Raw genomic sequence first — 65,605 nt, 5'->3', positions numbered from 1 at the left:
TGGCCCACACAGTGCACCCCAGACGGGCAGGGAGCCTGGAGGGGGAGACAGTCGGCGGTGGGAGCACGCAGCCTGCAAGCCCTGGCTAGGGGGGGAAAAGGCTCTGGGCCCCACACACACCGGGGGCGCATAGGACCCCGTATCCACCCACCTCAGGGCCTGCTCTGTGGTGTGCAAGTGTTCGGCAGGCCCAGCCCCACGGGGTGTCCCCCACTCGCAAGGAGCCTTCACCCACCAGACCGCTGCCCCACTCACAGGCCCGGGAATCTCACAACCCCCAGGCTGTCCAGGCCCATGCGATGTTCCCGGGCCACCCTGCCCGGCTCTCACCATGGCCACCCTCCGCCCAAGTTGTTATGGGGCCGAGCATGAGGGGCAAGGAGCACCCAGCACAGCCCCCTATAATACCCGGGGGGCAGGGCAGGGCAATGTCCCTGCCACCTCCTGTCACCACTGCTAGCCGGTAATAGTTAGGGACCCCCCTACCCACAAAAACACCCCAGCACCCCGTGTCACTGCTCACACACACATGCCAACACCCCCAAGGGCATTGGGGTGTCCCGGTATTGTCCCCATACACGGGCACACCCCAGCCCCACGGCTGATCATTGTGCTCCGTGTTCCCCCCGACAAAACAATCTGGCTTTGGATGTGCACTTGCTGCCTTTGCCTCCCGGGGGGAACCCACGGGACCCCTGGGAAGGGGGCTGGGACACCATTGCTCCTTGGGGCTGGCACCACCTCTCCACCGTCCCCACAAGAGGCAATGAGCTCTCCAGGCCACTGCCAGGGACCCCCATTGTCACCTTCCCCGCATCGTCTTTCCCAGTTCCAACAGCCCACTCTGCCCCCACACATCCCTCCCCACTCCCCACACACCAGCCCAGTCCAGTAACTCTCCCCCACTCCTCCCAGCCCACCATGGTCTCAAACATCCCCTTCCCCGCGCCCACTCTGGCCACACTCATTCCCCCCCAGGCCCCCCAGTCCAGCCTGCTCCCACACACCGCCTCCAGCCTCCACAGGCCACTCTGCTCCACTACACCCTGCCCTCCCAGCCCTGCCAGGCCCCAACATCATCCCCCAGACCCACGGCCCACGCCACTCACACACATCGCCCCCAGAACAGCCCCAGCCGGGCAGGACCGACCCACACAGCGCCCCCGGACCGGCCCCACCTGCTCCAGCTGCCCCTGGAGTGGCTCCACCTGCCGCACCACCAGCTCCACCACCTTCACGGCCGCCGCCATCTTGGCCCGCCGCGACGCTCTGGCGCCAATGCGCCTCTCGCTGCCCCGCTGCACAGCGCCCCCTGGCGGCCGGCGGCCGGCAGCGCTCCGGACCGCGGGAGGCAGCAGCCCCGAAAAGGGGCGGGGGGCGGGCGGCAGGGCCGCCCCCTTGCAGGGCCCTAACAACCACCCCACACCCACACCCCCAGAGGGGGCATCGAGGGTCCCCCCCAAGGGGCAGAGGCTACAGCCCAGCACTGCCATGGGGATGGAGCCCTGAGCAAGCAGCGCACCAACCCCCTAACACTTTCCCACTCTCCTGAGGTTCCCCCCAACCCCAAAAACCAAAGGATGGGGCTCTGGGTCACCTCCAGCAGCAGAGGAGGAGGGCAGGAGCCCCAGGGACCCTCCCCAGGGGGTCAAAGGGGAGCAGGGGCCCCCCAGCCCCACTCCCCTGTGTCCCCAGGGCACACAGGCCCCCCCCAGCCTCATTCCCTATCCCCCCAGGCCACAGAGCCTCCCCAGCTCCCCTCACCAGTCCCACCCAGGGCACACAGCCCCCCCAGCCCCACTCCCTGCAGTGGCAGTGGCAGTGTGTGGGGACCCCCATGCAATGGTGGCGATTGTGCAGGGACACTTCTGCAACTGGATGTCAGTGTGCGGAGACCCCCGTGCAATGGGGGCCTAGTGCACGAAGACCCTTGCACAATTGGGTTGGCATGCAGTGATCCCTGTGCAGTGGGGTCAGCGCGTGGGGACCCCCATGCAATGGGGGTGGCTGTGCAGGGACCCCTGTGCGGTGAGGGGTGGGTGCACAGGGATCCTTGTGTAATGGGAGCTGGTGTGCAAGTCCTCTGTGCAACGGGGGCTGGCACGTAGGGATCCTTGTGCAAGTGGTGGGGATTGTGCAGGACCCCCCTGTGATGGCAGTGCTTGTGCAGGACCCTGTGAGTTGGGGGTGGTTGTACAGGACCCCCATGTGATGGGGGTGGTTGAGGTGGTTGTGGCAGGACCCCTGTGCGATGGGGGTGGTTATGCAGGACCCCTGTGCGATGGGGGTGATTGTGCAGGACGCCCATGTGATGGGGGTGGTTGTGCAGGATCCCCGTGTGTGCTGGTTTTGGCTGAGAAGGGGTTAATTCCCCTCACTGTGGGGGTCGGCTACCTTTCCAGCTTCCCGCGCTCTGCCGCGTGGCGGGGGGGCTGGGAGGGGCGGGGCCATGGTGGGGGCAGCTGAGCCCGACTGGCCAATGGCAGGTTCATTCCATACCATGTGACACCATGACCAATATACTGAGGGGCGGCTGCGGCGCGTGCGGTTTGTTCCGGCGGTTCGTTCCCCCTCTCCCCTCCCTTCCCCCCTCCCCCCGGGGCTTTCCGCCTCTCGTTGTTCTCCTTTACATTGCATTTCTACTGTTGTTTCTTTTAATTTTCATTATTAAACTGTTCTTATCCCAACCCACGAGCGTTACCCTTGTGATTCTCTCCCCCATCTACCGGTGGGAAGTGAGTGAGCGACTGTGTGGGGCTGAGCTGCCGCTAAACCACGACAGTCGTCTTTGGCGCCCAACGTGGGGCTCAAGGGTTGGAGACAACAACAGCTGCTGGTCACAGCACCATGTTGTCCTTTTTGCAGTTGGTGTTAAAGATCGGTGTTGGTTTGTTGAGTCTGCTGTGTTCTGCTGTGATTAGTAACATTTTGCCTACAAGATTTGTTATACAAACACTAGTTTTCAGCTTTATCTGGTATCTGGGGTTTTTGCTGAAACCGTTACTGTACTTCGGATACCACCTTGTTGAGGCAATTAGAAATTATACCTCCTCCCCTGACAGATTTTATATGGAGGAAATACAGAATTGTACCTTTGCAACTTTGTCCTATGATGTCTGTGCCTTTGTTACAACCACCTTTTTGTGTCTTGACCATCCTTGGGTGGTTAAGGTGCACTTATTGTTAGTTTTTGGGCATGTTGTTTTGGTTTTGACTAAGCAACTTAAGAATATCACCCAGAAATCTGCCCCGAGGCTTGATAGTTACGAGAGGCAGGGCATGTGGGATAGCATGGGCAAATACCTAGGGCAGTGGGCACCCCCAGTGTTTTGGAGTTTCACCCCCGAACAAGTGCAGAATCCTAAAAAACTAGTAGAATATTTGGAGAAAGTATGTTGTTACGCTGGGAACTCCAGAGAGACACAGATAACTGCAACATGCTGGGGTCTGGCCCATGCATACCGAGCCCTGCTCAACAGTATTCAGTGCCCCCAGGGGGAAGAGAAGGTCTCTGGATTGAAATGCAAAGTGACTGGCACTGTAGACAATCCAGCCCTGACAACAGGCACTGCAGCCACTCAAACCCCCACAACAAGTACCGGAGCTAGCTCAGAAAATAAACCCGTACCAGAATCAGTTGCCCCCATACACAAGACGAAATATTGGAAGCGGACATCAACTCGTTTAGAACGGGATGATGAAGAACCAGGGCCATCGCGGGGAGAGGAGGGAGAAGTAATAAACGAAATAGAGACCACCCGATCCCTGTCCTTAAGCGAGTTGCGAGATATGCGAAAAGATTATAGCCGTCCTCGTTCAGGTGAGCACATTGTCACCTGGCTGCTCCGATGCTGGGATAATGGGGCCAGTAGCCTGGAACTAGAGGGAAAAGAAGCCAAACAATTGGGATCCCTTTCTGGGGAAGGGGGTGTTGACAAAGCAATTGGGAAAAAAACACAAGCCCTCAGCCTCTGGAGGCGACTCCTGTCTGAAGTGAAGGAAAGGTATCCCTGGCATCACGGCCAGGTGCAGTGAGAAATGGGAACTTGAGGTACCATGGAGCTGGCACGCTGCATATTTGCCACCCTGGGCCAACAGTCCGTCAAACTTTTGACAAAATGATGTCCTTTTGGTGAACTTTGCTCATTATAATATCATTATAGTAGCAAAACACACCTCCATCCAAAAAGTTACCTGCCTCTAAGGTGCGACCACCCCTCACTGGGCATGCGTTTGGAATTTCTTCTAGTCTACGCTTTTAAAAGTAAAGCGAGGAAAATTTACACCAATCATAATACAGGTTTGTATGACCAGAGTCACTCAAGCTCCACCTGAAAGATAAAAAATAGCATAAAACGTGTGAAGAGAAAGAGGGTGTTAGGGAAGATACCATCGCGTACCACTCTGACTTCTGGGACCTGTTGATGGGCTGAGCCTCTCTTCCCCCCCACTGGGATGCCTTGGGGTAAGACTGGAAACCTCTACAGAGTCACTTTAAATCTCTAATGCATTAGAGTCGCTTCACATTAGAGTTGCTTCATATTTGTTCTGCGTAAATCTCTAAGGCATTGGAGTCGCCTTGTAAATCTCCATTGTGCAGAGTCGCCTCATATTCATTTAGCACACTTGTAGCCTAGCATGTCTTTGGCATTTATGTGTGTCTTGTAACCAGCAATCTTATCATCGGCAATCCAAAGAACCTGTGTATCTGTTGCTTTAATAAATTGCAATATTTGTTAATCTAGCCGTGATCGTTCTCATTGAATGCTACCGGCTGCGGCAGCTGCCAAATTAGTTACCAACAACAAACACTCTGATGAGTGGTTACTTCTACAGCCCTTAGAAAGTAAACCGTTGACCAAGTCTGAGACTAAGACTGGACTTAGCGGCACCTAGACTCCTCTCAGAGAAGGAGTTTAGAAAGCAAGGGGGTCCTGCCTGAACCTCATGACTCAGTGGTAGGGTCTCCCCCTAGCCACTCCTCAGACTCCAACTATTAATGCAACAAAGGGGACGGGGCGGCCTTGCTGCTGCTGCAGCCCCTCTTCTTCACCTCCCAGACAGCACAGCAGGCAGCTGCCGCCTTGTACGAAGCCCAGCGGGCGCCATCCTCGGCTTTCCTCAGCCAGCAGCTCGGGGACTGCTTGCTTGCGACTCTGCGAAGGGAGGCGGGGGAGCCCCCCACCCTCCAGCAATCCCTCTGCTTCTTCGAGCTCACCCTGGAGCAGTGCCGGCATCTCTGCAAGCGCGGCCAGTACAGGGAGGCGGAGGAGGCAGTAGAGGATGCGAGGGGCTTCCTGGGGGCCACCGGCAGCTCCGCAAAATCTTTTGGTGACCCGCTGTCCCTCCTGGAGGCCGGGGTTCAGCTGAGCCGGGTGTTGGCCAAGAGCACCGGTCCTGCGGGGCCACCCTTATCCCAGGCCGCGGCGGCTCTCGGGGCGGCGGCGGAGGCCTCGGAGCGGTTCCTCAGGGCGCTGGCTGAGAGCTGCCAGTTCACCGTCTCCTCCCTCGGCGAGTACGTGAAGAGGAGCAAGCAGCAGCTCTTTGGCCGGGAGGACGTGCTTGGCCTCTGTGCCTTCACGGAGGGGCACTGCCGTGTCCTCCAGCGGCTGCTGGAGAGGGTAAGGCTGGGGCTGAGAGTGGGTTGACCACGTAACGTGGTTGATCAGAGCCTCTGTGAGTAGCTGGAGGGTTCGTAACCCTGCTCCGGGCTCGGTGCTCCCCTTAATGCATCAGCAGTGTGTCCCTCTCTGGTGTCCCTGGCTGCCGGCAGTGCTCGGTGCTGCCCTGGCCCCACGAAAGCTGCTTTTCTCCTTCCCTCCCCTCTGCAGGTTCCTCCTGATGGTGTCGAAGAGAAGCTCACAGCGAAAGGGCTGCTCTATCGCAGCCTTCAGCTCTTGCCAGTGTGACCTACGATGCTTTCCAGTGCTCCCAGGTACCAGGGGCCGTACCAGTCCCTGGCACTGGGGGTGGGCGAGACCCTCGTGGTGCTGGGTGTCTTCTCCCATCAGAGGTGGTGGCACACTGGTGGGGTTGGAAGGGGCTGCTCACGCCACCCCGGGGAGGTTCTGCGGGGGCTGTGGGTCGCTGGTGGCCTCTTGCCAGCCATCCTCTCCCTCTCCCTGGAGCCGTTGCAGGCGGCGGGCTGGCCGGGTCTGGAGCGGCTGACGGCGGGCTGCAGGGCGAGCGTGGTGTGGATGCTGGAGGCACTGGAGGGGCTCCCCGAGAGCGAGCGAGCCAAGTACTTCGACATCACCAGTCAGTGCCGTGACAGGTGGGACCAAACCCAGCTCCTCGGCCCTGTCTCAGGTCAAATGCGGTGGCAGAGCTCAGTGTCCGTGACCTGAGGCGGTTCTCTGCCATGCAGAGTATGTGGCTGGTGGGGCCAGGGCAGAGGGTGACCATCCCTGGCTGGGTAAGGAGAGGGAGGGGTCGTTCTCTCTCCGTCATGTCTTTAATATCTGGGTTTCCCTTGCAGCAGTGCTGTGCACGTTCAAGCTGGCCTACATCTTCTACAACCAGAACCTTCATGAGGAGGCCAGCTCTGTCCATGAGCTCTTCTGCAAGAGGCTATAGGTGGCAGGTGCCTATGCATGTCCAGAGATCCCCCCGGAGAGGGTCAGCCCTTGTGTAATGCTTCTGGCAGAAACTGGGCTGAAAAGTCTGGTCCTGGTGCTGGGGGAGGAGAGGATGGGACTAGCTTTTGCTCCGGGGATTTTGGGGATAGAAGGCTCTTTCTAATCCCTCTCTCCAGCTGCTCATCCCTGGGCTCCGTCCATGAAGCCCCTAGACTCAAGTACCTTGCCAGGGCAGCCCCTGTTGCCTACAGGCTCCCTGTCTGCCTGCAGTGAGGGCTGGGTGTCCCTGTCCCTGTGGAGCAACAATGGGGCATCGCAGGGGGGGGTCTGCTACTGCTACTGCTTTAGTTTAGTTTAACGGAAGTGTTTTTATTTGGGTTCTGTGACAATAAAGCTGCTGCCTTTGGCACTGTCCCCCTCATCTCTCCTGCTCCCTGTCTGAGTCCCTCCTGCCCCTGCACCCTGCTCCCCTTTGACCCCCTGGGGAGGGTCCCTGGGGCTCCTGCCCTCCTCCTCTGCTGCTGGAGGTGACCCAGAGCCCCATCCTTTGGTTTTTGGGGTTGGGGGGAACCTCAGGAGAGTGGGAAAGTGTTAGGGGGTTGGTGCGCTGCTTGCTCAGGGCTCCATCCCCATGGCAGTGCTGGGCTGTAGCCTCTGCCCCTTGGGGGGGACCCTCGATGCCCCCTCTGGGGGTGTGGGTGTGGGGTGGTTGTTAGGGCCCTGCAAGGGGGCGGCCCTGCCGCCCGCCCCCCGCCCCTTTTCGGGGCTGCTGCCTCCCGTGGTCCGGAGCGCTGCCGGCCGCCGGCCGCCAGGGGGCGCTGTGCAGCGGGGCAGCGAGAGGCGCATTGGCGCCAGAGCGTCGCGGCGGGCCAAGATGGCGGCGGCCGTGAAGGTGGTGGAGCTGGTGGTGCGGCAGGTGGAGCCACTCCAGGGGCAGCTGGAGCAGGTGGGGCCGGTCCGGGGGCGCTGTGTGGGTCGGTCCTGCCCGGCTGGGGCTGTTCTGGGGGCGATGTGTGTGAGTGGCGTGGGCCGTGGGTCTGGGGGATGATGTTGGGGCCTGGCAGGGCTGGGAGGGCAGGGTGTAGTGGAGCAGAGTGGCCTGTGGAGGCTGGAGGCGGTGTGTGGGAGCGGGCTGGACTGGGGGGCCTGGGGGGGAATGAGTGTGGCCAGAGTGGGCGCGGGGAAGGGGATGTTTGAGACCATGGTGGGCTGGGAGGAGTGGGGGAGAGTTACTGGACTGGGCTGGTGTGTGGGGAGTGGGGAGGGATGTGTGGGGGCAGAGTGGGCTGTTGGAACTGGGAAAGACGATGCGGGGAAGGTGACAATGGGGGTCCCTGGCAGTGGCCTGGAGAGCTCATTGCCTCTTGTGGGGACGGTGGAGAGGTGGTGCCAGCCCCAAGGAGCGATGGTGTCCCAGCCCCCTTCCCAGGGGTCCCGTGGGTTCCCCCCGGGAGGCAAAGGCAGCAGGTGCACATCCAAAGCCAGATTGTTTTGTCGGGGGGAACACGGAGCACAATGATCAGCGCGGGGCTGGGGGGTGCCCGTGTATGGGGACAATACCGGGACACCTCAATGCCCTTGGGGCTGTTGGCATGTGTGTGTGAGCAGTGACGGGGTGCTGGGGTGTTTTTGTGGGTAGGGGGGTCCCTAACTATTACCGGCTAGCAGTGGTGACAGGAGGTGGCAGGGACATTGCCCTGCCCTGCCCCCCGGGTATTATAGGGGGCTGTGCTGGGTGCTCCTTGCCCCTCATGCTCAGCCCCGTAACAACTTGGGCGGAGGGTGGCCATGGTGAGAGCCGGGCAGGGTGGCCTGGGAACATCGCATGGGCCTGGACAGCCTGGGGGTTGTGAGATTCCCGGGGCTGTGTGTGGGGCAGCGGTCTGGTGGGTGAAGGCTCCTTGTGAGTGGGGGACACCCCGTGGGGCTGGGCCTGCCGAACACTTGCACACCACAGAGCAGGCCCTGAGGTGGGTGGATACGGGGTCCTGTGCGCCCCCGGTGTGTGTGGGGCCCAGAGCCTTTTCCCCCCCTAGCCAGGGCTTGCAGGCTGCGTGCTCCCACCGCCGACTGTCTCCCCCTCCAGGCTCCCTGCCCGTCTGGGGTGCACTGTGTGGGCCAGGCTCCCACAGACCCCCTGGGTGCCCTGGAGTCTCCCTGAGCTGCGAGGGGAACCTGCCCAGAGCAGGGAGTGGGGGGGTGCCAGTGGGACCCTACTGCCGCCCTCTCCTTCGGAAAGGGAGCGCCCCTCGATGGGAGCATGGGTGGGAGTGGTTCACGGGGGTGTGGAGCGATGGCAGGGGCAGCCGCCACTCTCACAGCGCCCTGGGCACGAGCAGCAGTGTCTGCAATGGGGGAAACTCTTCCCAAGGAGGGGGTGACGGCGGTGCTGGGACTGTGTGGGGTGGTGCAAGGGCTGGCAGAGAAAAGGGGGATTCCTCTTTCTGTGGGGACTGGGGGTGCACTGGAACTGGGAGGGGGTGATGGGCATCCCTGCAGTGAAGGGACTGAAGTTGTCGCTGTCCCGGTGCAGGCCTTGGCTGGAGGGGACTGGGGAACCTGGGAACCCTGTGGAAGCCCAGCTCTCAGCTCTGGGGCAGTGGCGGGCTGAAAGGCTCCAAGCAGTGTTAGTGGGGGGCCTGCCCCCAGCTGAGCCTGAGCCCCCATCTTTGCCCCCGCAGCACGAGTGCATCTCCCTCCGTGGGTTCCGTTTCCCCACAGCAGACCCCTTGGGTTGTGCTGGGCACAGGCACTGCAAGGGGCAGCTCCTGGAGCAGGAAGGAGCCGACTGTCCCCCAGTCCCTGCGGGAAGCGGCCCCTTTCCCTGAGGGCAGGTCATGCCAATGCACAGGGCGCCGTGGCTGGAAGCAGAGCTGGGGCACTCGGGCAGGTGCCTGCCCCTGCCTGCGTCCCCGAGACAGGAGTCCCCAAAGGCCTGAGACCCTGGGGTGAATATTTTCCTTCCTGGGCAACTTGGTAGCAGCTTAAATTCAGAATTACTGATGGACCTGTCTTGTTTTCTCTCCCCTTCTTCCAGACTGACCAGTGCACGAAGCTGCAGGGATTCCTGGTCTTCCACAGCTTTGGGGGCGGCACCAGCTCCAGCTTTACCTCCCTGCTCATGGAGGCCCTCTGGCTCAAGGGCAGCAAGATGTCCAGGCTGGAGTTTTCCATCTGCCGAGTCCTGCAGGCCTCCACAGCCGTGGTGTTGCCCTACAACTCCATCCTGAACACCCATTCGAGCCTGGCGCACTCATGGTGGACAACGAGGCCACAACAGGACGTTGAGAGGCTCACCTGCTGCAACCGTAGTAGGTTGATAGAGCAAATCGTGTCCTCAGTCACAGCCTCCCTGTACTTCGGTGGGGCGCTGAACGCTGGCTGAGCCAAGTGAGCGATCCTGGGCAAGGATGAACGAGCAGACAGGGAAGGGTGACGTTGTAGAGGGTGCCAGCCACAGGCTGCCTGAGCAGGGAGAACAAGCGGGTGAGGCCATCGACAGACAGGTTGGAGCAGCCCCATGTCCACAGGAACCGGGTCCTCATGGGGGGCTTCAGAGAGCCCTGCTGGAGGGGCAGCACAGCGGGACAACAAGCAGTCCAGGAGGCCCCTCAGAGCGTCGATGAGAACATCCTCCTCCAAGTGACCGAGGAGCCAACGAGGAGGAGAGGAGCTCTGCTGAGCTCATCTTCACCAGCGAGGAGGGGCTCTTGGAGATGTGGAGGGCAAAGGCTCGATGTGGAGCATGAAGGGGACGTGTGAGGTGGGTCCATGTGGGTCTCTGGGACACGTGCTCAGCAACGGCAGTGCCCGTGGGGCAGCAGCCTTGTGTGTTTCTTGGAGGAGCTGCTGGTGGTGCCCCCGTGCAGGGGCTGAAGAGGAAGGAGCTGCCTGTGTCCTCTGGAGGTTTCGCTGGGGGCTGGGGCTCTACAGAAGCAGGAGAGGGGCCACGGGCAGCGGCTCCTGCCGACACAACGATGGCAGCCGCTCGTGCAGGATGGTGGAAACGGCCTCCTGCCTCCCCATTGGGCAAGAGCCAGGTCTGAGGCAGAGCGGTCGTGGGGCACACAGGCAGAAGGGAAAGCAGCAGCATCACCTCGTTCTGAACCGTCAGCTGATGTTGATTGACAAGGTCACGCACTTGTCCTACCATCACAGATTTCCTTCTAATCTTTTGAGTTTTATTTCAAAAGTACCGGGACCTCGACCTCCCCGGGCGGCTCCCAAAGGCGTCCATGTCTGCCAGCTTCGGTGGTAGGGCCCAGTTCAGGATGTCCCTCTAGAGCAGGACTAGGATGAAGATGGCGATCTCCAGGAAGGCAAGGAACAGAAAAAGTGTCCTGTGGGACAGGAGAGGGGTCAGGCAGAGCTGGGGCAAATTTGTCTCAGCTCTTTCCAACCACCCAGCGTGAACGCCACCGTGGGACCTTTCCCCATGCTGGGCGCAACACTGCCCCCTGCTCAGGACTGGAGTGAGGGGCCCAGGCATCTCTCTCGGCTCTAATGAACGTCTCCCTCGTGGGCCCCCAAATCCCTCCCTGTGTGCCCCCCCACTAGGAAGAGAATAAATACTGCAACGTTCCATCCCAGGCAAGTTCCCAAGATGCATAATGCCCTTGGCCCACTGGCACGAGCATCCCACTGCCCATGGAAGAGCCCCGGCACCCCAAGCCCCCAGGGCAACTCACCGCAGCCAAGAGGTGATCTGATGCCTCCTTGACACCCGCCGCTCCTCCTACAGGCCAAGGCACACAGAGAGATGTGTTAGGGTGTGCGAGGCGGCCGAGGCTTGGGGGCTCAGATCCCCTCCCTTGTCCTCCTTAAGATGAGTGCTCCCCTGTGCCCTGGGCACTGTGCAGACCCTTCCCTCCGCAAGGCCCACAGCGGGGTTGTCTGTCCTACCAGCCGCACAGCCACCATCTCCTGCATCAGCGACTCCCCTGTCCCCTCTGCCTGTGCTGTCTTCCTCCTGCTACAGACACCGTGGGGTTCAGGGCTGTGAGAAGAGACCTTGGCCGGCATGGTGACCCCCCCGGGTAGCCGCTAGGGTGCTGCCCAGCCTCTGCTGGGGCTGGCACCGGGCACCCTAGCAAGCCCTTACTGCATGGACCCACCTCCCCACCCTGTCCCACCCCAGGCCTTATGGGCATGGAGGAGAGCCTGGGAGCTGCCCAGAGTTGTGCAGAGCTGCTTCCAGAAGTCCTGAGTTGCTCAGAGAGTTTTTGAGGCGCTCAGGAGAAGACAAAGGGATCTCCAGAGCAGGCAGGAGGAGCGGACAGGAGCCAGAAAGATGTCTGCAGTGGCAGACACCTGCCCAAAGCTGCTCAGCACCCTCCACCCCGCTGCCCCAGGTTTCACTCAGGGCCCCGTTGCCACTCACAAAGCTGTTGGGTCTCGGAGGCATTCCCATCCCTCCTGGAGGTGCTGGAGCTTGTTCCTGAGCAGCTGGACAAGCAGAGGATGTGGTGAGGAGTCCATGCCATGCCCACTCTGAGGGGCCTTCCCCCCACAAGCATGTGACCCCCCCCGTCCCTCCTGTCCCCAGTACCTTATTGACCTCAACTTGCTCCTTAACAGCAGTAACCAGTTCTGCACACTGACGCCACTGCAAAGCAAGCGGGACACACTGCAGGGAGCCATGGTGTGAAAGGGCACCCCCAGTCAGTCCCCAGGGCAGTGGGAGGTGAGGGCAGGGCCAGGGCGTGCTGGGAGGGAAGAGGGAACAGGAACGTCTGCCTCCAGGAGGGGCAGGGGGTGGAGGAGGCCCCCATGACACCAGCTGGGGCCCAGTGCCAGAGTATCCAGCAACCCCCTCCAGCCCATGCCTGACAGGCCGTTACACACGGCTTCCCCTGACACACAAGGGAGGGTCACTCATCCCACCCCCTTCCCAAAGCCATGCTGCTGTGCCTGCCGACCCACATCAGGCTCCCCTCTGCAGCACAGCCACAGCCAGGAGCCTGGGGGACATCCAGAGGCCCAAGCCCTCCATCACGGATGCCCTATCCCAGAGTAAATCTCCTCCCCAGCCACACCACTGACTGTGGCTGCTGGGCTGCGTGGACCCAGCACTGGCACCCCGTTCCCTGACCCTTTCAGCACACGCCTCCTTTTCCCCTCTACCTTCTGCGCCTCTTGCAGGCTCGCGGCTGCTTCCATAATTGCGACTTGGACGTGGGCCTGCAGGAGAGGAGGGGAAGAGGAGCTGCCGTCAGGGCACCCGGGCACTGCCACGAGTGCACTGCCCTTGGCATTATCCCCTCCCAGACCCCCTCGGGCTCTGCCTTTGCCCTCGCGTCCCCTTTCCTTCCCCGGCCCTGCAGGTGCTAGGGGCAGGCAGAGGGAGGGACCCCCAGGCCCAACTCTGGGCACGCTCCACATCTGGACATGGTCCCGAGCAGGTGGCTCTTGCTGACCCTGCTTCAGCAGGGCCATTGGACAAGGCCAGATGATCTCCAGAGGCCCCTTCCAGCCTCAACCAGCCTGTGATTCTGTGAGCCGACCTTCATCTGGGCCACCAGCCCCTCCAGCCGCTGCAGCTCCTGGCAGTTGTTCTCCAAACACTGCGCCACAACACGGTTCTGGAAGAGGAGCCAGACACAGGCACTCAGCCCCTGGCACAGCCACAGGAGCTGCAGCTGGGGCCAGGGCAGAGGAGGGGACACTGACCTTCTGGCTGAGCTCCTGCATGGTTTCCTGCAGCTCCTGCTGCTTCTTCCCCTGCGTGGGGAAAAGAAGGGTCAGGGGCTCAGCGCTCGCAGCTGCAGCCCCTGGGGACAAGGGCAGCACTGCACACCTACCAGGCACTGTAGCAGCTCCTTGTGCCTTTTGGTCTCGGCAGAACAGCGCACCAGGCGCTCCCGGAGCTTGCGGAGCTCTTCCTTAGCCACTTCGGTCTGCATGGCTGCACCTGCGCGTCGGGAGGCAGCAGGGTGTGAGGGGCAGAGCCACGTGCCCTATCGGCAGGGACAGTGGCAGGGATGCTGCCCTACCCAGACACACAATCATACACGGACACGTGGGTGCGCTTAGAGGAATGCACCCCCCGCACAGCTGAGCACAGCCACGCCACCCTGCTCACCTGTAGCTGTGCCCAGCACCGTGGGTGCTGCCACAGGTGCAGTCGTACGCGCATGGGCACAGCCACGCACGACCTTGTGCTCCCCAAGCACAGGAGTACCCACGCTCTCTCACGCACCGGGCACGGCCACACACACATGCACAGTCGGGGCTGCTGAGGGCTGGCATGGGAGCCTCCCCCAGAGAGGGGCACCGTCGGCCGTCTGCACACTCACACCTGCACCCCCCACCCCAAGCAGCAGTCCTGTGCACGTGTGCGCACTAGTTCTGTGCCCGGCTCGGCCTGCGCCAGCTGTGTGCTGAGCACGTGGCAGGAGGTGGTGGAGGGCATCAGGGACCGCTGAGGAGAGAAGGAGCTTCCCATGGCCTGCTTTGCTGGGTGCCCATGGGCCCCTCCTGCTGGCAGGGCTGCCCTGCCCTGGGGCCTCTGCGACACCTCCAGTGTCACCGTCCTGCCCTGTGAGGTCTCAACACACCTGCCCCGGCACCCCTTTCCTTTGGCTTCCCACGCACCCCAGCAGCACAGGCGTCCTCCTCGCCTGCCCTGCTACGGACCAGGCTTGCTGCCTTCCCCACTCCTCACTGGAGAATAAAATCTACCGTGGCCTGAGAAGACGGTGGTTCCGCCTGGTTCTACAGTGGCATCAATACCGTGCGGGGACGGAGGGAAGGAGGGACGGCAGCTGAGGCTGGCACGCAGGGACCCAGCTTGCGGCAGGCGGCGGGGTGGCACCCAGTGCCTAGCAGCTGAGACTGGCCCTGGCCTCGAGGGTATGCAGGGACTGGCGTGCGGGGCAAGACCCTCTCCACGCGCCCCAACAAACACACCCCAGTACATGGAGGTTCAGGTAGAAAAGGCTTTATTGAGGGTGGGGGGCTGTCAGAAGGGCAGCGGCCCGTCCATGACCCTGGGGAAGATCTTCCCCAGTGCAATTGCCTGGTCGATGTTGGTCTCACACAGCACATGCAACAGCAGGCGGTGGAAGAGCTCGGGGTCGTACCAGGAGGCGTAGAGGACAACAGCAGCCAGAGCAAAGCCGACAGCCAGCTGCAGGCTGACCAAGAGCAGGATGAGCGTCCTGTGGGGCAGAAGAGGGATGGGAGGCAGGACAGGCTGGATGCGTCCCAACCAGATCCTGCCTATGGGATGCAGGGTGTGTTCTGGGAGCCCCACAGCCTGCTTCCCCCACCATTTCTCATTGCTCCCCCGGGCAGGGTGGTGCACGAGACGCCGCAAGCCCAGGAAAGAGCCCTGGCTCAGGGAAAAGCGACGCTGAGCACTTCCCAGCTGCAAAGCCCACAGCCAGCCAGCTGCTCCCCAGCTTGTGAGCCCTGCTGGCTGGAGCAGGGGTCCGGCCCATGCCAGCCGCTGCCCGGGAGCGGGCCCCACGGCACCCACTGGGGACACTCACTGCAGCCAATAAATGAAGCCGCGTCTCCTCGCCAGCATGTCCCTCTCCTGCAGGTCAACACAGAGCAAGGACACTTGTCACACCCTGCAGCGCAGCCGGGACAGCTGGAGTTGCTCGGTGCCACTGGCCTCTGCCTCATGCAGGAGCATAGCCCGTGCGTGGCTGTGACCTCCATGGACCCCGGTTCCCAGGGAGACCCCGCTGGCCAGGGCAGGGGCTGGCACAGGCATCCCCCTTACCAGCTGTGCTTCCACCAGCTCCAGCAGTGTAGTCCCCAGCACCTCTGCCTCCTTCTTCCTCTGCTGCTGGCTGCAGGCAACAGGGCATGGTTGGACGAGTTACAGACCTCCAGGGCCATGCATTGGGTCCCCTTCCAACCATACAGCACCCCAGGAAGGCAGGGAATGGGCTCCCCTGTCACACCGTGTGCTGCACATACCCCCCACACCATTGCCTGGCTCCAGCACTGGCAGCCCCATCGCTCTGGGTGCTGCAGAGACCGCCCTAGACACCTGTGTGGGGCGAGGGGCCCAACTCACCACATCTCCTCCTCCTCCAGTGCCTCTTCAAGACTTTTTATTTGCTGACGCAGCACCTGGGAGAAGGAAGGGTCTGAGTCCCGGAGTCCGCTGCCACCCTTCTCCAGCCCTCCCACCCCGGGGCCTGTGGGCACCCATCTCTTTTCCCCCAGCCCTTTCAGCACTACCTCAGTCCCCTGGTTAAACTCCTGCAGCCAGGACACCATGTGGGCAGAGTGCTTTTCCACCTGCAAAACAACCGGCGTATCACCCTCGTCCCTCTCCAGCCCCAGGGCCATGCCCACTTGCTGCCCCACTGCCCCAGGGCACTGGGAGACTGGGCAAATCACAGGGCCACGCATGGCAAAGGGATGGACACCCCCATATCCTGGGGAAAATGTCCTCCCCAGTCACGCTTCTGCCCGCAGCCGCTGGCCAAGCGGAGCGAGGTGACCCTCCTTGAGCAGCGGGGCTGGACGAGACAAGATGACCTCCAGCGGTCCCTTCAAACCGCCGAGCCCCAGCCTGCGCAGCTCTGGGACGTGGGCAGAGGAGAGGACACCAGTCTTTCTGTTGAGCGTCTCTAGGGCATCGTCCAGGTCCTGATATTTGTCCCCCTGCACGCAGGAAGGAGAGCAAGGGCTCAGGTGTGCAGCCCCGACCCACATGTACCGGGAGCCACTCCACACCTACCATAGTCTGCAGTAGCTCCTTGCTGCTTGCCAGTTGTGTGCAGCTGTGCACAGAATCTCTGCTGGCTCCCTGAGGAGTCCCCGCAGCGTCTGCTGCCTGCAGGAATGGGGAACCATCAGATTCCCTGTCACAGACATACGCCCGCTCACACATGGCACTGCCCCAGCTTCCCAGGCAGCCCGGCCAGGCTACTGCCTTCCCCCCACTGCTCACAGCCACACACAGACCCCCATCCACTCCCTCGCCCTGCCGCTGGCTGTGGGGACCACGGGGATACTCTGCCCTCACCCTCCACTCCTGCGTTGGGAGCCTTCCACTGCACGGCAGACACAGGACAGCACCTTGGCAAGGACCCTCCAAACTCCTGCCCAGCAGCACTGAGCTTCTGCTCCAGATGCTCCTCAGCCCCCGGGAGCAGCCCTCTTTATACCCGCTCGGGCACCCGTGTCACAGGCGCACGGTGGCACTGACGGCCGCAGCTGCCCACTGTGACACGGCCGTCACCTCCCTGGGGCTGGCACCAGGACTGACGTGGGGCCCAGCCTTCCCAGTTACCGGGGAAACAGGGCACCACTCTCAGCACCCACTTATCGCTGGCAGAGCAGACGCTCTGGGGCCTGACTGAGGCGCCAGCAGAGCTTCTGTGCAGAGCTGCTCACAACTTGCAAGCAGTGAGGAGCAACTGCAGCTTATTAGGTGAGGAGCGGCTCCTGGTGTTCAAGCGCCGTGGCTTCAAACCCTGCACAAACGGCTGCCCTCGCTGTGTCGGCAGGAGCCGCTGCCCGTGGCCCCTCTCCTGCTTCTGTACAGCTCCAGACCCCAGCACAACTTCCAGTAGGACACAGGCAGCTCCTTCCTCTTCAGCGCCCACCCAGGAACACCACCACCAGCTCCTCCACGAAACACGCAAGGCTGCTGCCCCACGGGCACTGCCGCTGCTGAGCACATGTCCCAGAGACCCACACGGACCCACCTCGTGCTGGCCGCTCCAGACCCATGCTCACTGCAAACACGCAGCACTTCCCTCTCCCTTTCCCAGGTCCCTTTCTGTGATCTTTTCCTGTGCTACCAACCCTGTTCTGATGGAAACTACCAACCCCCTCCATGGCCCTCCTGCATTTTGGGGGCAAGAAATCACTCCTCCCAACATCCTCCTCTGTTTTTTGGTGGTGGAGTCAGAATCAACCTAGAATGACTCACAAAGAGACCGGAGATGGAAAGAGCAAAGGGGACCCTCCCATTGACCTTCACATACAGAGTGATTAGAAGTAAGACACATAATAATGTGCGAGCTAATAAAAGCACAACTGGATGAAGCACTAGATTCAAAGTTCCTGTTGCTCTCGGTGACCACCAAGTAAGGTATCCCACCCATGATGTTCTCCATCCTTTTTCACTCTTTCCGGAACATGGTGCATTTCTTTTGCATCATCATAATGAACTGTAATCGGGCTTCTTTGTCCACTGTCTTGAACTTGTTTCAGCTTTAGTGGGGCACTAAAGGAAGCTTCTGGCCAACGGAACCTGGTCCTGATGGGTGACTTCCACTACCCAGACATCTGCTGGAAGAACAAGACAGCAGCTCACATGTCATCCACCAAATTTCTGGAATGGATAGAGGGCTGTTTCCTGATACAAATGTTAGATGTGCCAACCAGGAATGAGGTACTGCTGGTCTTGTTATTCACAAACCGAGAAAACCTGCTTTGTAGTATCTCGGTTAGTGAGAGCCTTGGCTGCAGTGACCACAATATTGTGGAGTTCGGGGTCCTGCTGAGCGTGCTGAAGGTCAGCTCTAAGACAAGGGTTCTGGATTTTAGAAGAGCAAACGTCAGTGCACTCAGGGCTCAGCTGGGAGGGATTCGGTGGGAGGCTTCCATGGAATACAAAGGAGCTAGCGAGAGCTGGGAATTCTTCAAGAACTTTCTATTGGAAGCACAAAACCAGTTTATCCCCTACAAAGGAAAGGGAAGTAAGCGGAGCAAGAGGCCCCCTTGGCTCAACCATGACCTCCTGGGTCTTCTCAAATCCAAAAGGGAAGCACGCTGGAGATGGAGAAGTGGAGGATTATCCGTCGAGAGCTACAAGAGCATTGCCGGAGTGTGCAGAGATGCAGTTAGAAAAGCAAAAGCCCAGCTCGAATTGAAACTGGCTGTAGATGTGAAAAATAACAAGAAAGGTTTCTTCAGGGGTGTCAACCATAAGCAGAAAAAGAAGGAAAACATAGGCCCACTCTTAAATGGAAAAGGAGAGTCAACCACCAATGAGGCAGAAAAGGCAGAGGTCCTCAAAAATTTCTTCACCTCTGTCTTTACCAGCACTGCCGCATCCCAGGCTTTGGGAACAAAATTGCCAGTTGATCCAAACATCGACCCACCAACAGTGAAGGAATAGTTAGTACATGCATTACTACAGGAGCTTGACCCCTACAAATCCATGGGCCCTGACCCATCCACCCGAGGGTGTTGAGAGAGCTGGCTGACATCATCGCAAGGCCACTCTCCGTAATCTTTGAGAAGTCGTGGAGAACGGGGGATGTCCCAGAGGACTGGAGGAAGGCAAACGTTACCCCTATCTACAAGAAAGGCTGGTGGGAGGGTCCAGGTTACTATAGGCCCATCAGCCTTACTTCAATCCCTGGGAAAGTTATGGAATGAATCCTCCTGGGGGCCGTCACAAGTCAAATGAAGCACGTGATTGGGAAAAGCCAACATGGCTTTGCTAAAGGCAGATCGTGCTTGACAAACCTGGTGGCCTTCTATGACACAGTGACTTGCCTGGTTGATATGGGAGAGGCAGTGGACATTGTCTGCCTGGACTTCTCCAAGGCGTTTGATACGGTCCCCCACAGTCTCCTCCGGGAGAAATTAAAGCATTAAGGCCCAGACAAGGGGTCTGTGCAGTGGGTGGGGACCTGGCTGACAGGCCGCACCCAAAGGGTGGTGGTAAATAGCTCCTTTTCCAAGTGGCAACCTGCCACTAGTGGGGTCCCCCAGGGATCGATATTGGGCCCAATGTTGTTCAATATCTTCCTGAGTGATCTGGATAACGGGATCCAGTGTAGCCTGATGAAGTTTGCGGATGACACCAAGTTGAGTGGGAAAGTAGACGCTCCAGAAGGGAGAGCTGCTCTGCAGGGAGGTCTGGGTAGGCTGGAAGAGTGGGCCAGCAGGAACCTTATGAAGTTCAACAAGGAGGAGTGTAAGATCATGCACCTGGGAAAACACAATCCGGGAGTGCGGCACAGACTGGGATCCACCTGGCTGGAGGGCAGCTTTGTGGAAAGGGCCCTGGGGGTCCTGGTGGACGGGAACCTCAACATGAGGGAACAGTGGCTGCTGCGGCCAAGAAGGCCAACGGGATGCTGGGCTGCATCAAAAAGGGCATCGCCAGCAGAGAGAAAGAAGTCATTATCCCGCTCTACTCAGCGCTGGTCAGGCCACACCTGGAGCACTGTGTACAGTTCTGGTCCCCGCTGTACAAAAAGGATGTGGCCAGGCTGGAAGGGGCCCAGAGAAGGGCCGCCAGGATGATCACAGGACTGGGCAGCTGCCATACAAGGATGGGCTGGGAGAGCAGGGTTGTTCAGCCTTGAGAAAAGGAGGCTCAGAGGGGATCTCATCACCATGTACCAGCACTTAAGAGGCAGCTACAAAGAAGATGGAGACTCCCTTTTCACATGGAGTCCCATGGAGAGGACAAGGGAGAACGGACACAAGTTGCTCTTGGGGAGATTCCGCTTGGACACAAGAGGAAAAATTTTCACAGTGAGGACAGTCACCATTGGAGTAATCTCCCCAGGGAAGTGGCTGACTCGGCCTCGTTGGACACCTTCAAGAGTTGTCTGGACAGGGTACTGGGCCGTCTTATCTAGACTGCGCTCTTCCTAGAAAGGTTGGACTAGATGATCCCTGAGGTCCCTTCCCACCTGGGATTCCGTGATTCTGTGAATCAGTAGAGATGACCATGCTGCAATTGCTTTCTTACCAAAGTAAGGTTTGTTCCAATGGGTATAGGGAACAAATCTTGGTACCATGTCCAGTTGGACTGTAGTAAATGCTGAGACCTGACAGGAGCTGAATAGTTAAAGCGCATGCCAGAATTTTGGCAAAATCATGGATACAGCTATTTGAGTGATTGCTTATATCTGCAGTAACATTGCCGAGAAATATACCCTCACAAAGGGTTCTCACCCAAGCACATTCGTTCCCATTACACACCAGTACAGTTTCAGAGGTTTTGTTGGGATGCATTTCAAAATGGCAAATACTTTCTTCGGCATCAAGGAAAACACTGCGCTCTGAGCAAGAGAGCGACCCCGTTCCAGTTGGATGCTGGTCGCTCCCACGGGTCTCATCCTAGCAATCTTGTAGCCGGTGCACACACCCATGGTCTCTGGTGAAAATGAGAGCCAGAGAGGGAGAGAACGCTTGGAGTTTTGGGAGGCTAGGCAGGCGCAGAGCCCCACTGTTGGTGCGGCTGTGAAAGGGCTGCCAAGGGCTGCTGAGGCCCAGCAATAGCTTTCAGTGCTGGCACCTTTTGTGTGGGAGCAGTTCTTGGACATTGTGAACTTTGGCGCCTGCCTCTGGTGAAAATGAGGCGCAGAGGCGGAGAGAGCGTTCGGGTGTTTGGGAGGCTAGGCAGGCACAGAGCCCCAGTGGGTTTTTCCTGCTAGGTTTTAGCAGGCAGTGCTCGGAGCCAGGCGCTGCTGCCTGCCACGGGGGGGCCTGCACACCCTCACCCTGCAAGCAGAGCATTCCACGGGGCCCTGTCGGGGGTGTCCGATCCCAGGTTCTGCATCCCCTCCTGCTCTGAACCCGCCATGACTCCCCCCCGCCTCCCCGAGAGCCCACCACGCCCAGTGCCCGGAACCAGCGACTCTGTGACATCAGCCCCAGGGCCGAGGGCTCCGCAGGCAGCGCGAGCACTGCGGGCACTACGTCGCCTGCTGCACTGGTGGCGACGAGCCCTCCGGTCTTGCAGCTGCCACGTGCCGCTGTCGGCAATGGCTTTGCTGGCCGTCCTGGTCCTGCTGGCCGTGTGCTGGCCTGTGTACGGCACATGGGACAACTGTGGGTAAGTGGCCCGAGGCTCGGGGAGGGAGCTGGGGCACCCCTTAGGGCGTTCACTGGAGGGTGCCCGCTTGTCCTCTGTGACCGCCCCACAGCTTCCCGAGCCCTATGTGGGAGCCTCCTTTCCTCGCCGGCACCCAGGCTGCTGGCACAACTTGCCTACAGGGCTACAACAGGAACTGGGGCGGACGGACTCACGCCCCACGGCGTTCCCTGGCCCTGCTGGCCATGCAGCGCCTTGTGGGGAGGGAAGGCGGCTGACATTCAGCCTCAACAGCAGCCAGCCAGCCAGCCAGCGGGACAGTAAGGAGTTTCTGGTTACAGAGGGACCTGCGGGCTCCGGCCCATGGCTTCTCACTACGGCACGTCGCGCGTCGTGGGCGGCACAGACGCCCAGCCAGGGGCCTGGCCCTGGATCGTCAGCATCCAGGATCCTGGGAAAACAGGCACGGGGCATATATGCGGAGGGTCCCTCATCAGCCCACAGTGGGTCCTCACAGCAGCCCACTGCTTCATCAAGGCTAGGTAAGGAGGACCAGGCAATGGGGACAGCCCCACACCACCGGCAGGTACCACATCCGCAGCACCACGTGCTACTCCCATCCCGCTTCCTTGCCAGTACGCCCAGTGCCTGGGCACTGCAGAGCCCTCCTGAGACACTGCTCAGGACAAGGCTGGGCTCGTGCCGCTGCTTCCTAGCAGCCTCCAGCTCGACGTTCCTGCAGCCTAAGGCGTGCCAGGGCAGTCGCACCCTCCGTAGCGCTGCTTCCCGCTCTCCCCGGGCAAGCAGAAGGCAGGGAGCTGCTGGACTGCTGCAGCACGTGGCTCTGCTCCCCTCACCTCTCTCTCCATCTGCCTTCCAGGCACATCACCATGTGGCGCGTGGTGATCGGGGCCACTCGGTTGACTCAGCTGGGCCCCGAGGCCCAAGTGCGCAATATTAAGCGGCTCCTGGCTCACGAACACTACACTAGTGTCTCGGAGAGGAACGACATTGCGTTGCTGGAATTGGACCAGCCTGTCCAGTGCAGCTCCTACATACAGCTTGCCTGTGTGCCTGACGCCTCGCTGAGAGTGTCAGAGATGACAGGCTGCTACATCAGTGGCTGGGGTTCCACGACTGCAAGATGTGAGTTCCCAACGAGTACTCGTGTCCTGAGGGCAGGCTTGGCACGCTGGGGAGACCGGGCTTGGGCTTCCGGGCAGCAGAGGCGAAAGCCGGAGTCAGGCTGTGGGGACGTACGCCTAGAGAGAGGCGGGCCTGACCCTTTACCCAAAGCAAGACCGAAGGGACACAGCGGTACGATGCCTCTCAGGATGCAAAGCCAAGCCCTAGGGAAGGGGTTCACCCCGAGAGGGGGGGAGAACTGGCAGCCAGCTGCTGGGTCTTAATTCCTTTCTCTGCTCACAGCTGGAGGCTCGACTGATGTCCTGCAGGAGGCCAAGGTCCGCCTCATTGACGTCAACCTCTGCAACAGCAGCTGGTGGTATAGAGGGGCCATCCACAGCCACAACTTGTGTGCCGGCTATGCGCAGGGTGGCATCGACACCTGCCAGGTGGGAGCGCGCTACAAGTCAAGCCCCAGCAGCACAGGCAGCCCTGGCACCACCGCCCAGGCGTACCCTGGCGTGCGCTTTGCTTGCCAGGTCACCCTCCCACCGCTCTTGGGGCTGGCGCTCACCTCCCCTTCCCCAGCTGCACGTCCCTGCCCAGTGCCCCCCTTGTCCCGGAGGCCTGCGACTCTGCCCAGAAAGCCCAGCCAATGCTCTTGGCACATCCCGGTCCTGCAACAGCCGCCTGCCACATACCCAGCATCAGAGGGGAGAGATGAGATGAGAGCCCTGCCTTGCAGGCCCATCGCCCCTTCCTAGAAAAGCTTCTCTAGGCTCCAGCGCCTCAGCAGAGCCGTGCTCTGCGCTACATACAGCTCCGGCAGGTGCTGAGAGACAGGAGGAGACAGCCACAGTGCTGGCAGAGGCCACCCAACACCACCCTAAGCCGCTCTTAATCCTCCGCTGCAGGGTGACAGCGGTGGTCCTCTCGTCTGCAAAGACAACAACGCGGACTACTTCTGGCTTGTCGGAGTGACGAGCTGGGGGAAAGGCTGTGCCAGAGCAAAACAGCCCGGAGTCTACACCTCCACTCAGCACTTTTACGACTGGATCTCGGTGCAGATGGGCCTGCGCCCAGCAGTAACGGCTACTCCAGCGCCACGGCCAGGCTTCACCTCAACCCCCTTTCAGAGGCCGAGGCCAACACCAACGCAACCGGGCAGGTTTACGCCCTGCCCATTTCCACGCCAGAAGCTGGTGGAATTCTTTAATGTGCTGCAGGAGCTCCTGCAGGTCCTGAGGGGAAAAAGGGCTTGAGCAGCAGCATGAAGAGCACGCAGCGCAGGCTGCGGTGTACCACGACCGTTTCCCCCTGGGGCAACGCCTGCTGCTGCAACGGCCGCCTCAGTGTCTAAGGCCTGCTCTGTCCTGCCCGTGCTCCTCGAGTGCCCGCAAACGCTGAAGGTGACTTAGTTCTGGAAATAAAGTTGCCAGTTTTCACAGACAAGCACGCTTCGGTCCAATTCAGTCTCCTGCGCAAGGCAAGGACCTCCACGGCCGGCGCCTGCAAAGGGAGGCTGCAGGCAGCCGCGTAGGGCACAAAGGGGCTCAGAAACTCACTCAAAAGGGCCGAAAGCGTGCCAGGTCTGAGAGGAGGGTGCTCAGCGCCACCGTGGGATTGTTATCCCAAAAAGCGCATTCGTTTGCCCGGTGTGCAAAACGCAATGTCCTGGCACGGCCCCGGCTGCTCCCTGCCAGCTTCTCCAGCCGCTCGCAGGTTTGCCCTCCGAGGGCAAAGGCCCTGTCGCGTGGAGGCTGGAGCCACCCGACCTGCCAAGCCCTGAACGCGGCGCCGCTGCACGCAGCCGCTCCAAGGGTGCAGCTGAAGCACGTGGGTCACTGCCTGCCTGCCCCCTGCCCCCACCCCTTCCTCCTGCTGTCCCCCCGCGTGCCGCAGCTGCGCTCTGAGCAAGAGGGAGACCCCATTGCTCTTGGGAGCCCGCAAGCACAGTGCCTGCGGGGGCTAGAGCAGAGGGCTGCTCTTTATGTTTCCCCTTCCTGGGCTGTGGTTCCGCCTCGGGGCTGGATGCTGGATCCCGTTGGGGATGGATGCTTGAGCCCTGTGCTGGAGCCCACGCGGTGTGGCCGTCCGTGCACGTGCACACACCCATGGTCCCTGGTGAAAATGAGAGCCAGAGAGGGAGAGAACGCTTGGAGTTTTGGGAGGCTAGGCAGGCGCAGAGCCCCACTGTTGGTGCGGCTGTGAAAGGGCTGCCAAGGGCTGCTGAGGCCCAGCAATAGCTTTCAGTGCTGGCACCTTTTGTGTGGGAGCAGTTCTTGGACATTGTGAACTTTGGAGCCTGCCTCCGGTGAAAATGAGGCGCAGAGAGCGAGAGGCATCGAGAGGGACGAGGGTGATACGCCGGTTGTTTTGCAGGTGGAAAAGCACTCTGCCCACATGGTGTCCTGGCTGCACGAGGTTAAGCAGGAAAATGAGGGAGTGCTGAAAGGGCTGGGGGAAAAGAGATGGGTGCCCACAGGCCCCGGGATAGGGGGGCTCCACAGCGTGCGTTCCTTGGCAAAAAAGCGCTCTTATGGCAGAGTCTCTGGCTCGGCTTCAGGAAGCTGTGGCGCCTCCTGCCAGGTAAGGGGGGGTGGGATTCGCTCCTTAAGTAGCTTGTTTACCACCAAAATTGACACTTTGGTGAGATGGTCTGCCGGAGCAAGCACGAGGAGCACTGTCAGGCCTTCCCAAAGGAGATTGTCCCACGGGAGAGCTGGCAGAATTTCTTGCTTCTTTGAGTCACTTTGGAGAGAGCCCGACCCGAAGGTTGGGCTCTTTAACCCAGCCACATTCAGCAGAGCATCCTCCAGGTGTCCGTCTCACCCCCCTGGCTCTCCGAGAGGTATGCAGGCAGCAAAGGCACCTTCTGCCAAAGTGCTCCACGCTTCAGCCTGCCACCCTGGGGAGGTCACTCGGGAAGAGCCGCAGGGTGTTGAGCCACCTCGGTGTCCTCTAGAGCTGGGCTGCATGTAGATGTAGGCCACACCCAGAGAGCACCAACTTGCCGGGCTTTGTGGGATGCCTGTGACGCAACCGGGGCGTAGCTGCGTGGCCATTCCCGTGTCACCCTGATTATTGTTGCCAGAGTGTGTACGCATGGGACCCACGCTAAGGGGGACGTGAAGATCCACATCTTCTCCCTAGTAATGCTCTAGGCTTCAGTCAAAGCCCACACCCGTCAGTTCCCCCCTGCAGACCCCGACCCCTCAGCTCCCCTCTTCAGACACATCGACTCCCTTCAGTTCCTCTCACGGTCCCTCCCTCCTTCTCCTCAGGTCCCCCCTGCACACCCTCCATTGCCTTCACTTCTCGGCAGGCACCCCATCATCTCAGTTCTCTCCAGACACCCCCAGCCCCCGCTGTTCCCCCTACCCAGACCCTCCTGATCCCGCCAGCTGCCCCCAGAAAGCCCGCTCCTTTCAGGTACCCCAGGTACCTATTCCCCTCAAGGTCCTGCTTCCTCCAGAACCCCCCTGGCCCGGTCCCTGGCCAGGCCCCACACTCATGATGCTGGGCAAGTCAGCCTACTTGGGGTCAGGTGTGGCTGGGGGGCATTTTCGAGGGATTTGGGCAATGGGAGGGAGTTATTCTGCCTGCCACAGTCTGGGCGGAGGGCGATGGTGGGGAGCTGTTCCCCCCAAACTGGGGGGAGGCTGAGGGTGGGGACTTGTTGCCTCCCCACCCGGGAGTGGTGACACCACAGAAGAACATAGCAAGGCAGCTGGGGACAATTCACAGGGAAAACTAAGTCCAGCCGGTTGCACCGAGCACCGGCAAGGCCGGTTTGCTCCTTCCGGTGGTTCCTGCTGGAGATTGTTCCCGTTTCAGCCCGAGAGCGGTGCTGTGGCAGAGGTTTGCTCTCCCGCGAGCGAGCAAAGGCAGAAAGGCGTGCAGAGGAGCCTGAGCAGGGCTCAAATGCAGCAGAGGGGGGCGTGGGGGAGGGCAGCCAGGAGGGGGCGAGGCCGGTGTGACTGCCGCCGCTGCGGGCCCCGGGAGCACTGCCGACGGGGCGGGGCCGGCTGTGAGGAGCCATGATGGGTGTGTGAGCGGCCACGCAGCACAGGGCGCTCGCAACCGACCCCGCCCCTTGCAGCAGGAGCTGCTTGCTCGTTGGTAGAGCAGAAGGCCGGAGGGCGCTGATTGGCTGCTGCACCCTATAGGAGGGTGGTTGAGCAGGGGTGGGTAGGTGGTGCTTGCAGGGGGTGTTGGGTGCAGGGTGTGGTCAGAGGTGGGCCGTGTGCAGAGTGAGGCCTGAGGGTGCCCCTGCCTGGCGCCCCCCGGCCGGTGCCTGCGAGGCCGGAGAAGAGAGGGGGCACGAGGGAGAAGGCAGTGCCCGAGGGGAGCTGTGTGGGCCATAATGCGGAGGGGAGTGCACTCGTGAGAGTGCCCGGGTGCCTGGTGGCTGCTCCTGGCTGAGAGGAGCACTTGCAGGTGACCAAGAGGTGTTTCTGCAGACCCTGAGCCCCTGCTCTCCTTTCCGCATGCAGGAGGAGAACCATCAGGGCACGCACGATGCCCTGCAGATGCTCAGCAGTAAGGCTGCTGTCCTCTCCTCTGCCCACGTACCAGAGCTGCGCAGGCTGGGGCTCGGCGGTTTGAAGGGACCGCTGGAGGTCATCTTGTCTCGTCCAGCCCCGCTGCTCAAGGAGGGTCACCTCGCTCCGCTTGGCCAGCGGCTGCGGGCAGAAGCGTGACTGGGAGGACATTTTTCCCAGGATATGGGGGTGTCCATCCCTTTGCCATGCGTGGCCCTGTGATTTGCCCGGTCTCCCAGTGCCCTGGGGCAGTGGGGCAGCAAGTGGGCATGGCCCTGGGGCTGGAGAGGGACGAGGGTGATACGCCGGTGGTTTTGCAGGTGGAAAAGCACTCTGCCCACATGGTGTCCTGGCTGCAGGAGTTTAACCAGGGGACTGAGGTAGTGCTGAAAGGGCTGGGGGAAAAGAGATGGGTGCCCACAGGCCCCGGGGTGGGAGGGCTGGAGAAGGGTGGCAGCGGACTCCGGGACTCAGAACCTTCCTTCTCCCAGGTGCTGCGTCAGCAAATAAAAAGTCTTGAAGAGGCACTGGAGGAGGAGGAGATGTGGTGAGTTGGGCCCCTCGCCCCACACAGGTGTCTAGGGTGGTCTCTGCAGCACCCAGAGCGATGGGGCTGCCAGTGCTGGAGCCAGGCAATGGTGTGGGGGGTATGTGCAGCACACGGTGTGACAGGGGAGCCCATTCCCTGCCTTCCTGGGGTGCTGTATGGTTGGAAGGGGACCCAATGCATGGCCCTGGAGGTCTGTAACTCGTCCAACCATGCCCTGTTGCCTGCAGCCAGCAGCAGAGGAAGAAGGAGGCAGAGGTGCCGGGGACTACACTGCCGGAGCTGGTGGAAGCACAGCTGGTAAGGGGGATGCCTGTGCCAGCCCCTGCCCTGGCCAGCGGGGTCTCCCTGGGAACCGGGGTCCATGGAGGTCACAGCCACGCACGGGCTATGCTCCTGCATGAGGCAGAGGCCAGTGGCACCGAGCAACTCCAGCTGTCCCGGCTGCGCTGCAGGGTGTGACAAGCGTCCTTGCTCTGTGTTGACCTGCAGGAGAGGGACATGCTGGCGAGGAGACGCGGCTTCATTTATTGGCTGCAGTGAGTGTCCCCAGTGGGTGCCGTGGGGCCCGCTCCCGGGCAGCGGCTGGCATGGGCCGGACCCCTGCTCCAGCCAGCAGGGCTCACAAGCTGGGGAGCAGCTGGCTGGCTGTGGGCTTTGCAGCTGGGAAGTGCTCAGCGTCGCTTTTCCCTGAGCCAGGGCTCTTTCCTGGGCTTGCGGCGTCTCGTGCACCACCCTGCCCTGGGGAGCAATGAGAAATGGCGGGGGAAGCAGGCTGTGGGGCTCCCAGAACACACCCTGCATCCCATAGGCAGGATCTGGTTGGGATGCATCCAGCCTGTCCTGCCTCCCATCCCTCTTCTGCCCCACAGGACGCTCATCCTGCTCTTGGTCAGCCTGCAGCTGGCTGTCGGCTTTGCTCTGGCTGCTGTTGTCCTCTACGCCTCCTGGTACGACCCCGAGCTCTTCCACCACCTGCTGTTGCATGTGCTGTGTGAGACCAACATCGACCAGGCAATTGCACTGGGAAAGATCTTCCCCAGGGTCATGGACGGGCCGCTGCCCTTCTGACAGCCCCCCACCCTCAATAAAGCCTTTTCTACCTGAACCTCCATGTACTGGGGTGTGTTCGTTGGGGCACGCGGAGAGGGTCTTGCCCCACACGCCAGTCCCTGCATACCCTCGAGGCCAGGGCCAGTCTCAGCTGCTAGGCACTGGGTGCCACCCCGCCGCCTGCCGCAAGCTGGGTCCCTGCGTGCCAGCCTCAGCTGCCGTCCCTCCTTCCCTCCGTCCCCACACGGTATTGATGCCACTGTAGAACCAGGCAGAACCACCGTCTTCTCAGGCCACGGTAGATTTTATTCTCCACCATTGGAGGCTGGCAACCCTTTAGCAATGTCCTGGCCAGCCCCTGTAAGTGAGTCTGAGAGTACTGAGGGACAAGGAACTGGGGACACATTTCCTCGCAGGCCAGCCCCATGGCCCCCGCATGCTCCACTGCCTTCCTCCCCACAGCTCCCCACAACCCTGCAGGTACTCACCTGCCCTCTCACCTTACAGCCCCTATGGACCCCACGCGGCCCATCCCACGCCACAGCACCCAACCCTGTGTCCTTCTCCCTCCCCAAAGTCCCCATGACCTTGGTCTCCCCGCCTGCCCAGGCTCTCATCGCTGGTGGTCCCACAGCCCTGTGGCTCCTCGTCCCCATCCCCAGCGGTGCGCTCCCCATGGCCCCGTTGCTGGTCGCTCCCACGGGTCTCATTCTAGCAATCTCGTAGCCGCTGGCCCTGTCCCCAGGGCCCCGCCTCTGCTGACCCCACAGCCACCGCCCGGCACAGCCCCGGCTGCTCCCTGCCAGCTTCTCCAGCCGCTCGCAGGTTTGCCCTCCGAGGGCAAAGGCCCTGTCGCGTGGAGGCTGGAGCCACCCGACCTGCCAAGCCCTGAACGCGGCGCCGCTGCACGCAGCCGCTCCAAGGGTGCAGCTGAAGCACGTGGGTCACTGCCTGCCTGCCCCCTGCCCCCACCCCTTCCTCCTGCTGTCCCCCCGCGTGCCGCAGCTGCGCTCTGAGCAAGAGGGAGACCCCATTGCTCTTGGGAGCCCGCAAGCACAGTGCCTGCGGGGGCTAGAGCAGAGGGCTGCTCTTTATGTTTCCCCTTCCTGGGCTGTGGTTCCGCCTCGGGGCTGGATGCTGGATCCCGTTGGGGATGGATGCTTGAGCCCTGTGCTGGAGCCCACGCGGTGTGGCCGCCCGTGCACGTGCACACACCCATGGTCCCTGGTGAAAATGAGAGCCAGAGAGGGAGAGAACGCTTGGAGTTTTGGGAGGCTAGGCAGGCGCAGAGCCCCACTGTTGGTGCGGCTGTGAAAGGGCTGCCAAGGGCTGCTGAGGCCCAGCAATAGCTTTCAGTGCTGGCACCTTTTGTGTGGGAGCAGTTCTTGGACATTGTGAACTTTGGAGCCTGCCTCCGGTGAAAATGAGGCGCAGAGGCGGAGAGAGCGTTCGGGTGTTTGGGAGGCTAGGCAGGCACAGAGCCCCAGTGGGTTTTTCCTGCTAGGTTTTAGCAGGCAGTGCTCAGAGCCAGGCGCTGCTGCCTGCCACGGGGGGGCCTGCACACCCTCACCCTGCAAGCAGAGCATTCCACGGGGCCCTGTCGGGGGTGTCCGATCCCAGGTTCTGCATCCCCTCCTGCTCTGAACCCGCCATGACTCCCCCCCGCCTCCCCGAGAGCCCACCACGCCCAGTGCCCGGAACCAGCGACTCTGTGACATCAGCCCCAGGGCCGAGGGCTCCGCAGGCAGCGCGAGCACTGCGGGCACTACGTCGCCTGCTGCACTGGTGGCGACGAGCCCTCCGGTCTTGCAGCTGCCACGTGCCGCTGTCGGCAATGGCTTTGCTGGCCGTCCTGGTCCTGCTGGCCGTGTGCTGGCCTGTGTACGGCACATGGGACAACTGTGGGTAAGTGGCCCGAGGCTCGGGGAGGGAGCTGGGGCACCCCTTAGGGCGTTCACTGGAGGGTGCCCGCTTGTCCTCTGTGACCGCCCCACAGCTTCCCGAGCCCTATGTGGGAGCCTCCTTTCCTCGCCGGCACCCAGGCTGCTGGCACAACTCGCCTACAGGGCTACAACAGGAACTGGGGCGGACGGACTCACGCCCCACGGCGTTCCCTGGCCCTGCTGGCCATGCAGCGCCTTGTGGGGAGGGAAGGCGGCTGACATTCAGCCTCAACAGCAGCCAGCCAGCCAGCCAGCGGGACAGTAAGGAGTTTCTGGTTACAGAGGGACCTGCGGGCTCCGGCCCATGGCTTCTCACTACGGCACGTCGCGCGTCGTGGGCGGCACAGACGCCCAGCCAGGGGCCTGGCCCTGGATCGTCAGCATCCAGGATCCTGGGAAAACAGGCACGGGGCATATATGCGGAGGGTCCCTCATCAGCCCACAGTGGGTCCTCACAGCAGCCCACTGCTTCATCAAGGCTAGGTAAGGAGGACCAGGCAATGGGGACAGCCCCACACCACCGGCAGGTACCACATCCGCAGCACCACGTGCTACTCCCATCCCGCTTCCTTGCCAGTACGCCCAGTGCCTGGGCACTGCAGAGCCCTCCTGAGACACTGCTCAGGACAAGGCTGGGCTCGTGCCGCTGCTTCCTAGCAGCCTCCAGCTTGACGTTCCTGCAGCCTAAGGCGTGCCAGGGCAGTCGCACCCTCCGTAGCGCTGCTTCCCGCTCTCCCCGGGCAAGCAGAAGGCAGGGAGCTGCTGGACTGCTGCAGCACGTGGCTCTGCTCCCCTCACCTCTCTCTCCATCTGCCTTCCAGGCACATCACCATGTGGCGCGTGGTGATCGGGGCCACTCGGTTGACTCAGCTGGGCCCCGAGGCCCAAGTGCGCAATATTAAGCGGCTCCTGGCTCACGAACACTACACTAGTGTCTCGGAGAGGAACGACATTGCGTTGCTGGAATTGGACCAGCCTGTCCAGTGCAGCTCCTACATACAGCTTGCCTGTGTGCCTGACGCCTCGCTGAGAGTGTCAGAGATGACAGCCTGCTACATCAGTGGCTGGGGTTCCACGACTGCAAGATGTGAGTTCCCAACGAGTACTCGTGTCCTGAGGGCAGGCTTGGCACGCTGGGGAGACCGGGCTTGGGCTTCCGGGCAGCAGAGGCGAAAGCCGGAGTCAGGCTGTGGGGACGTACGCCTAGAGAGAGGCGGGCCTGACCCTTTACCCAAAGCAAGACCGAAGGGACACAGCGGTACGATGCCTCTCAGGATGCAAAGCCAAGCCCTAGGGAAGGGGTTCACCCCGAGAGGGGGGGAGAACTGGCAGCCAGCTGCTGGGTCTTAATTCCTTTCTCTGCTCACAGCTGGAGGCTCGACTGATGTCCTGCAGGAGGCCAAGGTCCGCCTCATTGACGTCAACCTCTGCAACAGCAGCTGGTGGTATAGAGGGGCCATCCACAGCCACAACTTGTGTGCCGGCTATGCGCAGGGTGGCATCGACACCTGCCAGGTGGGAGCGCGCTACAAGTCAAGCCCCAGCAGCACAGGCAGCCCTGGCACCACCGCCCAGGCGTACCCTGGCGTGCGCTTTGCTTGCCAGGTCACCCTCCCACCGCTCTTGGGGCTGGCGCTCACCTCCCCTTCCCCAGCTGCACGTCCCTGCCCAGTGCCCCCCTTGTCCCGGAGGCCTGCGACTCTGCCCAGAAAGCCCAGCCAATGCTCTTGGCACATCCCGGTCCTGCAACAGCCGCCTGCCACATACCCAGCATCAGAGGGGAGAGATGAGATGAGAGCCCTGCCTTGCAGGCCCATCGCCCCTTCCTAGAAAAGCTTCTCTAGGCTCCAGCGCCTCAGCAGAGCCGTGCTCTGCGCTACATACAGCTCCGGCAGGTGCTGAGAGACAGGAGGAGACAGCCACAGTGCTGGCAGAGGCCACCCAACACCACCCTAAGCCGCTCTTAATCCTCCGCTGCAGGGTGACAGCGGTGGTCCTCTCGTCTGCAAAGACAACAACGCGGACTACTTCTGGCTTGTCGGAGTGACGAGCTGGGGGAAAGGCTGTGCCAGAGCAAAACAGCCCGGAGTCTACACCTCCACTCAGCACTTTTACGACTGGATCTCGGTGCAGATGGGCCTGCGCCCAGCAGTAACGGCTACTCCAGCGCCACGGCCAGGCTTCACCTCAACCCCCTTTCAGAGGCCGAGGCCAACACCAACGCAACCGGGCAGGTTTACGCCCTGCCCATTTCCACGCCAGAAGCTGGTGGAATTCTTTAATGTGCTGCAGGAGCTCCTGCAGGTCCTGAGGGGAAAAAGGGCTTGAGCAGCAGCATGAAGAGCACGCAGCGCAGGCTGCGGTGTACCACGACCGTTTCCCCCTGGGGCAACGCCTGCTGCTGCAACGGCCGCCTCAGTGTCTAAGGCCTGCTCTGTCCTGCCCGTGCTCCTCGAGTGCCCGCAAACGCTGAAGGTGACTTAGTTCTGGAAATAAAGTTGCCAGTTTTCACAGACAAGCACGCTTCGGTCCAATTCAGTCTCCTGCGCAAGGCAAGGACCTCCACGGCCGGCGCCTGCAAAGGGAGGCTGCAGGCAGCCGCGTAGGGCACAAAGGGGCTCAGAAACTCACTCAAAAGGGCCGAAAGCGTGCCAGGTCTGAGAGGAGGGTGCTCAGCGCCACCGTGGGATTGTTATCCCAAAAAGCGCATTCGTTTGCCCGGTGTGCAAAACGCAATGTCCTGGCACGGCCCCGGCTGCTCCCTGCCAGCTTCTCCAGCCGCTCGCAGGTTTGCCCTCCGAGGGCAGAGGCCCTGTCGCGTGGAGGCTGGAGCCACCCGACCTGCCAAGCCCTGAACGCGGCGCCGCTGCACGCAGCCGCTCCAAGGGTGCAGCTGAAGCACGTGGGTCACTGCCTGCCTGCCCCCTGCCCCCACCCCTTCCTCCTGCTGTCCCCCCGCGTGCCGCAGCTGCGCTCTGAGCAAGAGGGAGACCCCATTGCTCTTGGGAGCCCGCAAGCACAGTGCCTGCGGGGGCTAGAGCAGAGGGCTGCTCTTTATGTTTCCCCTTCCTGGGCTGTGGTTCCGCCTCGGGGCTGGATGCTGGATCCCGTTGGGGATGGATGCTTGAGCCCTGTGCTGGAGCCCACGCGGTGTGGCCGCCCGTGCACGTGCACACACCCATGGTCCCTGGTGAAAATGAGAGCCAGAGAGGGAGAGAACGCTTGGAGTTTTGGGAGGCTAGGCAGGCGCAGAGCCCCACTGTTGGTGCGGCTGTGAAAGGGCTGCCAAGGGCTGCTGAGGCCCAGCAATAGCTTTCAGTGCTGGCACCTTTTGTGTGGGAGCAGTTCTTGGACATTGTGAACTTTGGAGCCTGCCTCCGGTGAAAATGAGGCGCAGAGAGCGAGAGGCATCGAGAGGGACGAGGGTGATACGCCGGTTGTTTTGCAGGTGGAAAAGCACTCTGCCCACATGGTGTCCTGGCTGCACGAGGTTAAGCAGGAAAATGAGGGAGTGCTGAAAGGGCTGGGGGAAAAGAGATGGGTGCCCACAGGCCCCGGGGTAGGAGAGCTCCACAGCGTGCGTTCCTTGGCAAAAAAGCGCTCTTATGGCAGAGTCTCTGGCTCGGCTTCAGGAAGCTGTGGCGCCTCCTGCCAGGTAAGGGGGAGTGGGATTCGCTCCTTAAGTAGCTTGTTTACCACCAAAATTGACACTTTGGTGAGATGGTCTGCTGGAGCAAGCACGAGGAGCACTGTCAGGCCTTCCCAAAGGAGATTGTCCCACGGGAGAGCTGGCAGAATTTCTTGCTTCTTTGAGTCACTTTGGAGAGAGCCCGACCCGAAGGTTGGGCTCTTTAACCCAGCCACATTCAGCAGAGCATCCTCCAGGTGTCCGTCTCACCCCCCTGGCTCTCCGAGAGGTATGCAGGCAGCAAAGGCACCTTCTGCCAAAGTGCTCCACGCTTCAGCCTGCCACCCTGGGGAGGTCACTCGGGAAGAGCCGCAGGGTGTTGAGCCACCTCGGTGTCCTCTAGAGCTGGGCTGCATGTAGATGTAGGCCACACCCAGAGAGCACCAACTTGCCGGGCTTTGTGGGATGCCTGTGACGCAACCGGGGCGTAGCTGCGTGGCCATTCCCGTGTCACCCTGATTATTGTTGCCAGGGTGTGTACGCATGGGACCCACGCTAAGGGGGACGTGAAGATCCACATCTTCCCCCTAGTAATGCTCTAGGCTTCAGTCAAAGCCCACACCCGTCAGTTCCCCCCTGCAGACCCCGACCCCTCAGCTCCCCTCTTCAGACACATCGACTCCCTTCAGTTCCTCTCACGGTCCCTCCCTCCTTCTCCTCAGGTCCCCCCTGCACACCCTCCATTGCCTTCACTTCTCGGCAGGCACCCCATCATCTCAGTTCTCTCCAGACACCCCCAGCCCCCGCAGTTCCCCCTACCCAGACCCTCCTGATCCCGCCAGCTGCCCCCAGAAAGCCCGCTCCTTTCAGGTACCCCAGGTACCTATTCCCCTCAAGGTCCTGCTTCCTCCAGAACCCCCCTGGCCCGGTCCCTGGCCAGGCCCCACACTCATGATGCTGGGCAAGTCAGCCTACTTGGGGTCAGGTGTGGCTGGGGGGCATTTTCGACGGATTTGGGCAATGGGAGGGAGTTATTCTGCCTGCCACAGTCTGGGCGGAGGGCGATGGTGGGGAGCTGTTCCCCCCAAACAGGGGGGAGGCTGAGGGTGGGGACTTGTTGCCTCCCCACCCGGGAGTGGTGACACCACAGAAGAACATAGCAAGGCAGCTGGGGACAATTCACAGGGAAAACTAAGTCCAGCCGGTTGCACCGAGCACCGGCAAGGCCGGTTTGCTCCTTCCGGTGGTTCCTGCTGGAGATTGTTCCCGTTTCGGCCCGAGAGCGGTGCTGTGGCAGAGGTTTGCTCTCCCGCGAGCGAGCAAAGGCAGAAAGGCGTGCAGAGGAGCCTGAGCAGGGCTCAAATGCAGCAGAGGGGGGCGTGGGGGAGGGCAGCCAGGAGGGGGCGAGGCCGGTGTGACTGCCGCCGCTGCGGGCCCCGGGAGCACTGCCGACGGGGCGGGGCCGGCTGTGAGGAGCCATGATGGGTGTGTGAGCGGCCACGCAGCACAGGGCGCTCGCAACCGACCCCGCCCCTTGCAGCAGGAGCTGCTTGCTCGTTGGTAGAGCAGAAGGCCGGAGGGCGCTGATTGGCTGCTGCACCCTATAGGAGGGTGGTTGAGCAGGGGTGGGTAGGTGGTGCTTGCAGGGGGTGTTGGGTGCAGGGTGTGGTCAGAGGTGGGCCGTGTGCAGAGTGAGGCCTGAGGGTGCCCCTGCCTGGCGCCCCCCGGCCGGTGCCTGCGAGGCCGGAGAAGAGAGGGGGCACGAGGGAGAAGGCAGTGCCCGAGGGGAGCTGTGTGGGCCATAATGCGGAGGGGAGTGCACTCGTGAGAGTGCCCGGGTGCCTGGTGGCTGCTCCTGGCTGAGAGGAGCACTTGCAGGTGACCAAGAGGTGTTTCTGCAGACCCTGAGCCCCTGCTCTCCTTTCCGCATGCAGGAGGAGAACCATCAGGGCACGCACGATGCCCTGCAAATGCTCAGCAGTAAGGCTGGTGTCCTCTCCTCTGCCCACGTCCCAGAGCTGCGCAGGCTGGGGCTCGGCGGTTTGAAGGGACCGCTGGAGGTCATCTTGTCTCGTCCAGCCCCGCTGCTCAAGGAGGGTCACCTCGCTCCGCTTGGCCAGCGGCTGCGGGCAGAAGCGTGACTGGGGAGGACATTTTCCCCAGGATATGGGGGTGTCCATCCCTTTGCCATGCGTGGCCCTGTGATTTGCCCGGTCTCCCAGTGCCCTGGGGCAGTGGGGCAGCAAGTGGGCATGGCCCTGGGGCTGGAGAGGGACGAGGGTGATACGCCGGTGGTTTTGCAGGTGGAAAAGCACTCTGCCCACATGGTGTCCTGGCTGCAGGAGTTTAACCAGGGGACTGAGGTAGTGCTGAAAGGGCTGGGGGAAAAGAGATGGGTGCCCACAGGCCCCGGGGTGGGAGGGCTGGAGAAGGGTGGCAGCGGACTCCGGGACTCAGACCCTTCCTTCTCCCAGGTGCTGCGTCAGCAAATAAAAAGTCTTGAAGAGGCACTGGAGGAGGAGGAGATGTGGTGAGTTGGGCCCCTCGCCCCACACAGGTGTCTAGGGTGGTCTCTGCAGCACCCAGAGCGATGGGGCTGCCAGTGCTGGAGCCAGGCAATGGTGTGGGGGGTATGTGCAGCACACGGTGTGACAGGGGAGCCCATTCCCTGCCTTCCTGGGGTGCTGTATGGTTGGAAGGGGACCCAATGCATGGCCCTGGAGGTCTGTAACTCGTCCAACCATGCCCTGTTGCCTGCAGCCAGCAGCAGAGGAAGAAGGAGGCAGAGGTGCCGGGGACTACACTGCCGGAGCTGGTGGAAGCACAGCTGGTAAGGGGGATGCCTGTGCCAGCCCCTGCCCTGGCCAGCGGGGTCTCCCTGGGAACCGGGGTCCATGGAGGTCACAGCCACGCACGGGCTATGCTCCTGCATGAGGCAGAGGCCAGTGGCACCGAGCAACTCCAGCTGTCCCGGCTGCGCTGCAGGGTGTGACAAGCGTCCTTGCTCTGTGTTGACCTGCAGGAGAGGGACATGCTGGCGAGGAGACGCGGCTTCATTTATTGGCTGCAGTGAGTGTCCCCAGTGGGTGCCGTGGGGCCCGCTCCCGGGCAGCGGCTGGCATGGGCCGGACCCCTGCTCCAGCCAGCAGGGCTCACAAGCTGGGGAGCAGCTGGCTGGCTGTGGGCTTTGCAGCTGGGAAGTGCTCAGCGTCGCTTTTCCCTGAGCCAGGGCTCTTTCCTGGGCTTGCGGCGTCTCGTGCACCACCCTGCCCTGGGGAGCAATGAGAAATGGCGGGGGAAGCAGGCTGTGGGGCTCCCAGAACACACCCTGCATCCCATAGGCAGGATCTGGTTGGGATGCATCCAGCCTGTCCTGCCTCCCATCCCTCTTCTGCCCCACAGGACGCTCATCCTGCTCTTGGTCAGCCTGCAGCTGGCTGTCGGCTTTGCTCTGGCTGCTGTTGTCCTCTACGCCTCCTGGTACGACCCCGAGCTCTTCCACCGCCTGCTGTTGCATGTGCTGTGTGAGACCAACATCGACCAGGCAATTGCACTGGGAAAGATCTTCCCCAGGGTCATGGACGGGCCGCTGCCCTTCTGACAGCCCCCCACCCTCAATAAAGCCTTTTCTACCTGAACCTCCATGTACTGGGGTGTGTTCGTTGGGGCGCGCGGAGAGGGTCTTGCCCCACACGCCAGTCCCTGCATACCCTCGAGGCCAGGGCCAGTCTCAGCTGCTAGGCACTGGGTGCCACCCCGCCGCCTGCCGCAAGCTGGGTCCCTGTGTGCCAGCCTCAGCTGCCGTCCCTCCTTCCCTCCGTCCCCGCACGGTATTGATGCCACTGTAGAACCAGGCAGAACCACCGTCTTCTCAGGCCACGGTAGATTTTATTCTCCACCATTGGAGGCTGGCAACCCTTTAGCAATGTCCTGGCCAGCCCCTGTAAGTGAGTCTGAGAGTACTGAGGGACAAGGAACTGGGGACACATTTCCTCGCAGGCCAGCCCCATGGCCCCCGCATGCTCCACTGCCTTCCTCCCCACAGCTCCCCACAACCCTGCAGGTACTCACCTGCCCTCTCACCTTACAGCCCCTATGGACCCCACGCGGCCCATCCCACGCCACAGCACCCAACCCTGTGTCCTTCTCCCTCCCCAAAGTCCCCATGACCTTGGTCTCCCCGCCTGCCCAGGCTCTCATCGCTGGTGGTCCCACAGCCCTGTGGCTCCTCGTCCCCATCCCCAGCGGTGCGCTCCCCATGGCCCCGTTGCTGGTCGCTCCCACGGGTCTCATTCTAGCAATCTCGTAGCCGCTGGCCCTGTCCCCAGGGCCCCGCCTCTGCTGACCCCACAGCCACCGCCCGGCACAGCCCCGGCTGCTCCCTGCCAGCTTCTCCAGCCGCTCGCAGGTTTGCCCTCCGAGGGCAAAGGCCCTGTCGCGTGGAGGCTGGAGCCACCCGACCTGCCAAGCCCTGAACGCGGCGCCGCTGCACGCAGCCGCTCCAAGGGTGCAGCTGAAGCACGTGGGTCACTGCCTGCCTGCCCCCTGCCCCCACCCCTTCCTCCTGCTGTCCCCCCGCGTGCCGCAGCTGCGCTCTGAGCAAGAGGGAGACCCCATTGCTCTTGGGAGCCCGCAAGCACAGTGCCTGCGGGGGCTAGAGCAGAGGGCTGCTCTTTATGTTTCCCCTTCCTGGGCTGTGGTTCCGCCTCGGGGCTGGATGCTGGATCCCGTTGGGGATGGATGCTTGAGCCCTGTGCTGGAGCCCACGCGGTGTGGCCGCCCGTGCACGTGCACACACCCATGGTCCCTGGTGAAAATGAGAGCCAGAGAGGGAGAGAACGCTTGGAGTTTTGGGAGGCTAGGCAGGCGCAGAGCCCCACTGTTGGTGCGGCTGTGAAAGGGCTGCCAAGGGCTGCTGAGGCCCAGCAATAGCTTTCAGTGCTGGCACCTTTTGTGTGGGAGCAGTTCTTGGACATTGTGAACTTTGGAGCCTGCCTCCGGTGAAAATGAGGCGCAGAGGCGGAGAGAGCGTTTGGGTGTTTGGGAGGCTAGGCAGGCACAGAGCCCCAGTGGGTTTTTCCTGCTAGGTTTTAGCAGGCAGTGCTCGGAGCCAGGCGCTGCTGCCTGCCACGGGGGGGCCTGCACACCCTCACCCTGCAAGCAGAGCATTCCACGGGGCCCTGTCGGGGGTGTCCGATCCCAGGTTCTGCATCCCCTCCTGCTCTGAACCCGCCATGACTCCCCCCCCCGCCTCCCCGAGAGCCCACCACGCCCAGTGCCCGGAACCAGCGACTCTGTGACATCAGCCCCAGGGCCGAGGGCTCCGCAGGCAGCACGAGCACTGCGGGCACTACGTCGCCTGCTGCACTGGTGGCGACGAGCCCTCCGGTCTTGCAGCTGCCACGTGCCGCTGTCGGCAATGGCTTTGCTGGCCGTCCTGGTCCTGCTGGCCGTGTGCTGGCCTGTGTACGGCACATGGGACAACTGTGGGTAAGTGGCCCGAGGCTCGGGGAGGGAGCTGGGGCACCCCTTAGGGCGTTCACTGGAGGGTGCCCGCTTGTCCTCTGTGACCGCCCCACAGCTTCCCGAGCCCTATGTGGGAGCCTCCTTTCCTCGCCGGCACCCAGGCTGCTGGCACAACTCGCCTACAGGGCTACAACAGGAACTGGGGCGGACGGACTCACGCCCCACGGCGTTCCCTGGCCCTGCTGGCCATGCAGCGCCTTGTGGGGAGGGAAGGCGGCTGACATTCAGCCTCAACAGCAGCCAGCCAGCCAGCCAGCGGGACAGTAAGGAGTTTCTGGTTACAGAGGGACCTGCGGGCTCCGGCCCATGGCTTCTCACTACGGCACGTCGCGCGTCGTGGGCGGCACAGACGCCCAGCCAGGGGCCTGGCCCTGGATCGTCAGCATCCAGGATCCTGGGAAAACAGGCACGGGGCATATATGCGGAGGGTCCCTCATCAGCCCACAGTGGGTCCTCACAGCAGCCCACTGCTTCATCAAGGCTAGGTAAGGAGGACCAGGCAACGGGGACAGCCCCACACCACCGGCAGGTACCACATCCGCAGCACCACGTGCTACTCCCATCCCGCTTCCTTGCCAGTACGCCCAGTGCCTGGGCACTGCAGAGCCCTCCTGAGACACTGCTCAGGACAAGGCTGGGCTCGTGCCGCTGCTTCCTAGCAGCCTCCAGCTCGACGTTCCTGCAGCCTAAGGTGTGCCAGGGCAGTCGCACCCTCCGTAGCGCTGCTTCCTGCTCTCCCCGGGCAAGCAGAAGGCAGGGAGCTGCTGGACTGCTGCAGCACGTGGCTCTGCTCCCCTCACCTCTCTCTCCATCTGCCTTCCAGGCACATCACCATGTGGCGCGTGGTGATCGGGGCCACTTGGTTGACTCAGCTGGGCCCCGAGGCCCAAGTGCGCAATATTAAGCGGCTCCTGGCTCACGAACACTACACTAGTGTCTCGGAGAGGAACGACATTGCGTTGCTGGAATTGGACCAGCCTGTCCAGTGCAGCTCCTACATACAGCTTGCCTGTGTGCCTGACGCCTCGCTGAGAGTGTCAGAGATGACAGCCTGCTACATCAGTGGCTGGGGTTCCACGACTGCAAGATGTGAGTTCCCAACGAGTACTCGTGTCCTGAGGGCAGGCTTGGCACGCTGGGGAGACCGGGCTTGGGCTTCCGGGCAGCAGAGGCGAAAGCCGGAGTCAGGCTGTGGGGACGTACGCCTAGAGAGAGGCGGGCCTGACCCTTTACCCAAAGCAAGACCGAAGGGACACAGCGGTACGATGCCTCTCAGGATGCAAAGCCAAGCCCTAGGGAAGGGGTTCACCCCGAGAGGGGGGGAGAACTGGCAGCCAGCTGCTGGGTCTTAATTCCTTTCTGTGCTCACAGCTGGAGGCTCGACTGATGTCCTGCAGGAGGCCAAGGTCCGCCTCATTGACGTCAACCTCTGCAACAGCAGCTGGTGGTATAGAGGGGCCATCCACAGCCACAACTTGTGTGCCGGCTATGCGCAGGGTGGCATCGACACCTGCCAGGTGGGAGTGCGCTACAAGTCAAGCCCCAGCAGCACAGGCAGCCCTGGCACCACCGCCCAGGCGTACCCTGGCGTGCGCTTTGCTTGCCAGGTCACCCTCCCACCGCTCTTGGGGCTGGCGCTCACCTCCCCTTCCCCAGCTGCACGTCCCTGCCCAGTGCCCCCCTTGTCCCGGAGGCCTGCGACTCTGCCCAGAAAGCCCAGCCAATGCTCTTGGCACATCCCGGTCCTGCAACAGCCGCCTGCCACATACCCAGCATCAGAGGGGAGAGATGAGATGAGAGCCCTGCCTTGCAGGCCCATCGCCCCTTCCTAGAAAAGCTTCTCTAGGCTCCAGCGCCTCAGCAGAGCCGTGCTCTGCGCTACATACAGCTCCGGCAGGTGCTGAGAGACAGGAGGAGACAGCCACAGTGCTGGCAGAGGCCACCCAACACCACCCTAAGCCGCTCTTAATCCTCCGCTGCAGGGTGACAGCGGTGGTCCTCTCGTCTGCAAAGACAACAACGCTGACTACTTCTGGCTTGTCGGAGTGACGAGCTGGGGGAAAGGCTGTGCCAGAGCAAAACAGCCCGGAGTCTACACCTCCACTCAGCACTTTTACGACTGGATCTCGGTGCAGATGGGCCTGCGCCCAGCAGTAACGGCTACTCCAGCGCCACGGCCAGGCTTCACCTCAACCCCCTTTCAGAGGCCGAGGCCAACACCAACGCAACCGGGCAGGTTTACGCCCTGCCCATTTCCACGCCAGAAGCTGGTGGAATTCTTTAATGTGCTGCAGGAGCTCCTGCAGGTCCTGAGGGGAAAAAGGGCTTGAGCAGCAGCATGAAGAGCACGCAGCGCAGGCTGCGGTGTACCACGACCGTTTCCCCCTGGGGCAACGCCTGCTGCTGCAACGGCCGCCTCAGTGTCTAAGGCCTGCTCTGTCCTGCCCGTGCTCCTCGAGTGCCCGCAAACGCTGAAGGTGACTTAGTTCTGGAAATAAAGTTGCCAGTTTTCACAGACAAGCACGCTTCGGTCCAATTCAGTCTCCTGCGCAAGGCAAGGACCTCCACGGCCGGCGCCTGCAAAGGGAGGCTGCAGGCAGCCGCGTAGGGCACAAAGGGGCTCAGAAACTCACTCAAAAGGGCCGAAAGCGTGCCAGGTCTGAGAGGAGGGTGCTCAGCGCCACCGTGGGATTGTTATCCCAAAAAGCGCATTCGTTTGCCCGGTGTGCAAAACGCAATGTCCTGGCACGGCCCCGGCTGCTCCCTGCCAGCTTCTCCAGCCGCTCGCAGGTTTGCCCTCCGAGGGCAAAGGCCCTGTCGCGTGGAGGCTGGAGCCACCCGACCTGCCAAGCCCTGAACGCGGCGCCGCTGCACGCAGCCGCTCCAAGGGTGCAGCTGAAGCACGTGGGTCACTGCCTGCCTGCCCCCTGCCCCCACCCCTTCCTCCTGCTGTCCCCCCGCGTGCCGCAGCTGCGCTCTGAGCAAGAGGGAGACCCCATTGCTCTTGGGAGCCCGCAAGCACAGTGCCTGCGGGGGCTAGAGCAGAGGGCTGCTCTTTATGTTTCCCCTTCCTGGGCTGTGGTTCCGCCTCGGGGCTGGATGCTGGATCCCGTTGGGGATGGATGCTTGAGCCCTGTGCTGGAGCCCACGCGGTGTGGCCGCCCGTGCACGTGCACACACCCATGGTCCCTGGTGAAAATGAGAGCCAGAGAGGGAGAGAACGCTTGGAGTTTTGGGAGGCTAGGCAGGCGCAGAGCCCCACTGTTGGTGCGGCTGTGAAAGGGCTGCCAAGGGCTGCTGAGGCCCAGCAATAGCTTTCAGTGCTGGCACCTTTTGTGTGGGAGCAGTTCTTGGACATTGTGAACTTTGGAGCCTGCCTCCGGTGAAAATGAGGCGCAGAGAGCGAGAGGCATCGAGAGGGACGAGGGTGATACGCCGGTTGTTTTGCAGGTGGAAAAGCACTCTGCCCACATGGTGTCCTGGCTGCACGAGGTTAAGCAGGAAAATGAGGGAGTGCTGAAAGGGCTAGGGGAAAAGAGATGGGTGCCCACAGGCCCCGGGGTAGGGGGGCTCCACAGCGTGCGTTCCTTGGCAAAAAAGCGCTCTTATGGCAGAGTCTCTGGCTCGGCTTCAGGAAGCTGTGGCGCCTCCTGCCAGGTAAGGGGGGGTGGGATTCGCTCCTTAAGTAGCTTGTTTACCACCAAAATTGACACTTTGGTGAGATGGTCTGCCGGAGCAAGCACGAGGAGCACTGTCAGGCCTTCCCAAAGGAGATTGTCCCACGGGAGAGCTGGCAGAATTTCTTGCTTCTTTGAGTCACTTTGGAGAGAGCCCGACCCGAAGGTTGGGCTCTTTAACCCAGCCACATTCAGCAGAGCATCCTCCAGGTGTCCGTCTCACCCCCCTGGCTCTCCGAGAGGTATGCAGGCAGCAAAGGCACCTTCTGCCAAAGTGCTCCACGCTTCAGCCTGCCACCCTGGGGAGGTCACTCGGGAAGAGCCGCAGGGTGTTGAGCCACCTCGGTGTCCTCTAGAGCTGGGCTGCATGTAGATGTAGGCCACACCCAGAGAGCACCAACTTGCCGGGCTTTGTGGGATGCCTGTGACGCAACCGGGGCGTAGCTGCGTGGCCATTCCCGTGTCACCCTGATTATTGTTGCCAGAGTGTGTACGCATGGGACCCACGCTAAGGGGGACGTGAAGATCCACATCTTCTCCCTAGTAATGCTCTAGGCTTCAGTCAAAGCCCACACCCGTCAGTTCCCCCCTGCAGACCCCGACCCCTCAGCTCCCCTCTTCAGACACATCGACTCCCTTCAGTTCCTCTCACGGTCCCTCCCTCCTTCTCCTCAGGTCCCCCCTGCACACCCTCCATTGCCTTCACTTCTCGGCAGGCACCCCATCATCTCAGTTCTCTCCAGACACCCCCAGCCCCCGCTGTTCCCCCTACCCAGACCCTCCTGATCCCGCCAGCTGCCCCCAGAAAGCCCGCTCCTTTCAGGTACCCCAGGTACCTATTCCCCTCAAGGTCCTGCTTCCTCCAGAACCCCCCTGGCCCGGTCCCTGGCCAGGCCCCACACTCATGATGCTGGGCAAGTCAGCCTACTTGGGGTCAGGTGTGGCTGGGGGGCATTTTCGAGGGATTTGGGCAATGGGAGGGAGTTATTCTGCCTGCCACAGTCTGGGCGGAGGGCGATGGTGGGGAGCTGTTCCCCCCAAACAGGGGGGAGGCTGAGGGTGGGGACTTGTTGCCTCCCCACCCGGGAGTGGTGACACCACAGAAGAACATAGCAAGGCAGCTGGGGACAATTCACAGGGAAAACTAAGTCCAGCCGGTTGCACCGAGCACCGGCAAGGCCGGTTTGCTCCTTCCGGTGGTTCCTGCTGGAGATTGTTCCCGTTTCAGCCCGAGAGCGGTGCTGTGGCAGAGGTTTGCTCTCCCGCGAGCGAGCAAAGGCAGAAAGGCGTGCAGAGGAGCCTGAGCAGGGCTCAAATGCAGCAGAGGGGGGCGTGGGGGAGGGCAGCCAGGAGGGGGCGAGGCCGGTGTGACTGCCGCCGCTGCGGGCCCCGGGAGCACTGCCGACGGGGCGGGGCCGGCTGTGAGGAGCCATGATGGGTGTGTGAGCGGCCACGCAGCACAGGGCGCTCGCAACCGACCCCGCCCCTTGCAGCAGGAGCTGCTTGCTCGTTGGTAGAGCAGAAGGCCGGAGGGCGCTGATTGGCTGCTGCACCCTATAGGAGGGTGGTTGAGCAGGGGTGGGTAGGTGGTGCTTGCAGGGGGTGTTGGGTGCAGGGTGTGGTCAGAGGTGGGCCGTGTGCAGAGTGAGGCCTGAGGGTGCCCCTGCCTGGCGCCCCCCGGCCGGTGCCTGCGAGGCCGGAGAAGAGAGGGGGCACGAGGGAGAAGGCAGTGCCCGAGGGGAGCTGTGTGGGCCATAATGCGGAGGGGAGTGCACTCGTGAGAGTGCCCGGGTGCCTGGTGGCTGCTCCTGGCTGAGAGGAGCACTTGCAGGTGACCAAGAGGTGTTTCTGCAGACCCTGAGCCCCTGCTCTCCTTTCCGCATGCAGGAGGAGAACCATCAGGGCACGCACGATGCCCTGCAGATGCTCAGCAGTAAGGCTGCTGTCCTCTCCTCTGCCCACGTACCAGAGCTGCGCAGGCTGGGGCTCGGCGGTTTGAAGGGACCGCTGGAGGTCATCTTGTCTCGTCCAGCCCCGCTGCTCAAGGAGGGTCACCTCGCTCCGCTTGGCCAGCGGCTGCGGGCAGAAGCGTGACTGGGAGGACATTTTTCCCAGGATATGGGGGTGTCCATCCCTTTGCCATGCGTGGCCCTGTGATTTGCCCGGTCTCCCAGTGCCCTGGGGCAGTGGGGCAGCAAGTGGGCATGGCCCTGGGGCTGGAGAGGGACGAGGGTGATACGCCGGTGGTTTTGCAGGTGGAAAAGCACTCTGCCCACATGGTGTCCTGGCTGCAGGAGTTTAACCAGGGGACTGAGGTAGTGCTGAAAGGGCTGGGGGAAAAGAGATGGGTGCCCACAGGCCCCGGGGTGGGAGGGCTGGAGAAGGGTGGCAGCGGACTCCGGGACTCAGAACCTTCCTTCTCCCAGGTGCTGCGTCAGCAAATAAAAAGTCTTGAAGAGGCACTGGAGGAGGAGGAGATGTGGTGAGTTGGGCCCCTCGCCCCACACAGGTGTCTAGGGTGGTCTCTGCAGCACCCAGAGCGATGGGGCTGCCAGTGCTGGAGCCAGGCAATGGTGTGGGGGGTATGTGCAGCACACGGTGTGACAGGGGAGCCCATTCCCTGCCTTCCTGGGGTGCTGTATGGTTGGAAGGGGACCCAATGCATGGCCCTGGAGGTCTGTAACTCGTCCAACCATGCCCTGTTGCCTGCAGCCAGCAGCAGAGGAAGAAGGAGGCAGAGGTGCCGGGGACTACACTGCCGGAGCTGGTGGAAGCACAGCTGGTAAGGGGGATGCCTGTGCCAGCCCCTGCCCTGGCCAGCGGGGTCTCCCTGGGAACTGGGGTCCATGGAGGTCACAGCCACGCACGGGCTATGCTCCTGCATGAGGCAGAGGCCAGTGGCACCGAGCAACTCCAGCTGTCCCGGCTGCGCTGCAGGGTGTGACAAGCGTCCTTGCTCTGTGTTGACCTGCAGGAGAGGGACATGCTGGCGAGGAGACGCGGCTTCATTTATTGGCTGCAGTGAGTGTCCCCAGTGGGTGCCGTGGGGCCCGCTCCCGGGCAGCGGCTGGCATGGGCCGGACCCCTGCTCCAGCCAGCAGGGCTCACAAGCTGGGGAGCAGCTGGCTGGCTGTGGGCTTTGCAGCTGGGAAGTGCTCAGCGTCGCTTTTCCCTGAGCCAGGGCTCTTTCCTGGGCTTGCGGCGTCTCGTGCACCACCCTGCCCTGGGGAGCAATGAGAAATGGCGGGGGAAGCAGGCTGTGGGGCTCCCAGAACACACCCTGCATCCCATAGGCAGGATCTGGTTGGGATGCATCCAGCCTGTCCTGCCTCCCATCCCTCTTCTGCCCCACAGGACGCTCATCCTGCTCTTGGTCAGCCTGCAGCTGGCTGTCGGCTTTGCTCTGGCTGCTGTTGTCCTCTACGCCTCCTGGTACGACCCCGAGCTCTTCCACCGCCTGCTGTTGCATGTGCTGTGTGAGACCAACATCGACCAGGCAATTGCACTGGGGAAGATCTTCCCCAGGGTCATGGACGGGCCGCTGCCCTTCTGACAGCCCCCCACCCTCAATAAAGCCTTTTCTACCTGAACCTCCATGTACTGGGGTGTGTTCGTTGGGGCACGCGGAGAGGGTCTTGCCCCACACGCCAGTCCCTGCATACCCTCGAGGCCAGGGCCAGTCTCAGCTGCTAGGCACTGGGTGCCACCCCGCCGCCTGCCGCAAGCTGGGTCCCTGCGTGCCAGCCTCAGCTGCCGTCCCTCCTTCCCTCCGTCCCCGCACGGTATTGATGCCACTGTAGAACCAGGCAGAACCACCGTCTTCTCAGGCCACGGTAGATTTTATTCTCCACCATTGGAGGCTGGCAACCCTTTAGCAATGTCCTGGCCAGCCCCTGTAAGTGAGTCTGAGAGTACTGAGGGACAAGGAACTGGGGACACATTTCCTCGCAGGCCAGCCCCATGGCCCCCGCATGCTCCACTGCCTTCCTCCCCACAGCTCCCCACAACCCTGCAGGTACTCACCTGCCCTCTCACCTTACAGCCCCTATGGACCCCACGCGGCCCATCCCACGCCACAGCACCCAACCCTGTGTCCTTCTCCCTCCCCAAAGTCCCCATGACCTTGGTCTCCCCGCCTGCCCAGGCTCTCATCGCTGGTGGTCCCACAGCCCTGTGGCTCCTCGTCCCCATCCCCAGCGGTGCGCTCCCCATGGCCCCGTTGCTGGTCGCTCCCACGGGTCTCATTCTAGCAATCTCGTAGCCGCTGGCCCTGTCCCCAGGGCCCCGCCTCTGCTGACCCCACAGCCACCGCCCGGCACAGCCCCGGCTGCTCCCTGCCAGCTTCTCCAGCCGCTCGCAGGTTTGCCCTCCGAGGGCAAAGGCCCTGTCGCGTGGAGGCTGGAGCCACCCGACCTGCCAAGCCCTGAACGCGGCGCCGCTGCACGCAGCCGCTCCAAGGGTGCAGCTGAAGCACGTGGGTCACTGCCTGCCTGCCCCCTGCCCCCACCCCTTCCTCCTGCTGTCCCCCCGCGTGCCGCAGCTGCGCTCTGAGCAAGAGGGAGACCCCATTGCTCTTGGGAGCCCGCAAGCACAGTGCCTGCGGGGGCTAGAGCAGAGGGCTGCTCTTTATGTTTCCCCTTCCTGGGCTGTGGTTCCGCCTCGGGGCTGGATGCTGGATCCCGTTGGGGATGGATGCTTGAGCCCTGTGCTGGAGCCCACGCGGTGTGGCCGCCCGTGCACGTGCACACACCCATGGTCCCTGGTGAAAATGAGAGCCAGAGAGGGAGAGAACGCTTGGAGTTTTGGGAGGCTAGGCAGGCGCAGAGCCCCACTGTTGGTGCGGCTGTGAAAGGGCTGCCAAGGGCTGCTGAGGCCCAGCAATAGCTTTCAGTGCTGGCACCTTTTGTGTGGGAGCAGTTCTTGGACATTGTGAACTTTGGAGCCTGCCTCCGGTGAAAATGAGGCGCAGAGGCGGAGAGAGCGTTCGGGTGTTTGGGAGGCTAGGCAGGCACAGAGCCCCAGTGGGTTTTTCCTGCTAGGTTTTAGCAGGCAGTGCTCAGAGCCAGGCGCTGCTGCCTGCCACGGGGGGGCCTGCACACCCTCACCCTGCAAGCAGAGCATTCCACGGGGCCCTGTCGGGGGTGTCCGATCCCAGGTTCTGCATCCCCTCCTGCTCTGAACCCGCCATGACTCCCCCCCGCCTCCCCGAGAGCCCACCACGCCCAGTGCCCGGAACCAGCGACTCTGTGACATCAGCCCCAGGGCCGAGGGCTCCGCAGGCAGCGCGAGCACTGCGGGCACTACGTCGCCTGCTGCACTGGTGGCGACGAGCCCTCCGGTCTTGCAGCTGCCACGTGCCGCTGTCGGCAATGGCTTTGCTGGCCGTCCTGGTCCTGCTGGCCGTGTGCTGGCCTGTGTACGGCACATGGGACAACTGTGGGTAAGTGGCCCGAGGCTCGGGGAGGGAGCTGGGGCACCCCTTAGGGCGTTCACTGGAGGGTGCCCGCTTGTCCTCTGTGACCGCCCCACAGCTTCCCGAGCCCTATGTGGGAGCCTCCTTTCCTCGCCGGCACCCAGGCTGCTGGCACAACTCGCCTACAGGGCTACAACAGGAACTGGGGCGGACGGACTCACGCCCCACGGCGTTCCCTGGCCCTGCTGGCCATGCAGCGCCTTGTGGGGAGGGAAGGCGGCTGACATTCAGCCTCAACAGCAGCCAGCCAGCCAGCCAGCGGGACAGTAAGGAGTTTCTGGTTACAGAGGGACCTGCGGGCTCCGGCCCATGGCTTCTCACTACGGCACGTCGCGCGTCGTGGGCGGCACAGACGCCCAGCCAGGGGCCTGGCCCTGGATCGTCAGCATCCAGGATCCTGGGAAAACAGGCACGGGGCATATATGCGGAGGGTCCCTCATCAGCCCACAGTGGGTCCTCACAGCAGCCCACTGCTTCATCAAGGCTAGGTAAGGAGGACCAGGCAATGGGGACAGCCCCACACCACCGGCAGGTACCACATCCGCAGCACCACGTGCTACTCCCATCCCGCTTCCTTGCCAGTACGCCCAGTGCCTGGGCACTGCAGAGCCCTCCTGAGACACTGCTCAGGACAAGGCTGGGCTCGTGCCGCTGCTTCCTAGCAGCCTCCAGCTTGACGTTCCTGCAGCCTAAGGCGTGCCAGGGCAGTCGCACCCTCCGTAGCGCTGCTTCCCGCTCTCCCCGGGCAAGCAGAAGGCAGGGAGCTGCTGGACTGCTGCAGCACGTGGCTCTGCTCCCCTCACCTCTCTCTCCATCTGCCTTCCAGGCACATCACCATGTGGCGCGTGGTGATCGGGGCCACTCGGTTGACTCAGCTGGGCCCCGAGGCCCAAGTGCGCAATATTAAGCGGCTCCTGGCTCACGAACACTACACTAGTGTCTCGGAGAGGAACGACATTGCGTTGCTGGAATTGGACCAGCCTGTCCAGTGCAGCTCCTACATACAGCTTGCCTGTGTGCCTGACGCCTCGCTGAGAGTGTCAGAGATGACAGCCTGCTACATCAGTGGCTGGGGTTCCACGACTGCAAGATGTGAGTTCCCAACGAGTACTCGTGTCCTGAGGGCAGGCTTGGCACGCTGGGGAGACCGGGCTTGGGCTTCCGGGCAGCAGAGGCGAAAGCCGGAGTCAGGCTGTGGGGACGTACGCCTAGAGAGAGGCGGGCCTGACCCTTTACCCAAAGCAAGACCGAAGGGACACAGCGGTACGATGCCTCTCAGGATGCAAAGCCAAGCCCTAGGGAAGGGGTTCACCCCGAGAGGGGGGGAGAACTGGCAGCCAGCTGCTGGGTCTTAATTCCTTTCTCTGCTCACAGCTGGAGGCTCGACTGATGTCCTGCAGGAGGCCAAGGTCCGCCTCATTGACGTCAACCTCTGCAACAGCAGCTGGTGGTATAGAGGGGCCATCCACAGCCACAACTTGTGTGCCGGCTATGCGCAGGGTGGCATCGACACCTGCCAGGTGGGAGCGCGCTACAAGTCAAGCCCCAGCAGCACAGGCAGCCCTGGCACCACCGCCCAGGCGTACCCTGGCGTGCGCTTTGCTTGCCAGGTCACCCTCCCACCGCTCTTGGGGCTGGCGCTCACCTCCCCTTCCCCAGCTGCACGTCCCTGCCCAGTGCCCCCCTTGTCCCGGAGGCCTGCGACTCTGCCCAGAAAGCCCAGCCAATGCTCTTGGCACATCCCGGTCCTGCAACAGCCGCCTGCCACATACCCAGCATCAGAGGGGAGAGATGAGATGAGAGCCCTGCCTTGCAGGCCCATCGCCCCTTCCTAGAAAAGCTTCTCTAGGCTCCAGCGCCTCAGCAGAGCCGTGCTCTGCGCTACATACAGCTCCGGCAGGTGCTGAGAGACAGGAGGAGACAGCCACAGTGCTGGCAGAGGCCACCCAACACCACCCTAAGCCGCTCTTAATCCTCCGCTGCAGGGTGACAGCGGTGGTCCTCTCGTCTGCAAAGACAACAACGCGGACTACTTCTGGCTTGTCGGAGTGACGAGCTGGGGGAAAGGCTGTGCCAGAGCAAAACAGCCCGGAGTCTACACCTCCACTCAGCACTTTTACGACTGGATCTCGGTGCAGATGGGCCTGCGCCCAGCAGTAACGGCTACTCCAGCGCCACGGCCAGGCTTCACCTCAACCCCCTTTCAGAGGCCGAGGCCAACACCAACGCAACCGGGCAGGTTTACGCCCTGCCCATTTCCACGCCAGAAGCTGGTGGAATTCTTTAATGTGCTGCAGGAGCTCCTGCAGGTCCTGAGGGGAAAAAGGGCTTGAGCAGCAGCATGAAGAGCACGCAGCGCAGGCTGCGGTGTACCACGACCGTTTCCCCCTGGGGCAACGCCTGCTGCTGCAACGGCCGCCTCAGTGTCTAAGGCCTGCTCTGTCCTGCCCGTGCTCCTCGAGTGCCCGCAAACGCTGAAGGTGACTTAGTTCTGGAAATAAAGTTGCCAGTTTTCACAGACAAGCACGCTTCGGTCCAATTCAGTCTCCTGCGCAAGGCAAGGACCTCCACGGCCGGCGCCTGCAAAGGGAGGCTGCAGGCAGCCGCGTAGGGCACAAAGGGGCTCAGAAACTCACTCAAAAGGGCCGAAAGCGTGCCAGGTCTGAGAGGAGGGTGCTCAGCGCCACCGTGGGATTGTTATCCCAAAAAGCGCATTCGTTTGCCCGGTGTGCAAAACGCAATGTCCTGGCACGGCCCCGGCTGCTCCCTGCCAGCTTCTCCAGCCGCTCGCAGGTTTGCCCTCCGAGGGCAGAGGCCCTGTCGCGTGGAGGCTGGAGCCACCCGACCTGCCAAGCCCTGAACGCGGCGCCGCTGCACGCAGCCGCTCCAAGGGTGCAGCTGAAGCACGTGGGTCACTGCCTGCCTGCCCCCTGCCCCCACCCCTTCCTCCTGCTGTCCCCCCGCGTGCCGCAGCTGCGCTCTGAGCAAGAGGGAGACCCCATTGCTCTTGGGAGCCCGCAAGCACAGTGCCTGCGGGGGCTAGAGCAGAGGGCTGCTCTTTATGTTTCCCCTTCCTGGGCTGTGGTTCCGCCTCGGGGCTGGATGCTGGATCCCGTTGGGGATGGATGCTTGAGCCCTGTGCTGGAGCCCACGCGGTGTGGCCGCCCGTGCACGTGCACACACCCATGGTCCCTGGTGAAAATGAGAGCCAGAGAGGGAGAGAACGCTTGGAGTTTTGGGAGGCTAGGCAGGCGCAGAGCCCCACTGTTGGTGCGGCTGTGAAAGGGCTGCCAAGGGCTGCTGAGGCCCAGCAATAGCTTTCAGTGCTGGCACCTTTTGTGTGGGAGCAGTTCTTGGACATTGTGAACTTTGGAGCCTGCCTCCGGTGAAAATGAGGCGCAGAGAGCGAGAGGCATCGAGAGGGACGAGGGTGATACGCCGGTTGTTTTGCAGGTGGAAAAGCACTCTGCCCACATGGTGTCCTGGCTGCACGAGGTTAAGCAGGAAAATGAGGGAGTGCTGAAAGGGCTGGGGGAAAAGAGATGGGTGCCCACAGGCCCCGGGGTAGGAGAGCTCCACAGCGTGCGTTCCTTGGCAAAAAAGCGCTCTTATGGCAGAGTCTCTGGCTCGGCTTCAGGAAGCTGTGGCGCCTCCTGCCAGGTAAGGGGGAGTGGGATTCGCTCCTTAAGTAGCTTGTTTACCACCAAAATTGACACTTTGGTGAGATGGTCTGCTGGAGCAAGCACGAGGAGCACTGTCAGGCCTTCCCAAAGGAGATTGTCCCACGGGAGAGCTGGCAGAATTTCTTGCTTCTTTGAGTCACTTTGGAGAGAGCCCGACCCGAAGGTTGGGCTCTTTAACCCAGCCACATTCAGCAGAGCATCCTCCAGGTGTCCGTCTCACCCCCCTGGCTCTCCGAGAGGTATGCAGGCAGCAAAGGCACCTTCTGCCAAAGTGCTCCACGCTTCAGCCTGCCACCCTGGGGAGGTCACTCGGGAAGAGCCGCAGGGTGTTGAGCCACCTCGGTGTCCTCTAGAGCTGGGCTGCATGTAGATGTAGGCCACACCCAGAGAGCACCAACTTGCCGGGCTTTGTGGGATGCCTGTGACGCAACCGGGGCGTAGCTGCGTGGCCATTCCCGTGTCACCCTGATTATTGTTGCCAGGGTGTGTACGCATGGGACCCACGCTAAGGGGGACGTGAAGATCCACATCTTCCCCCTAGTAATGCTCTAGGCTTCAGTCAAAGCCCACACCCGTCAGTTCCCCCCTGCAGACCCCGACCCCTCAGCTCCCCTCTTCAGACACATCGACTCCCTTCAGTTCCTCTCACGGTCCCTCCCTCCTTCTCCTCAGGTCCCCCCTGCACACCCTCCATTGCCTTCACTTCTCGGCAGGCACCCCATCATCTCAGTTCTCTCCAGACACCCCCAGCCCCCGCAGTTCCCCCTACCCAGACCCTCCTGATCCCGCCAGCTGCCCCCAGAAAGCCCGCTCCTTTCAGGTACCCCAGGTACCTATTCCCCTCAAGGTCCTGCTTCCTCCAGAACCCCCCTGGCCCGGTCCCTGGCCAGGCCCCACACTCATGATGCTGGGCAAGTCAGCCTACTTGGGGTCAGGTGTGGCTGGGGGGCATTTTCGACGGATTTGGGCAATGGGAGGGAGTTATTCTGCCTGCCACAGTCTGGGCGGAGGGCGATGGTGGGGAGCTGTTCCCCCCAAACAGGGGGGAGGCTGAGGGTGGGGACTTGTTGCCTCCCCACCCGGGAGTGGTGACACCACAGAAGAACATAGCAAGGCAGCTGGGGACAATTCACAGGGAAAACTAAGTCCAGCCGGTTGCACCGAGCACCGGCAAGGCCGGTTTGCTCCTTCCGGTGGTTCCTGCTGGAGATTGTTCCCGTTTCGGCCCGAGAGCGGTGCTGTGGCAGAGGTTTGCTCTCCCGCGAGCGAGCAAAGGCAGAAAGGCGTGCAGAGGAGCCTGAGCAGGGCTCAAATGCAGCAGAGGGGGGCGTGGGGGAGGGCAGCCAGGAGGGGGCGAGGCCGGTGTGACTGCCGCCGCTGCGGGCCCCGGGAGCACTGCCGACGGGGCGGGGCCGGCTGTGAGGAGCCATGATGGGTGTGTGAGCGGCCACGCAGCACAGGGCGCTCGCAACCGACCCCGCCCCTTGCAGCAGGAGCTGCTTGCTCGTTGGTAGAGCAGAAGGCCGGAGGGCGCTGATTGGCTGCTGCACCCTATAGGAGGGTGGTTGAGCAGGGGTGGGTAGGTGGTGCTTGCAGGGGGTGTTGGGTGCAGGGTGTGGTCAGAGGTGGGCCGTGTGCAGAGTGAGGCCTGAGGGTGCCCCTGCCTGGCGCCCCCCGGCCGGTGCCTGCGAGGCCGGAGAAGAGAGGGGGCACGAGGGAGAAGGCAGTGCCCGAGGGGAGCTGTGTGGGCCATAATGCGGAGGGGAGTGCACTCGTGAGAGTGCCCGGGTGCCTGGTGGCTGCTCCTGGCTGAGAGGAGCACTTGCAGGTGACCAAGAGGTGTTTCTGCAGACCCTGAGCCCCTGCTCTCCTTTCCGCATGCAGGAGGAGAACCATCAGGGCACGCACGATGCCCTGCAAATGCTCAGCAGTAAGGCTGGTGTCCTCTCCTCTGCCCACGTCCCAGAGCTGCGCAGGCTGGGGCTCGGCGGTTTGAAGGGACCGCTGGAGGTCATCTTGTCTCGTCCAGCCCCGCTGCTCAAGGAGGGTCACCTCGCTCCGCTTGGCCAGCGGCTGCGGGCAGAAGCGTGACTGGGGAGGACATTTTCCCCAGGATATGGGGGTGTCCATCCCTTTGCCATGCGTGGCCCTGTGATTTGCCCGGTCTCCCAGTGCCCTGGGGCAGTGGGGCAGCAAGTGGGCATGGCCCTGGGGCTGGAGAGGGACGAGGGTGATACGCCGGTGGTTTTGCAGGTGGAAAAGCACTCTGCCCACATGGTGTCCTGGCTGCAGGAGTTTAACCAGGGGACTGAGGTAGTGCTGAAAGGGCTGGGGGAAAAGAGATGGGTGCCCACAGGCCCCGGGGTGGGAGGGCTGGAGAAGGGTGGCAGCGGACTCCGGGACTCAGACCCTTCCTTCTCCCAGGTGCTGCGTCAGCAAATAAAAAGTCTTGAAGAGGCACTGGAGGAGGAGGAGATGTGGTGAGTTGGGCCCCTCGCCCCACACAGGTGTCTAGGGTGGTCTCTGCAGCACCCAGAGCGATGGGGCTGCCAGTGCTGGAGCCAGGCAATGGTGTGGGGGGTATGTGCAGCACACGGTGTGACAGGGGAGCCCATTCCCTGCCTTCCTGGGGTGCTGTATGGTTGGAAGGGGACCCAATGCATGGCCCTGGAGGTCTGTAACTCGTCCAACCATGCCCTGTTGCCTGCAGCCAGCAGCAGAGGAAGAAGGAGGCAGAGGTGCCGGGGACTACACTGCCGGAGCTGGTGGAAGCACAGCTGGTAAGGGGGATGCCTGTGCCAGCCCCTGCCCTGGCCAGCGGGGTCTCCCTGGGAACCGGGGTCCATGGAGGTCACAGCCACGCACGGGCTATGCTCCTGCATGAGGCAGAGGCCAGTGGCACCGAGCAACTCCAGCTGTCCCGGCTGCGCTGCAGGGTGTGACAAGCGTCCTTGCTCTGTGTTGACCTGCAGGAGAGGGACATGCTGGCGAGGAGACGCGGCTTCATTTATTGGCTGCAGTGAGTGTCCCCAGTGGGTGCCATGGGGCCCGCTCCCGGGCAGCGGCTGGCATGGGCCGGACCCCTGCTCCAGCCAGCAGGGCTCACAAGCTGGGGAGCAGCTGGCTGGCTGTGGGCTTTGCAGCTGGGAAGTGCTCAGCGTCGCTTTTCCCTGAGCCAGGGCTCTTTCCTGGGCTTGCGGCGTCTCGTGCACCACCCTGCCCTGGGGAGCAATGAGAAATGGCGGGGGAAGCAGGCTGTGGGGCTCCCAGAACACACCCTGCATCCCATAGGCAGGATCTGGTTGGGATGCATCCAGCCTGTCCTGCCTCCCATCCCTCTTCTGCCCCACAGGACGCTCATCCTGCTCTTGGTCAGCCTGCAGCTGGCTGTCGGCTTTGCTCTGGCTGCTGTTGTCCTCTACGCCTCCTGGTACGACCCCGAGCTCTTCCACCGCCTGCTGTTGCATGTGCTGTGTGAGACCAACATCGACCAGGCAATTGCACTGGGAAAGATCTTCCCCAGGGTCATGGACGGGCCGCTGCCCTTCTGACAGCCCCCCACCCTCAATAAAGCCTTTTCTACCTGAACCTCCATGTACTGGGGTGTGTTCGTTGGGGCGCGCGGAGAGGGTCTTGCCCCACACGCCAGTCCCTGCATACCCTCGAGGCCAGGGCCAGTCTCAGCTGCTAGGCACTGGGTGCCACCCCGCCGCCTGCCGCAAGCTGGGTCCCTGTGTGCCAGCCTCAGCTGCCGTCCCTCCTTCCCTCCGTCCCCGCACGGTATTGATGCCACTGTAGAACCAGGCAGAACCACCGTCTTCTCAGGCCACGGTAGATTTTATTCTCCACCATTGGAGGCTGGCAACCCTTTAGCAATGTCCTGGCCAGCCCCTGTAAGTGAGTCTGAGAGTACTGAGGGACAAGGAACTGGGGACACATTTCCTCGCAGGCCAGCCCCATGGCCCCCGCATGCTCCACTGCCTTCCTCCCCACAGCTCCCCACAACCCTGCAGGTACTCACCTGCCCTCTCACCTTACAGCCCCTATGGACCCCACGCGGCCCATCCCACGCCACAGCACCCAACCCTGTGTCCTTCTCCCTCCCCAAAGTCCCCATGACCTTGGTCTCCCCGCCTGCCCAGGCTCTCATCGCTGGTGGTCCCACAGCCCTGTGGCTCCTCGTCCCCATCCCCAGCGGTGCGCTCCCCATGGCCCCGTTGCTGGTCGCTCCCACGGGTCTCATTCTAGCAATCTCGTAGCCGCTGGCCCTGTCCCCAGGGCCCCGCCTCTGCTGACCCCACAGCCACCGCCCGGCACAGCCCCGGCTGCTCCCTGCCAGCTTCTCCAGCCGCTCGCAGGTTTGCCCTCCGAGGGCAAAGGCCCTGTCGCGTGGAGGCTGGAGCCACCCGACCTGCCAAGCCCTGAACGCGGCGCCGCTGCACGCAGCCGCTCCAAGGGTGCAGCTGAAGCACGTGGGTCACTGCCTGCCTGCCCCCTGCCCCCACCCCTTCCTCCTGCTGTCCCCCCGCGTGCCGCAGCTGCGCTCTGAGCAAGAGGGAGACCCCATTGCTCTTGGGAGCCCGCAAGCACAGTGCCTGCGGGGGCTAGAGCAGAGGGCTGCTCTTTATGTTTCCCCTTCCTGGGCTGTGGTTCCGCCTCGGGGCTGGATGCTGGATCCCGTTGGGGATGGATGCTTGAGCCCTGTGCTGGAGCCCACGCGGTGTGGCCGCCCGTGCACGTGCACACACCCATGGTCCCTGGTGAAAATGAGAGCCAGAGAGGGAGAGAACGCTTGGAGTTTTGGGAGGCTAGGCAGGCGCAGAGCCCCACTGTTGGTGCGGCTGTGAAAGGGCTGCCAAGGGCTGCTGAGGCCCAGCAATAGCTTTCAGTGCTGGCACCTTTTGTGTGGGAGCAGTTCTTGGACATTGTGAACTTTGGAGCCTGCCTCCGGTGAAAATGAGGCGCAGAGGCGGAGAGAGCGTTTGGGTGTTTGGGAGGCTAGGCAGGCACAGAGCCCCAGTGGGTTTTTCCTGCTAGGTTTTAGCAGGCAGTGCTCGGAGCCAGGCGCTGCTGCCTGCCACGGGGGGGCCTGCACACCCTCACCCTGCAAGCAGAGCATTCCACGGGGCCCTGTCGGGGGTGTCCGATCCCAGGTTCTGCATCCCCTCCTGCTCTGAACCCGCCATGACTCCCCCCCCCGCCTCCCCGAGAGCCCACCACGCCCAGTGCCCGGAACCAGCGACTCTGTGACATCAGCCCCAGGGCCGAGGGCTCCGCAGGCAGCACGAGCACTGCGGGCACTACGTCGCCTGCTGCACTGGTGGCGACGAGCCCTCCGGTCTTGCAGCTGCCACGTGCCGCTGTCGGCAATGGCTTTGCTGGCCGTCCTGGTCCTGCTGGCCGTGTGCTGGCCTGTGTACGGCACATGGGACAACTGTGGGTAAGTGGCCCGAGGCTCGGGGAGGGAGCTGGGGCACCCCTTAGGGCGTTCACTGGAGGGTGCCCGCTTGTCCTCTGTGACCGCCCCACAGCTTCCCGAGCCCTATGTGGGAGCCTCCTTTCCTCGCCGGCACCCAGGCTGCTGGCACAACTCGCCTACAGGGCTACAACAGGAACTGGGGCGGACGGACTCACGCCCCACGGCGTTCCCTGGCCCTGCTGGCCATGCAGCGCCTTGTGGGGAGGGAAGGCGGCTGACATTCAGCCTCAACAGCAGCCAGCCAGCCAGCCAGCGGGACAGTAAGGAGTTTCTGGTTACAGAGGGACCTGCGGGCTCCGGCCCATGGCTTCTCACTACGGCACGTCGCGCGTCGTGGGCGGCACAGACGCCCAGCCAGGGGCCTGGCCCTGGATCGTCAGCATCCAGGATCCTGGGAAAACAGGCACGGGGCATATATGCGGAGGGTCCCTCATCAGCCCACAGTGGGTCCTCACAGCAGCCCACTGCTTCATCAAGGCTAGGTAAGGAGGACCAGGCAACGGGGACAGCCCCACACCACCGGCAGGTACCACATCCGCAGCACCACGTGCTACTCCCATCCCGCTTCCTTGCCAGTACGCCCAGTGCCTGGGCACTGCAGAGCCCTCCTGAGACACTGCTCAGGACAAGGCTGGGCTCGTGCCGCTGCTTCCTAGCAGCCTCCAGCTCGACGTTCCTGCAGCCTAAGGTGTGCCAGGGCAGTCGCACCCTCCGTAGCGCTGCTTCCTGCTCTCCCCGGGCAAGCAGAAGGCAGGGAGCTGCTGGACTGCTGCAGCACGTGGCTCTGCTCCCCTCACCTCTCTCTCCATCTGCCTTCCAGGCACATCACCATGTGGCGCGTGGTGATCGGGGCCACTTGGTTGACTCAGCTGGGCCCCGAGGCCCAAGTGCGCAATATTAAGCGGCTCCTGGCTCACGAACACTACACTAGTGTCTCGGAGAGGAACGACATTGCGTTGCTGGAATTGGACCAGCCTGTCCAGTGCAGCTCCTACATACAGCTTGCCTGTGTGCCTGACGCCTCGCTGAGAGTGTCAGAGATGACAGCCTGCTACATCAGTGGCTGGGGTTCCACGACTGCAAGATGTGAGTTCCCAACGAGTACTCGTGTCCTGAGGGCAGGCTTGGCACGCTGGGGAGACCGGGCTTGGGCTTCCGGGCAGCAGAGGCGAAAGCCGGAGTCAGGCTGTGGGGACGTACGCCTAGAGAGAGGCGGGCCTGACCCTTTACCCAAAGCAAGACCGAAGGGACACAGCGGTACGATGCCTCTCAGGATGCAAAGCCAAGCCCTAGGGAAGGGGTTCACCCCGAGAGGGGGGGAGAACTGGCAGCCAGCTGCTGGGTCTTAATTCCTTTCTGTGCTCACAGCTGGAGGCTCGACTGATGTCCTGCAGGAGGCCAAGGTCCGCCTCATTGACGTCAACCTCTGCAACAGCAGCTGGTGGTATAGAGGGGCCATCCACAGCCACAACTTGTGTGCCGGCTATGCGCAGGGTGGCATCGACACCTGCCAGGTGGGAGTGCGCTACAAGTCAAGCCCCAGCAGCACAGGCAGCCCTGGCACCACCGCCCAGGCGTACCCTGGCGTGCGCTTTGCTTGCCAGGTCACCCTCCCACCGCTCTTGGGGCTGGCGCTCACCTCCCCTTCCCCAGCTGCACGTCCCTGCCCAGTGCCCCCCTTGTCCCGGAGGCCTGCGACTCTGCCCAGAAAGCCCAGCCAATGCTCTTGGCACATCCCGGTCCTGCAACAGCCGCCTGCCACATACCCAGCATCAGAGGGGAGAGATGAGATGAGAGCCCTGCCTTGCAGGCCCATCGCCCCTTCCTAGAAAAGCTTCTCTAGGCTCCAGCGCCTCAGCAGAGCCGTGCTCTGCGCTACATACAGCTCCGGCAGGTGCTGAGAGACAGGAGGAGACAGCCACAGTGCTGGCAGAGGCCACCCAACACCACCCTAAGCCGCTCTTAATCCTCCGCTGCAGGGTGACAGCGGTGGTCCTCTCGTCTGCAAAGACAACAACGCGGACTACTTCTGGCTTGTCGGAGTGACGAGCTGGGGGAAAGGCTGTGCCAGAGCAAAACAGCCCGGAGTCTACACCTCCACTCAGCACTTTTACGACTGGATCTCGGTGCAGATGGGCCTGCGCCCAGCAGTAACGGCTACTCCAGCGCCACGGCCAGGCTTCACCTCAACCCCCTTTCAGAGGCCGAGGCCAACACCAACGCAACCGGGCAGGTTTACGCCCTGCCCATTTCCACGCCAGAAGCTGGTGGAATTCTTTAATGTGCTGCAGGAGCTCCTGCAGGTCCTGAGGGGAAAAAGGGCTTGAGCAGCAGCATGAAGAGCACGCAGCGCAGGCTGCGGTGTACCACGACCGTTTCCCCCTGGGGCAACGCCTGCTGCTGCAACGGCCGCCTCAGTGTCTAAGGCCTGCTCTGTCCTGCCCGTGCTCCTCGAGTGCCCGCAAACGCTGAAGGTGACTTAGTTCTGGAAATAAAGTTGCCAGTTTTCACAGACAAGCACGCTTCGGTCCAATTCAGTCTCCTGCGCAAGGCAAGGACTTCCACGGCTGGCACCTGCAAAGGGAGGCTGCAGGCAGCCGCGTAGGGCACAAAGGGGCTCAGAAACTCACTCAAAAGGGCCGAAAGCGTGCCAGGTCTGAGAGGAGGGTGCTCAGCGCCACCGTGGGATTGTTATCACAAAAAGCGCATTCGTTTGCCCGGTGTGCAAAACGCAATGTCCTGGCACGGCCCCGGCTGCTCCCTGCCAGCTTCTCCAGCCGCTCGCAGGTTTGCCCTCCGAGGGCAAAGGCCCTGTCGCGTGGAGGCTGGAGCCACCCGACCTGCCAAGCCCTGAACGCGGCGCCGCTGCACGCAGCCGCTCCAAGGGTGCAGCTGAAGCACGTGGGTCACTGCCTGCCTGCCCCCTGCCCCCACCCCTTCCTCCTGCTGTCCCCCCGCGTGCCGCAGCTGCGCTCTGAGCAAGAGGGAGACCCCATTGCTCTTGGGAGCCCGCAAGCACAGTGCCTGCGGGGGCTAGAGCAGAGGGCTGCTCTTTATGTTTCCCCTTCCTGGGCTGTGGTTCCGCCTCGGGGCTGGATGCTGGATCCCGTTGGGGATGGATGCTTGAGCCCTGTGCTGGAGCCCACGCGGTGTGGCCGCCCGTGCACGTGCACACACCCATGGTCCCTGGTGAAAATGAGAGCCAGAGAGGGAGAGAACGCTTGGAGTTTTGGGAGGCTAGGCAGGCGCAGAGCCCCACTGTTGGTGCGGCTGTGAAAGGGCTGCCAAGGGCTGCTGAGGCCCAGCAATAGCTTTCAGTGCTGGCACCTTTTGTGTGGGAGCAGTTCTTGGACATTGTGAACTTTGGAGCCTGCCTCCGGTGAAAATGAGGCGCAGAGAGCGAGAGGCATCGAGAGGGACGAGGGTGATACGCCGGTTGTTTTGCAGGTGGAAAAGCACTCTGCCCACATGGTGTCCTGGCTGCACGAGGTTAAGCAGGAAAATGAGGGAGTGCTGAAAGGGCTGGGGGAAAAGAGATGGGTGCCCACAGGCCCCGGGGTAGGAGAGCTCCACAGCGTGCGTTCCTTGGCAAAAAAGCGCTCTTATGGCAGAGTCTCTGGCTCGGCTTCAGGAAGCTGTGGCGCCTCCTGCCAGGTAAGGGGGAGTGGGATTCGCTCCTTAAGTAGCTTGTTTACCACCAAAATTGACACTTTGGTGAGATGGTCTGCCGGAGCAAGCGCGAGGAGCACTGTCAGGCCTTCCCAAAGGAGATTGTCCCACGGGAGAGCTGGCAGAATTTCTTGCTTCTTTGAGTCACTTTGGAGAGAGCCCGACCCGAAGGTTGGGCTCTTTAACCCAGCCACATTCAGCAGAGCATCCTCCAGGTGTCCGTCTCACCCCCCTGGCTCTCCGAGAGGTATGCAGGCAGCAAAGGCACCTTCTGCCAAAGTGCTCCACGCTTCAGCCTGCCACCCTGGGGAGGTCACTCGGGAAGAGCCGCAGGGTGTTGAGCCACCTCGGTGTCCTCTAGAGCTGGGCTGCATGTAGATGTAGGCCACACCCAGAGAGCACCAACTTGCCGGGCTTTGTGGGATGCCTGTGACGCAACCGGGGCGTAGCTGCGTGGCCATTCCCGTGTCACCCTGATTATTGTTGCCAGGGTGTGTACGCATGGGACCCACGCTAAGGGGGACGTGAAGATCCACATCTTCCCCCTAGTAATGCTCTAGGCTTCAGTCAAAGCCCACACCCGTCAGTTCCCCCCTGCAGACCCCGACCCCTCAGCTCCCCTCTTCAGACACATCGACTCCCTTCAGTTCCTCTCACGGTCCCTCCCTCCTTCTCCTCAGGTCCCCCCTGCACACCCTCCATTGCCTTCACTTCTCGGCAGGCACCCCATCATCTCAGTTCTCTCCAGACACCCCCAGCCCCCGCAGTTCCCCCTACCCAGACCCTCCTGATCCCGCCAGCTGCCCCCAGAAAGCCCGCTCCTTTCAGGTACCCCAGGTACCTATTCCCCTCAAGGTCCTGCTTCCTCCAGAACCCCCCTGGCCCGGTCCCTGGCCAGGCCCCACACTCATGATGCTGGGCAAGTCAGCCTACTTGGGGTCAGGTGTGGCTGGGGGGCATTTTCGAGGGATTTGGGCAATGGGAGGGAGTTATTCTGCCTGCCACAGTCTGGGCGGAGGGCGATGGTGGGGAGCTGTTCCCCCCAAACAGGGGGGAGGCTGAGGGTGGGGACTTGTTGCCTCCCCACCCGGGAGTGGTGACACCACAGAAGAACATAGCAAGGCAGCTGGGGACAATTCACAGGGAAAACTAAGTCCAGCCGGTTGCACCGAGCACCGGCAAGGCCGGTTTGCTCCTTCCGGTGGTTCCTGCTGGAGATTGTTCCCGTTTCAGCCCGAGAGCGGTGCTGTGGCAGAGGTTTGCTCTCCCGCGAGCGAGCAAAGGCAGAAAGGCGTGCAGAGGAGCCTGAGCAGGGCTCAAATGCAGCAGAGGGGGGCGTGGGGGAGGGCAGCCAGGAGGGGGCGAGGCCGGTGTGACTGCCGCCGCTGCGGGCCCCGGGAGCACTGCCGACGGGGCGGGGCCGGCTGTGAGGAGCCATGATGGGTGTGTGAGTGGCCACGCAGCACAGGGCGCTCGCAACCGACCCCGCCCCTTGCAGCAGGAGCTGCTTGCTCGTTGGTAGAGCAGAAGGCCGGAGGGCGCTGATTGGCTGCTGCACCCTATAGGAGGGTGGTTGAGCAGGGGTGGGTAGGTGGTGCTTGCAGGGGGTGTTGGGTGCAGGGTGTGGTCAGAGGTGGGCCGTGTGCAGAGTGAGGCCTGAGGGTGCCCCTGCCTGGCGCCCCCCGGCCGGTGCCTGCGAGGCCGGAGAAGAGAGGGGGCACGAGGGAGAAGGCAGTGCCCGAGGGGAGCTGTGTGGGCCATAATGCGGAGGGGAGTGCACTCGTGAGAGTGCCCGGGTGCCTGGTGGCTGCTCCTGGCTGAGAGGAGCACTTGCAGGTGACCAAGAGGTGTTTCTGCAGACCCTGAGCCCCTGCTCTCCTTTCCGCATGCAGGAGGAGAACCATCAGGGCACGCACGATGCCCTGCAAATGCTCAGCAGTAAGGCTGGTGTCCTCTCCTCTGCCCACGTCCCAGAGCTGCGCAGGCTGGGGCTCGGCGGTTTGAAGGGACCGCTGGAGGTCATCTTGTCTCGTCCAGCCCCGCTGCTCAAGGAGGGTCACCTCGCTCCGCTTGGCCAGCGGCTGCGGGCAGAAGCGTGACTGGGAGGACATTTTCCCCAGGATATGGGGGTGTCCATCCCTTCGCTATGCGTGGCCCTGTGATTTGCCCAGTCTCCCAGTGCCCTGGGGCAGTGGGGCAGCAAGTGGGCATGGCCCTGGGGCTGGAGAGGGACGAGGGTGATACGCCGGTGGTTTTGCAGGTGGAAAAGCACTCTGCCCACATGGTGTCCTGGCTGCAGGAGTTTAACCAGGGGACTGAGGTAGTGCTGAAAGGGCTGGGGGAAAAGAGATGGGTGCCCACAGGCCCCGGGGTGGGAGGGCTGGAGAAGGGTGGCAGCGGACTCCGGGACTCAGACCCTTCCTTCTCCCAGGTGCTGCGTCAGCAAATAAAAAGTCTTGAAGAGGCACTGGAGGAGGAGGAGATGTGGTGAGTTGGGCCCCTCGCCCCACACAGGTGTCTAGGGCGGTCTCTGCAGCACCCAGAGCGATGGGGCTGCCAGTGCTGGAGCCAGGCAATGGTGTGGGGGGTATGTGCAGCACACGGTGTGACAGGGGAGCCCATTCCCTGCCTTCCTGGGGTGCTGTATGGTTGGAAGGGGACCCAATGCATGGCCCTGGAGGTCTGTAACTCGTCCAACCATGCCCTGTTGCCTGCAGCCAGCAGCAGAGGAAGAAGGAGGCAGAGGTGCCGGGGACTACACTGCCGGAGCTGGTGGAAGCACAGCTGGTAAGGGGGATGCCTGTGCCAGCCCCTGCCCTGGCCAGCGGGGTCTCCCTGGGAACCGGGGTCCATGGAGGTCACAGCCACGCACGGGCTATGCTCCTGCATGAGGCAGAGGCCAGTGGCACCGAGCAACTCCAGCTGTCCCGGCTGCGCTGCAGGGTGTGACAAGCGTCCTTGCTCTGTGTTGACCTGCAGGAGAGGGACATGCTGGCGAGGAGACGCGGCTTCATTTATTGGCTGCAGTGAGTGTCCCCAGTGGGTGCCGTGGGGCCCGCTCCCGGGCAGCGGCTGGCATGGGCCGGACCCCTGCTCCAGCCAGCAGGGCTCACAAGCTGGGGAGCAGCTGGCTGGCTGTGGGCTTTGCAGCTGGGAAGTGCTCAGCGTCGCTTTTCCCTGAGCCAGGGCTCTTTCCTGGGCTTGCGGCGTCTCGTGCACCACCCTGCCCGGGGGAGCAATGAGAAATGGTGGGGGAAGCAGGCTGTGGGGCTCCCAGAACACACCCTGCATCCCATAGGCAGGATCTGGTTGGGACGCATCCAGCCTGCCCTGCCTCCCATCCCTCTTCTGCCCCACAGGACGCTCATCCTGCTCTTGGTCAGCCTGCAGCTGGCTGTCGGCTTTGCTCTGGCTGCTGTTGTCCTCTACGCCTCCTGGTACGACCCCGAGCTCTTCCACCGCCTGCTGTTGCATGTGCTGTGTGAGACCAACATCGACCAGGCAATTGCACTGGGAAAGATCTTCCCCAGGGTCATGGACGGGCCGCTGCCCTTCTGACAGCCCCCCACCCTCAATAAAGCCTTTTCTACCTGAACCTCCATGTACTGGGGTGTGTTCGTTGGGGCGCGCGGAGAGGGTCTTGCCCCGCACGCCAGTCCCTGCATACCCTCGAGGCCAGGGCCAGTCTCAGCTGCTAGGCACTGGGTGCCACCCCGCCGCCTGCCGCAAGCTGGGTCCCTGTGTGCCAGCCTCAGCTGCCGTCCCTCCTTCCCTCCGTCCCCGCACGGTATTGATGCCACTGTAGAACCAGGCGGAACCACCGTCTTCTCAGGCCACGGTAGATTTTATTCTCCACCATTGGAGGCTGGCAACCCTTTAGCAATGTCCTGGCCAGCCCCTGTAAGTGAGTCTGAGAGTACTG

General features: G+C 62.4%; 7 protein-coding genes across 7 annotated transcripts in view; 6 read left to right on the top strand and 1 right to left on the bottom strand.

Annotated features, from left to right (window-relative positions):
* Positions 1 to 1,265, bottom strand: part of LOC142048555 (tubulin alpha-3 chain-like) — a 5,813-nt gene extending 4,548 nt beyond the window's left edge. The window contains exon 1 of the mRNA XM_075075572.1: positions 1,179 to 1,265. Coding sequence (XP_074931673.1) covers positions 1,179 to 1,250 — 72 coding nt within the window. The 5' untranslated portion in view covers positions 1,251 to 1,265. The remainder of the gene's footprint in view (positions 1 to 1,178) is intronic.
* Positions 1,266 to 7,437: 6,172 nt separating this feature from the next.
* LOC142048574 (tubulin alpha-3 chain-like) lies at positions 7,438 to 12,045 on the top strand. The gene is made up of 2 exons (XM_075075608.1): positions 7,438 to 7,524; positions 9,616 to 12,045. Exons 1-2 carry the CDS (start codon positions 7,453 to 7,455, stop codon positions 9,961 to 9,963), a joined length of 420 nt encoding a protein of 139 aa, XP_074931709.1. The 5' UTR covers positions 7,438 to 7,452; the 3' UTR covers positions 9,964 to 12,045.
* Positions 12,046 to 17,874: 5,829 nt separating this feature from the next.
* On the top strand, positions 17,875 to 23,920 carry LOC142048606 (acrosin-like). The gene is made up of 5 exons (XM_075075670.1): positions 17,875 to 21,357; positions 21,678 to 21,878; positions 22,217 to 22,482; positions 22,765 to 22,910; positions 23,376 to 23,920. The coding sequence occupies exons 1-5, from the start codon at positions 21,104 to 21,106 to the stop codon at positions 23,721 to 23,723; spliced, it is 1,215 nt and encodes a 404-aa protein (XP_074931771.1). The 5' UTR covers positions 17,875 to 21,103; the 3' UTR covers positions 23,724 to 23,920.
* A 5,523-nt stretch (positions 23,921 to 29,443) lies between these two features.
* LOC142048672 (acrosin-like) lies at positions 29,444 to 33,072 on the top strand. The gene is made up of 5 exons (XM_075075789.1): positions 29,444 to 30,510; positions 30,831 to 31,031; positions 31,370 to 31,635; positions 31,918 to 32,063; positions 32,529 to 33,072. The coding sequence occupies exons 1-5, from the start codon at positions 30,257 to 30,259 to the stop codon at positions 32,874 to 32,876; spliced, it is 1,215 nt and encodes a 404-aa protein (XP_074931890.1). The 5' UTR covers positions 29,444 to 30,256; the 3' UTR covers positions 32,877 to 33,072.
* A 6,446-nt stretch (positions 33,073 to 39,518) lies between these two features.
* LOC142048674 (acrosin-like) lies at positions 39,519 to 42,229 on the top strand. The gene is made up of 5 exons (XM_075075792.1): positions 39,519 to 39,666; positions 39,987 to 40,187; positions 40,526 to 40,791; positions 41,074 to 41,219; positions 41,685 to 42,229. The coding sequence occupies exons 1-5, from the start codon at positions 39,596 to 39,598 to the stop codon at positions 42,030 to 42,032; spliced, it is 1,032 nt and encodes a 343-aa protein (XP_074931893.1). The 5' UTR covers positions 39,519 to 39,595; the 3' UTR covers positions 42,033 to 42,229.
* A 5,523-nt stretch (positions 42,230 to 47,752) lies between these two features.
* Positions 47,753 to 51,381, top strand: LOC142048671 (acrosin-like). The gene is made up of 5 exons (XM_075075788.1): positions 47,753 to 48,819; positions 49,140 to 49,340; positions 49,679 to 49,944; positions 50,227 to 50,372; positions 50,838 to 51,381. The coding sequence occupies exons 1-5, from the start codon at positions 48,566 to 48,568 to the stop codon at positions 51,183 to 51,185; spliced, it is 1,215 nt and encodes a 404-aa protein (XP_074931889.1). The 5' UTR covers positions 47,753 to 48,565; the 3' UTR covers positions 51,186 to 51,381.
* Positions 51,382 to 57,827: 6,446 nt separating this feature from the next.
* Positions 57,828 to 65,605, top strand: part of LOC142048522 (transmembrane protease serine 9-like) — a 12,477-nt gene continuing 4,699 nt past the window's right edge. Inside the window, 5 exon segments of the mRNA XM_075075519.1 lie at positions 57,828 to 57,975; positions 58,296 to 58,496; positions 58,697 to 59,100; positions 59,383 to 59,528; positions 59,994 to 60,335. Of these exon segments, the coding sequence (XP_074931620.1) occupies positions 57,905 to 57,975; positions 58,296 to 58,496; positions 58,697 to 59,100; positions 59,383 to 59,528; positions 59,994 to 60,335 (1,164 nt within the window). The 5' untranslated portion in view covers positions 57,828 to 57,904.

Source organism: Phalacrocorax aristotelis, chromosome 26, assembly GCF_949628215.1.
Source record: "Phalacrocorax aristotelis chromosome 26, bGulAri2.1, whole genome shotgun sequence".
NCBI lineage: Eukaryota > Metazoa > Chordata > Aves > Suliformes > Phalacrocoracidae > Phalacrocorax > Phalacrocorax aristotelis.
This window is presented reverse-complemented; position numbering and strand designations above follow the sequence as displayed.

Bases quoted from the DNA above. Each gene is read 5' to 3' on its own strand.
- LOC142048574 (XM_075075608.1), top strand. From the start codon at position 7,453: ATGGCGGCGGCCGTGAAGGTGGTGGAGCTGGTGGTGCGGCAGGTGGAG. The intron at 7,525-9,615 runs GTGGGGCCGGTC...CCCTTCTTCCAG, and splicing joins TCCAGGGGCAGCTGGAGCAG to ACTGACCAGTGCACGAAGCT.
- LOC142048606 (XM_075075670.1), top strand. From the start codon at position 21,104: ATGACTCCCCCCCGCCTCCCCGAGAGCCCACCACGCCCAGTGCCCGGA. The intron at 21,358-21,677 runs GTAAGTGGCCCG...TTCTGGTTACAG, and splicing joins GGCACATGGGACAACTGTGG to AGGGACCTGCGGGCTCCGGC. The intron at 22,911-23,375 runs GTGGGAGCGCGC...CCTCCGCTGCAG, and splicing joins GTGGCATCGACACCTGCCAG to GGTGACAGCGGTGGTCCTCT.
- LOC142048671 (XM_075075788.1), top strand. From the start codon at position 48,566: ATGACTCCCCCCCGCCTCCCCGAGAGCCCACCACGCCCAGTGCCCGGA. The intron at 49,945-50,226 runs GTGAGTTCCCAA...CTCTGCTCACAG, and splicing joins GGGTTCCACGACTGCAAGAT to CTGGAGGCTCGACTGATGTC. The intron at 50,373-50,837 runs GTGGGAGCGCGC...CCTCCGCTGCAG, and splicing joins GTGGCATCGACACCTGCCAG to GGTGACAGCGGTGGTCCTCT.
- LOC142048674 (XM_075075792.1), top strand. From the start codon at position 39,596: ATGGCTTTGCTGGCCGTCCTGGTCCTGCTGGCCGTGTGCTGGCCTGTG. The intron at 40,792-41,073 runs GTGAGTTCCCAA...CTGTGCTCACAG, and splicing joins GGGTTCCACGACTGCAAGAT to CTGGAGGCTCGACTGATGTC. The intron at 41,220-41,684 runs GTGGGAGTGCGC...CCTCCGCTGCAG, and splicing joins GTGGCATCGACACCTGCCAG to GGTGACAGCGGTGGTCCTCT.
- LOC142048672 (XM_075075789.1), top strand. From the start codon at position 30,257: ATGACTCCCCCCCGCCTCCCCGAGAGCCCACCACGCCCAGTGCCCGGA. The intron at 30,511-30,830 runs GTAAGTGGCCCG...TTCTGGTTACAG, and splicing joins GGCACATGGGACAACTGTGG to AGGGACCTGCGGGCTCCGGC. The intron at 32,064-32,528 runs GTGGGAGCGCGC...CCTCCGCTGCAG, and splicing joins GTGGCATCGACACCTGCCAG to GGTGACAGCGGTGGTCCTCT.